The 72,089-nt window shown below is 40.0% G+C and overlaps 2 protein-coding genes across 5 annotated transcripts in view; both read left to right on the top strand.

Annotated features, from left to right (window-relative positions):
- Positions 1 to 24,277, top strand: part of LOC113243633 (zinc finger protein 875-like) — a 29,425-nt gene extending 5,148 nt beyond the window's left edge. Inside the window, 4 exon segments of the mRNA XM_057314713.1 lie at positions 5,617 to 5,743; positions 8,536 to 8,631; positions 19,515 to 20,138; positions 20,141 to 24,277. Coding sequence (XP_057170696.1) covers positions 5,617 to 5,743; positions 8,536 to 8,631; positions 19,515 to 20,138; positions 20,141 to 21,195 — 1,902 coding nt within the window. The 3' untranslated portion in view covers positions 21,196 to 24,277.
- A 17,499-nt stretch (positions 24,278 to 41,776) lies between these two features.
- ZNF527 (zinc finger protein 527) lies at positions 41,777 to 71,884 on the top strand. Of its 4 annotated transcripts, none has more exons than XM_026482419.4 (5): positions 41,777 to 41,973; positions 44,671 to 44,745; positions 49,424 to 49,550; positions 50,094 to 50,189; positions 69,697 to 71,884. In XM_026482419.4, exons 1-5 carry the CDS (start codon positions 41,917 to 41,919, stop codon positions 71,268 to 71,270), a joined length of 1,929 nt encoding a protein of 642 aa, XP_026338204.2. In that variant the 5' UTR covers positions 41,777 to 41,916; the 3' UTR covers positions 71,271 to 71,884. The 4 variants fall into 4 exon arrangements, with proteins under 4 accessions (XP_026338204.2, XP_026338207.2, XP_057170697.1 ...); XM_026482422.4 differs by having other exon boundaries at positions 41,792 to 41,973; positions 50,094 to 50,177; XM_057314714.1 differs by lacking the exon at positions 41,777 to 41,973 and adding an exon at positions 43,616 to 43,717.
- Positions 71,885 to 72,089: the final 205 nt, after the last annotated feature.

Raw genomic sequence — 72,089 nt, 5'->3', positions numbered from 1 at the left:
CAGGGGTGGGATGACCATCCATGCCTGATGGTAACAAGCTAGTTGATTAGCATACTTTGGTTCTTGTTTTTTTTTTCCCCATGTGTCTGTATTTCCCCTAAATTATGCTTACAAACTGTTCAGTTGCTTCTTTAGCTCTTTTTTTTTTTTTTTTGGTTGAGATTTTATTTATTTATTTAAGAGAGAGTGAGTGAGAGAGAGATCACGAGCAGGGGGGAAGGGTAGAGGGAGAAGCAGACTCCCCCCTGAGCAGGGAGCCCAATGGAGGACTTGATCCCAGGACCCTGGGATCATGACCTGAGCCGAAGGCAGATACTCAACCTGCTGCCCTAGCTCTTCTCTTTCTATAAGTTCTCATACGTAGCTAGAGGCATCTAACTGAAGGCTTTAATGGGGTTCCTGGAAATCTCGTTAGCCAGATCTGGAAATCATTAGGTATTTTTTTCTGTTTTCCAAGTTGAGTGCAGGCGACAGTGCTGCGAGCACATAAAAGGCATGGCCTTTCTCAGGCTGCCCTAGTGGTTTCCTTAACCACTTTTCCAGCCCCCACTCACAGTTTGTTTACTACTTTTCCCACTTGTGCTGCTAACCTCTGCTGTTCCTCTTCCCACTGCTAATGCCACATGTTTTCGGTATTTGTGAGGGCACGTCATTTCTATTGACCAGTTCAGCTTAAAACAAAATAACTTATTCATTCACAGTTCTGTGGGTCAGCAGTTAGCACAGTCTGTTGGCACAGCGGACCGGTTCTTCTCTTGGCTTACCTGGGTGTAGTCATGTGGCTGATGTCAGCTGGCTGCTCAGCTGGAGCTGGATGGCCTCATGTGTCTGGTGGTTGACAGGCTGGTCCGCGGAGGTACTCAGTTCTTGGTTCTCTGTGTGGCCTTGTCATCAGGCAAGCTCAATTTACTTACATAGTGGCCTCCAGGTTTACTGCACAGAAAGAAGCAAGGCCAGCCCTAAACCCAAATGCCTTCCAAACCTTTGCTTGCATCATGTTTGCCGATGTCCCATTGGCTAAAGCATGTCCCATGGCCAAGCCTAGCGTTAGTATAGGAGGAAAATGCATAAAGGGTAGAAAAAGAGAGGCATGATTCACGGCGGGGGGGGGGGGGGGCGGTGGTGGCCATTGCTGCAAGATTGGATGTTATACCTTTTGGCTACAAGCAGCAGGAAACCCCACGTGGGTAGTTCTAAACAATAACTGAGCGCACATGAAAGAAAGTCCAGAGCCAGGACACAATTTGGGGTTGGTCCTCTCCCTTCAAGGACTGGGGTTCTTTCATTCCTCCACTCGATGCTGTTCACAGTGTCAGCCTCATCAGGCTAGTTCCCCTCACAGTCTAGGATGTTTATTATTAGCAACTTTAAGTCTCACAACAACCCTAAAACGTAAGTCATATTATAATACCCATTTTTAGAAAATTGAGACACAGAAATGTCAAGTTACTGATGCAAAGTCATGGGAAAAGGAGGGCTGTCGTTTGAACACTGTCTCCAGAATGTACTTTTAGCCCCGTGAGCATTTCTTGACTTTTCTGTGAATCAGAATCACTGAGAAGCCTTGTTAAAACAGATTGCTGGGCCCCACACGCTGATTCAGTGGTTCTAGGATGGGGCCTGAGAATTTGTTCCTCAGAGAACAAATTCCTAAGGGATGCTGGTGCTGTAGGTTCAGGGACCACGCTTAAGGCCAGTGCACTAAACTCTGCTGCCTCTGTTGGGTCATTTGTGCCCACGTTTATGAGCATTAGGAAATGTATTGGCTCCAGATTACTCCATCTTAAAAATGTAGAAGGATCCAGCAGCAGGCTACTCTGTCTTGTTGGTTCCAGTTGGCCACAAATCCACTCTTCAGCTGACAAAGGGGTAGGTGACTTTTACAGCAGTCAGGCCTCGCCTTGAGTTGGCTTTAGTGCCCCCAGCTGCTAGCTCAGTGAGAGAGGTTTGGAATAGGTCATGGAGAGTCATCCACTTAGTGTTTCCATATCCCCTATGTGTGTGGTTCTCAGACAAAGAAACCATGGATTTTTCGAGAGCTGTAGGAATACCAGTTGTGTTAAACATGTTGAAGGAACATAGGTTGGTCTCTAGTGTAACTTCTTTGTCAGAGATTTTCTAGGTATTTGTGAGTGTGTGTGTGTGTGTGTGTGTGTGTTCATTTTATTTTATTTATTTATTTTTTAATTATCTTTCTTTATTTTTTTTATTTTTTATTTTTTTAAAGATTTTATTTATTTATTTGACAGAGACAGAGACAGCCAGCGAGAGAGGGAACACAAGCAGGGGGAGTGGGAGAGGAAGAAGCAGGCTCATAGCAGAGGAGCCTGATGTGGGGCTCGATCCCGGAACGCCGGGATCACGCCCTGAGCCGAAGGCAGACGCTTAACCGCTATGCCACCCAGGCGCCCCTGTGTGTTCATTTTAAGAAGGAGTTGTAAAATCAAATCACCACAGGGACTAGGCAGATAATCTGAATGAATGAATAGTCTTTTCTCTTCAGTATTTAATTATGAGAAGTTTCAAACCTACAGAAAAAAGTATAAAGACTTTAACATTGACTCACATACCCACCGTCTGGATTCAACAATGAATATTTTGCTACACGTGCGTTATCACCTATCTAGCCACATATACTCTCATCTACTCATCATGTACACTCGTGTACTCATCAAGGGTGTTACCCAAATATCACCTTCAATGCACAGAAGATAGGATTTTACATTCCTTTGGCCTTTCATACGCTCTGCAGTCTGCTACGACCTGCCTGCTCTCTTTTTCAGCTAGCCACTTTTCAGTCCTTATTTCCTCCCATCCCAGACATCTTGTCTGGAGTGCCCACCCCTGTTCTTTCTCCTTGATCCTTCAAAATCCTGCCTGCCCTTTACGACCAAGATCATACCTTCTTCTCACAAAACCTGCTGTGATCTCTCTATCCTAAAGTGACCTTTCCCTTTTGAGATTCCTCTAACCTAGTGATTTTAAACCATGCCTGTACTTAGGAGCCTTTAAAAGTATAAAAGCCCTATCCCCAGAGAGTCTGATTTTATCCATTTGTGGAAAGACCCAGGAGTCCATAATTTAAAACACCACAGTTAATTTTAAAGTACAGCTAGAGATGAGGGGTGAAACCATAGCTCTCAGTCATCCTGGCTATGCTTTATTAATAATTAATTACTGTGGTGGAGGGCTGGCCTCTGGGATTGCTATTACTATAGGCAGGGGGCAAGTTGGGGTCCTGTTTTAAGGCCATTCCACAGCCAGTGCAGAACAGTTGTGCTGGTAGGGTACAGGAAATTTAGGAGAGGGTCCCCTGAGAGGAGAGGGCACAGCATGGAATTAGTTTGGGAGACACAGTGTCATCCCTCAAGGAGGAATGGTGTTCTGAGAAGGGATGCACAATCAAATCACCAAAGGGACCAGGCAGGGAGCTAAATGAAATGGGTAAGGTAGGAGTTGCAGCCATCTGCCAATAGCATACATGGGCTAATGGACCCCTAGTGTGAGTCACCTTCAGCCAACTGTGGCCCCTGCAGCAATGCGAAGCCCAGAGTGGTCAGATTTATGGATTTTTTTCAATAGGACTGACAAGTTGATATTTTTATCTGAGATCATCCAACATATAAGTGATATAAAGGAAATGTTTTGTATGGCTCAAACTAACCCTATCTGTGGACTGTGGATTGTGTCCTCTTTTAAAATCTTTTTTTAAAAAAGATTTATTTATTTATTTTAGAGAAAGAGAGAGAGAGTGCATAAACAGGGGGAGGGGCAGAGGGAGAGAATCCCAAGCAGACTCCCACCGAGCACAGAGCCTGATGTGGGGCTTGATCTCACAACCCCGAGATCATGACCTGAGCCAAAACCAAGAGTTGGACACTCAACTGATTGAGCCAAGGAGGTGCTGTGCTCTCTTTTAAAAGACAGAAAAACTGAGGGGCTAGGAAGAATCCCAGAACTGGATCCCTAGGCTCCCTGGGGCTTGGTTTCTGCACACCTCCATGCCAAGATACCTCACCAAAACCTTCATGCCAAGGACCATTACATATTCCCACCCTCCAAAGTACAGCTTTCTAGGTAGCAGAAGGCATTTGAAACTGTGTTAGGGGAATAATAACAATAAATGCACATTCAGTTATCTAAAATATTTGACTGCTTAGTGGGTTTGCAGGCTCTGCTTTGGGCACCAGGATAATAACAGTGAACAATGCATATGGAACTTAGAGTCTAGCAGGAAGTCAGAAAATAAAAATGAGTAATGCATTATCTAGAGTTAAGGGGGTACATTAAAGCATAAGAACCTGAGTGAAAAGAAGGGATTTTCATAGAATGGCTAGGGAAGTCCTCCCTGAGCACGCACTGTGTGCAACAGTCCTTTGTCTTGAGTCCTTACATTTACCGACTTCTCTGATCCTCAGCACAGTCCTGTGAGATAAGCACTGTTCTGTCTTGTTTCACAGAAGAAACGGAAGTGCTGAGAGGTTAACTAATTTGCTGAAGGGTACTCTAGTGGGGGACAGTGTGATTTGAGTCCATAGTCTTCCCAACCATGCGCTTGCACCCTTCAGAAGGGATCAGGGCAGTGGGAGTGTGAACAAGGGGGAGGAATGCATCCTGCTACAAAGTATACATATTGGTGGGTACTCACCCCCTGGAGACTCAGCTGCTTCAAGTAGGTAGAGCATAATGCTTAGACCAAATAGGTCTCCGATATTCTTCAAGCTCAGTAAGATGATTATTTTTTACTGTTTAACTTTGTGTGTGTGATGTCTTCCTGTTCTCCCTGCCTAGATTTAAAGCTCCCAATGTGAAAGGACTTGTGTTTTGCTTTCATCCCCGGTAGCAGCTAGTCTAGAATGTTGACAGTAATAGGTGCGTAAATGATGCTGGCTGTATAGACAAAGGAGAATAATGGTGTTTGAACCCTTGGCACTAAGGTCACATAGGGGAAGAAAAAAAACCTCATTTTCTTCTACCTATTTTGGGTTCATTGGCTGGGGCCCTATAAATTAGACCAACAAAAGACAGATCAACAAGAGAAAAACAAACAGAAGTTTATTGACACATGCATCATAGATACACATGGGAGCACTCAGTGATGAGTAACTCAAAGGGGTGGTTAGAACTTGGGCTCATATAGCTTCTTAACAAAAGAACAATAACTTTTTAGAGAAACAACAAGACAAAGGAAAAGGATTTTGAGTTTCGAGGACGGCAAATTGTGGTGGAAGATAGTAGTTAGTAAGGTTTGTTGTGTGGTTCCTTTGATGCCATCTCCTGGCTCATAAGGGTCTAGAGTTGTTTCCAGAGATTAACTTATGTTCTTCCCAGTAGAGCGGGGAGGGGAGATACGTTCACAAATTTATGTTCTGCTTTTAGGCAGATAGAGGGAGGGCAGAGAGCTCTTCTTGTTTCTACTTCTCAATGCCTTTGGCCCAAAATAATCCTTATGCCAAAATGGCATAATTTGGAGTGGCATATTCTGCTACCCTTTATTCACAATCCCAAGTAGGGTTTAGAAATCTCTACCTCCCACAGGGAAGCCTCGTGATGGCTCATCCTGAGTTGTGAACAAGACTAACTCCTGGATGAACAGTGGTGTGTTTTGTGTTAAAGGCATTCGTGGCATTCAGGGATGTGGCTGTGGACTTCACCCAGGAAGAGTGGAGGTTGCTGAGCCCAGCTCAGAGAACCCTGCACTGGGAAGTGATGCTGGAGACCTACAACCACCTGGTCTCACTAGGTAAGGATGACTTCCCTTAGCACTTAAAACCTGCCCCACAGAGTCTTTTCTGCACATCACGAGGAAAGGCTACCCATGAAGCAGCTTCGTCCTAGGGTTGGGCTTAGAAACAATAATCCCCCTCCCTCAGGGGAAATCTGGATTTAGTGGAATTGAAAACAGGTAGATTTCCTCACGTTGCCTCTAACACTACATTTCCACGCCTCTTTCCCAAGGCTGGGGCTCTCTTTTTGCTTTATCTTGTTTGAAACCTAGGTGATTTTCCAAGCATTTGACAAAATACAGCATCCTTTCCTGATTAAAACCCTTCAGAGTGTAGGAATAGAAGGTACATTTCTCAATCTCATAAAAGCCATCTATGAAAAGCCTACTGCAAATATTATTCTCAGTGGGGAAAAGCTGGAAGCCTTTCCCTTAAGATCAGGAACACGACAAGGATGCCCACTCTCGCCACTATTATTCAACATAGTACTAGAAGTCCTTGCAACAGCAATCAGACAACAAAAAGGGATCAAAGGTATTCAAATCGGCAAAGAAGAAGTCAAAATGTCTCTCTTCGCAGACGACATGATACTCTATATGGAAAACCCAAAAGAAGCCACTCCCAAACTATTAGAAGTTATAGAGCAATTCAGTAACGTGGCGGGATACAAAATCAATGCTCCGAAATCAGTTGCATTTCTGTACACGAATAACGAGAACGAAGAAAGAGAAATCAGGGAATCCATCCCATTTACAATAGCACCAAAAACCATACGTTACCTTGGAATTAACTTAACCAGAGACGTAAAGGACCTTTATTCTAGAAACTATAAATCACTCTTAAAAGACATTGAGGAAGACATAAAAAGATGGAAAGATATTCCATGCTCATGGATCAGAAGAATTAACATAGTTAAAATGTCCATGCTACCCAGAGCAATCTACACTTTCAATGCTATCCCGATCAAAATACCGAGAACGTTTTTCAAAGAACTGGAACAAATAGTCCTTAAATTTGTATGGAACCAGAAAAGACCCCGAATCTCCAAGGAACTGTTGAAAAGGAAAAACAAAGCTGGGGGTATCACAATGCCGGATTTCGAGCTGTACTACAAAGCTGTGATCACAAAGACAGCATGGTACTGGCACAAAAACAGACACATAGACCAATGGAACAGAATAGAGAGCCCAGAAATGGACCCTCAGCTCTTTGGGCAACTAATATTTGATAAAGCAGGAAAAAACATCCGGTGGGAAAAAGACAGTCTCTTCAATAAATGGTGCTGGGAAAATTGGACAGCTACATGCAAAAGAATGAAACTTGACCACTATCTCACACCATACACAAAAATAAACTCCAAATAGATGAAAGACCTCGATGTGAGACAGGAATCCATCAAAATTCTAGAGGAGAACATAGGCAGCAACCTCTTTGACATCGGCCAAAGCAACCTTTTTCATGATACATCCCCAAAGGCAAGAGAAACAAAAGACAAAATGAATTTATGGGACTTCATCAAGATTAAAAGTTTCTGCACAGCCAAGGAAACAGTCAGAAAACCTAAGAGGCAGCCCACGGAATGGGAGAATATATTTGCAAATGACACTACAGATAAAGGACTGGTATCCAAGATCTACAAAGAACTTCTCAAACTCAATACATGAGAAACAAATAAACAAATCAAAAAATGGGCAGAAGATATGAACAGACACTTTTCCAATGAAGATATACAAATGGCTAACAGACACATGAAAAAATGTTCAAAATCATTAGCCATCAGGGAAATTCAAATCAAAACCACACTGAGATACCACCTTACGCCAGTTAGAATGGCAAAAATAGACAAGGCAAGAGACAACAATTGTTGGAGAGGATGTGGAGAAAGGGGATCCCTCCTACATTGTTGGTGGGAATGCAAGTTGGTACAGCCACTCTGGAAAACCGTGTGGAGGTCCCTTAAAAAGTTAAAAATTGAGCTACCCTATGATCCAGCCATTGCACTACTGGGTGTTTACCCCAAAGATACAGACGTAGTGAAGAGAAGGGCCATATGCACCCCAATGTTCATAGCAGCAATGTCCACAATAGCTAAATCGTGGAAGGAGCCGAGATGCCCTGCAACAGATGACTGGATTAAGAAGTTGTGGTCCATATATACAATGGAATATTACTCAGCAATCAGAAAGAATGAGTTCTCAACATTTGCTACAACATGGACGGCACTGGAGGAGATAATGCTTAGTGAAATAAGTCAAGCAGAGAAAGACAACTATCATATGATTTCTCTCATCTATGGAACATAAGAACTAGAATGAGCAGTAGGGGAAGAAAGGGATAAAGAAAGGGGGGGTAATCAGAAGGGGGAATGAAACATGAGAGACTATGGACTATGAGAAACAAACTGAGGGCTACAGAGGGGAGGGGGGTGGGGGAATGGGATAGACCGGTGATGGGTAGTAAGGAGGGCACATATTGCATGGTGCACTGGGTGTTATACACAACTAATGAATCATCGAGCCTTACATCGAAAACCGGGGATGTACTGTATGGTGACTAACATAATATAATAAAAAATCATTATAAAAAAAAATGAAACCTAGGTGATTTTCCTTCACCAACTGTTAATGTGCTGTTTTCCTGACTGGAGTCACCTTTACTTACTCAGCTCTTCTGAGGAGAGTTCACAATTATAGGTCCTTTGTACCACCCTTTGGGTTTCCCTACGCATTTTGGCTCTGAGTTATGAAATGGCCCCTTGAGCCCATAACCAAGAATCTCCTTGTTGTTGTTTTTTTTCCCCCATGAGCAGAAATTCCATTTTGCAAACCAAAACTCATTTCTCAGCTGGAGCAAGGGGAAGAGCCTTGGATAGAGGAGAGACAACATCCACTGGGCCTCTGTCCAGGTGAGTGTGACGCAGGGTAGATGGGACCGTCTGCAGCTTGGAAGATAGGGAAGGAGGAGGCATCTCTCAGGTACAGGGAAGAAGCTCTTCTCAGGCCTCCTAGGTCATTGGTAAGTCTGCCTGGCATGACCTCCCTTCCAGAATATCATTTTCAATTGAGGGAGGGGCTTTCTTGATTTCCTTGTCTCTTTCCTCCACCAGGAAACCTCCCTTCCTTTTACTTGGCTTGTCTTCTTCATCATGTTCAGTCTTTCCTCATTCATGGGCTTCTTTCTCCTCTCCTGATCTTAAAAAATACACGTATGTTGTGGACATTAAGTCTGCCACCCTTTGGATACTTTGTAGTTTCCCATAGGTGAAACGTAATTGATTATTTCTACCTTTCCAATTCCCATAATTTAAAAAATGTGTTACTCAGTAATTAAGATTACAGCAGGCTATGAATAATTTAAAAAATATGTACTCATGAGCCAGTATCCCAGCTTAAGAAATAAGGCATTACCTAAACAATTGAAGTTCCGATTTCCCCTACCTCTGCACACCCCTGCCCAAAGAGAACTGTTTTTTTTTAAAGTTAGGGATTTATAAATCTTATGCATAGCCTTTTGCTTTATTGCCTATATATGAATCTCTCAACCATCTATAGTGTTGTTTGACATATTTTTAAACTTTTCTTTAATGTCATCATATTATGTATATCCTCCTGTAGTTTGCTCTCTCCACTGACACCGAGTTTGTAAGATTAACCCATGTTGATACATGTTGTTCTTGTTCATTAATTTTCACTACTATATAGTATTTATTGTATTATATGCATAATTATAATACAATTCATTTATCCATTCTATTTTATTGGACATCTATTTTTTTTTTTAAAGATTTTATTTATTTATTGGACAGAGAAAGACACAGCGAGAGAGGGAACACAAGAAAAGAGAGTGTGAGGGAGAAGCAGGCTTCCCGCCGAGGAGAGAGCCTGATACGGGGCTGGATCCCAGGACCCTGGGATCATGACCTGAGCCGAAGGCAGACGCTTCATGGCTGCGCCACCCAGGTGCCACTGGACATTTATGTTTTTACCAATTTTGGCTATTAAAGAATGCGACTATTGGGGCTCCTGGAGGGCTCAGTGGGTTAAGCGTCTGCCTTCAGCTCAGGTCATGATCCCAGCGTTCTGGGATCGAGCCCTACATCAGACTCCCTGCTCTTTGGGGAGCCTGCTTCTCCCTCTCCCTCTGCCCCTTCCCCTGCTCATGCACACACACACTCTCTCTCTGAAATAAATAAAATCTTTAAAAAATTGCAACTATACACATTCTAATACATGTGTCCTTGGGCATAGAAGCACTTGTTTCTCTAAGATAGATGCCTAGGAGTAGAGTAGCTGAGTCAAAGAGTGTGTACTTGTTCGTCCTGCCTAGGTAATGCCAAATTGCTGTCGACAGTTGTTTCGGTAGTTTGCAAGGCTGCCCTAACAAAGACTTATGTTTCTGACCATCCTTTGGGTATGAAATGGCCTCTCACACTAGTTTTAATTTGATTAGCATTGGGTTTGAGCATCTTTTCATATGTTCCTAGGTTGATTAGCATTGATATTTCCTCTTCTGCGAATTCCCTGTTCAAATCTTTTGCCTGCTTTTCTTTTTCTTGTTCATTTGCTGAAGTATTTAAATAAATGCTGGAGATGGTTCCTTTGTCCGCTAAATGTATTATGTCCCTCTTCTTCCAGCCTGTGGGCTACCTACTTGCTTTTTAAAAAGTTGTTTAGGGGCGCCTAGGCGGCTCAGTTGGTTAAGTGTCTGCCTTAGGCTCAGGTCATGATTCCACGGTCCTGGGTCCCTGAGCAGGGAGCCTGCTTCTGTTGCTATCTCTCAAATAAATAAATAAAATCATCAAAAAAATAAATAAAAAGTTGTTTAATTTTGAAATAATTTAAGTCTCAGGTGTAAAAATAATCCAGCAAGTTCCCATCTATTCTTTACCCAGTTTTCTGCAATTTCAAAACCAGGAAGTTGACATCAATACAATACTATTCAATCAGCTACAGACCTTAATCAGATTCAGATTTCATCAGTTTTTACAGGTACTCTGTTGTTGTTGTTGTTGTCGTATAGTACTGTGAAATTTGTCACTTACGTGTGATTCATGTAAGTGCTACCACAGTAAGGATACATACAGAAAGAATGTTCCACCACTACAAAGAAACTCCTTCATGCTACCCTCCCTCCACCCTTAACCTCTGGCAACCACTGATCTCTTTCCCATTACTTTCAAGAATGTTATGAAATTTATCCAGTGTTTTTAATGGCCTTTCATAATAATTTCATACATTTTAATGTGTTTGGATTTGTCAAACTTTTTTGGTGTTGTCTGTGTGTGTGTCTGTCTGATTTAAGAAGTCCTTCTCTCTGTCAAGATCATAAAGATATTATTTAGATTTTGTCCTTTAAATTAAAAAATATTTTTGCTTTTTACAACTTAGGTCTTTAATCTGTCTGGAATTGATTTTGAGCGTGTTGAGAGATACAAATCTATTTTTATAGATTTCTAAGGGTGTTAAGGAGGGCATGTATTGCATGGAGCACTGGGTGTTACACGCAAACAATGAATCATGGAACACCACATCAAAAGCGAATGATGTACTGTATGGTGACGAAGATATCATAATAAAAATAAATAAATGAATGCATCACCATCAGACTTGGCACCATTCATTGAATAATTCGTCATTTTCCCCAATTTACAATGCCATCTCTCATAATTTGAATTTCAGTATATGCCTGGATCAATGTCTGAACTCTCTGTTTTGTTCCTTGGCTTATGCCTACACCAATATCACGCTGTTTTAATTTCCTATAGCTTTATAGTAAGTCTTAGTGTCTGGGAGGGTAAGTCCTCCCATCTTATTCTTGTCTTTGTGACTTTAGCCCAGTGGGCTTTTACAGTCAGCTTGTCAGTTTCATACGGTATCCTGTCAGGAGTTTGTTGTAGTTGCATTGCCTTCATATATTCAATAATATACATGTATTAATATATTCATTAATTTGGAGAGAATTGACATCTTTTACAATATTAAGTCTTTCTCTTAGTGTTGTGTCTACTTTCACTTATTTATTGAACATCCTTATTACCACCTCTTGCAAGGTTTTATGATGTAAATGTACATCTTTCTTTCTTCTATTTTTTTTAATGTTTTTTTATTATGTTAGTCAACATACAGTACATCCCTGGTTTCTTTCTTTTTTTTTTTTTCTAATGAAAGAAACAAGTGTCTTTATTTGCAGACAACCTGGTTGTCTATTTAGAAACACCCTGGTATCTGCAAGAAAGCTGTTTGCACTAATAAGTGTTTGGCAAGATGGCAAGATACAAGGTTAATAAACACAATGAATTGTCTTACTGCATGCTAACAATGAACAACTCTATACAAGTAGCTTAATAAATAGTGTCATTTTTAATAGGGTGAAAAGAGTAAAACACTTTGCTGTAACTCTAACAAAATATATGCAAGTTATACTGAAAACTAAATATTGATGAGAGAATTAAAGATGATTTACATTCATGTAGACATATACCATGTGAGTGGATTCCATGGCCCAGTATTGTTTTGATATCAGTTCTCCCAGATATATATACAGATTAAGTTGCGGTCCTTTTCAAAATTACAGCAGTATTTTGTAGATATTAGCAAACTGATTTTAAAATTTATATGAAAGGCAAAGCAATTAGGGTGTCAAAACAGTTTTGAAAGAAATACAAAAAGTTAGCCGATTGACACTAAATGATTTTTTTTCCTATAAAGCTACAGTGTTTCAATGCTGTGAGGTTTTGGTGAAAAAAAGGGACATATAGATAAGACCAAATAGAGAATTCAGAAATTGACCCACACATATACCATGCAAAAAATAATTTTATGGAGAAAGAGTAGTCATTTCAATAAATGGTTTGGAGGAATTGGACAGCTGCATGCAGAAAAAGAACTTTGAGCTACATAACCTCATATCTTTTACAAAAACTGACTCAAAATTACTCAGACTAAAACCCGAAAGTATAAAACTTTTTGAATAAAATATAAAAATCTTTGTGACCCTGGATATGCTAGAGTTTTTTTTTTTAATGTTTTTTTATTACATTATGTTAGTCACCATACAGTACATCCCTGGTTTCTGATGTAAAGTTCGATGATTCATTAGTTAGTTCGATGATTCATTAGTTCATCTTTCTTTAAATTTATACATAGGCTTATTTTGTTGCTTTGAGAGTTATGTTTTTAAAAACTAGATTTTTCTAATTTTTTGTTAAAATGTAGAACTAAAATTCATTTCATCATAGTGATCATATACCCAGCAGCCTTGCTGAGTGGTTTAATTAATTCCATAATTTGTCCTGTGTATCTTCTTTGGAGTTTCATATATAGACAACTGTTTCATCTGTTTGTTTTGCCTTTTTTTTTTACTTTGTTGATCATGTCTATTGCATGTATTATGTCTGAACTTCTACTTAATATTTCCTTACTATTCTTACTTTGGGCTTATTTCACTATTCTTTTTCCAAGTTTTGAGATGGATGCTTAACATTATTACTTTTCAGCCTTCCTGCTTTCCTAGTATAAGGTTTGAGATTATACATTTCCTTCTATTCTTCTTCTCCTTCTTCTTCTTCTTCCTCCCCTTCTTCTTCTTCTTCTTCTTCTTCTTCTTCTTCTTCTTCTTCTTCTTCTCCTTCTCCTTCTTCTTCTTCTTCTTTCTTCTTTCTTCTTCTAAGATTTTATTTTTAAGTAAATCCACACCCAGCGTGGGGCTTGAATTTACAACCCCAAGACCAGGAGTCATGGGCTTCACCAACTGAGCCAGCCAGGAGCCCCATTTCTTTCTATTCTTAACTCATATTTACAGCTTCTGTTCCATCTCTGAATCCTGACCTGTGGCACCTTGAGCCCATGCGGTTGTGGTATTTCACCACTATTTCTCCACTGCTGTAGTTGTGTGTATTGGGAGTGCTTTGTAGCTAGAAAATTCTAGCCCCTCCCTTTTTATTGCAGCTTTTTTAGTGTGAACTTTTTAGTCCAACCAGCTTCTGTTCACTTCGGGGTGTTTTCTAATGACTTGAAGTCATTATTTGTTGTATTTTATCCAGTTTTGTCATTGTTTTCTGCAGGGGATTTTTGTGACCAATTCAGTCTGCTGCCATTTTCAGAAGTAGGCTTCATCCTGTATTTTTTTTTTAAGGTGTTATTTATTTATTTGACACAGAGACAGCCAGCGAGAGAGGGAACACAGGCAAGGGGAGTGGGAGAGGAAGAAGCAGGCTCCCAGCAGAGGAGCCTGATGTGGGGCTCAATCCCAGGACCCCAGGATCATGCCCTGAGCTGAAGGCAGACGCCCAACGACTAAGCCACCCAGGCGCCCTGTATCCTGTATGTTTTTGACTTGACATTTGGAAATTACTTCAAAATTACAGAAAATTTGCAAAAATAAAAATAGTACAAAGAACCCCTTTATATGCTCTATGTACACACATATGTGTAAATATATATGGCATATATGTTGTTATAAAATGGCATCAGGGGCACATGGTTGGCTCAGTCAGTAAAGCATGCAACTCTTGATCTTGGGGTTGTGAGTTTGATACCTAGGTTGGATGTAGTGATTATGTAAAAATAAAATCTTTTAAAAAATAAATAAAATGGCATCATGAAATCACCTGTTAGTATTTTATATTTGCTTGTGTGCTGTCTTATATGCATGCTCTCCCTTCTCCTTCCCCCTCAGTATGTGTGTGTGTGTTTATGTGTGTGTGTGTGCGCGTGTGTATAGGTTCATATGTGCATGTTTGTTAAAAGGTTTTCTAAGAAGGGCAGTGTTCTCATATAACCAGAGTAGTTACCAACCTCAGTAAATTTAACTTTGATACAGTAATTTTATCTAATATCTACTTCTCATATTGTAATTTTGTCAGTAGAAACAGTAATATCTTTTTTTACTCTCCAGAAAATGATCCCTTCCAGGTTTCAGTAGTGCATTTACATGTCATGTCTATTTAATCTCCCTTAATATAGATCATTTCAGTAACCTTTGTTTGCCTTTTATGACACTGACATTTTAGAAATATACAGTCTTACAGTTTTTTAACAACTTCATTGAGATATGATTTATATACCATAAAACCTAGTTATTTTAAGTGTGCAGTTGCATTATTTTTGGTAAATGTTTATTGTTGTATGATCATTATATTTAACTTTAGAATATTCTGTCATTCCACAAAGCTCCCTTGTGCCCATTTGCATCTATCCCTCCTCCCATCTGAGCTCTGGGGAACTGCTGATATGCTGTCTCTATGGATTTGATGTTTCTGGACATATTCTACAAATGGTATCATAAAATATATGGTCTTTTGTATCTGGCACAATATTTTTGAGGTTCATCCAGGTTGTGGCATGTATCAGTAATCCATTCAGTAATCGATTCCTTTTCTTTTCTTTTCTTTTTTTTTTTTTTTGAGAGAGAAAGAGAGCACGTAAGTGTGTAGGGAGGTGGGGGTGGGGAGGAGGGGAGAGGGGGAGCAAGAGAGAGAATCCCAAGCAGGCTCCATGCTCAGCACAGAGCCGGAGGTGGGGCTGATCCCATGACCCTGAGATCATGACCTGAGCTGAAATCAAGAGTGGGAAGCTTAACCCACTGAGCCACCCAGGTGGCCTAGTTCCTTTTTATTGCCATATAATATTCCAGTGTATGGACATAGCACATTTTGTTTACCTATTCACAGGTTGACAGACATATGGGTTGTGTCCACTTTTTGGCTATTGTGAATAACGCTGCTAAGAACAATCATGTACAGGTCTCAATGTGGGCATATGTTTTCATTTTTGGGTAGATATGTAGGTGTAAAATTTCTGGATTGTATGATATGTTTATATTTAACTTTTTAAGAAACTGCAAAATTATTTTCCAAAGTGGCTGTACGTCTCTATTAGTATTTCTATTTTACATTTCTGTTTTCTATTTTTACATATTCTATTAGCAGTGTTTTTCTACATCCTTGTCAGCATTTGAAATTGTCTCTAATTTGGATTACAGACATTCTAGTGGGTGTATAGCGGTATTTCACTGTGGTTTTAATTTGCATTTCCCTAGTGACTGATGGTGTTGATTGTTTTTTTAAAGATTTTATTTATTTATTAGAGAGAGAGAGTGCGTGTGTGCAGTGCATGAGTGGGGGGAAGGGCAGAGGGAGAGGGAGAAGCAGACTACCTGCTGAGCAGGGAGCCTGCCGCAGGGCTCAATCCCAGGATGCCGATATCATTACCTGAGCTGAAGGCAGACACTTAACTGACTGAGCCACCCAGGTGGCCTATGTTGATCTTTTTATGTTCTTAGTAACCCTTTGCATTTCTTTGGTGAAATAGCTATTCAGTTCTTTTGCCCATTTTTAAATTGGATTGTTTTGTCTTCTTTTTGAGTTTAAGAGTTTCACATATTCTAGATACAGTCCTATATCAGATATATGGTTTGCATATCCTTTCAACCCTATAAAACAAGTTTCAGAAAGAGGACAAGTCTGCAGCTTGTCTTTTCATTCTCTTCATGCTGTCTCTTCAAGCATAACAGTTTTAAACTTTAATGATATCCAATTTAACAAAATTTTAAGTGGATTGTGCTTTTGGTGGTGTAACTAAGAACTTTTTGTCTTTTGTTTGGAATGTTTGGTGTATTCATATTTAATGTAATTATTGATATCATTTAAGTCTGCCATTTTGCTACTTGTTTTTGATATGCTTCATGTTTTTGAATTCCCCTACTTTTTGGCATATGTATATATAATATATATATAATTTTTGTAGTTATTTTCTTAATTCAGCTCTAGGAATTAAAAATGCATCTAATTAATTTAACATAATCTAATTAATACTAACTTCATTCCATTAACTATATATATATATATATATTATAAAGCCCATAATATGGTGTTAGTTATTGTCTTTTATAATAATCTTATGCATTTCATAGAAATTAAGAGAAGAAGAGAAAAATATACATAAGTAGTCTTTTATATTTACCTGCATACTTACCAGTTTTGGTGGTCCGCAGTTGTTCCTGTGGATTTGAGTTAGTGTCTGGTGTCATTTCTTTTCAGCCTGACAGACTTAGTTAGCATTTCTCGTAAGGCATGTTTGCTAGCAACAGATACTCTCTGAGTATTTGTTAATCTGCGAATATCTGTATCAGTTTCATTTTTGAAGGATAGTTTCATGAGAATAGAATTCTTCCTTAGTAGCTTTTTCAGCTTTATTTCAGCACCTTAAATAAGTCATTCCACACTCTGTTGTCTCTGGTGAGAAGTTAGCACTAATCATATTGTTTCCTCCTGTGCATGTTGAATCATTTTGCTTTTGCTGCTTTCAAGATTTTCTCTTTTGTCTTTTTTTCTGATAGCAATTTGGCTATGATGTGACTCTCTGGGGCTCTCTTTATGTTTTTCTTTCTTTTTTTTAAAAGATTTTATTTATTTGAGAGAGAGAGAGGGAACAAGCATGATGGGGGTGGGGAGGGCAGAGGGAGAGGGAGAAGCAGACTCCCTGCTGAGCAGGGAGCCCAATGCGGAACTCAGTCCCAGGCCCCGGGGATCATGACCTGAGCTGGAGGCAGAAGCTTAACCGACTGAGCCATCCAGGTGCCCTCTATGTTTTTCTTGCAGTTTGTTGAGCTTCTTGGATTTATAGACTAATGTTTTTCAACAAATTTCAGACTTTTTAGTTGTTATTTCTTCAGACATTTTTTTCTGCTCTTTTCTCTGTCTTCTCCTGTGCATTTCCATTACGCATTGATTGATTTATCTGATGGCGTCCCACAGGTTTCTGGAGCTCTTTGCTTTTCTTCATCTTTCTTTCACCTGCTTTTTCAGTTTAGGTAATTTCTATTGATTTATCTTCAACTCCATTGGTTCTGTTGCAAACCCAAATATGCTGTTGTATCTTCCTAGCAATTATGTAATTTCAGTTATTTTACTTTCTAATTCCAGAGTTTCCTTTTCATTTCTTTTTAATGGTTTTTATTCTTTATTGAGATTTTTGTATTTCTTAAGTTACCATACTTTCCTTTAAGTTTTTACACGTTGTTTCCTTTAGTTCTTTAAATATATTCATAATATCAGCTTTGAACTCTTTCTTTCCCTGTAAATCAACATCTGGGCCACCCAGCAACAGTTTCTATTGTCTGCATTTTTTTCCTCAGTATGGGTCACTCTTTCCTGTTTCTTTGGAAACTGGATGTTTTAGATACTATGTTTTAGCCCCACTGGTAGCTGATGACGTTTCCTGCCTAGATATTGTTGTTGCCACTTTTAGTAACTTTTCTAGACTAAATATGTGGAATATGTTTTCTCTGTGAAGTTGACGTTTCCACTTGATTTGTTATTGTGTTCTTGTGTTTATTTTTAATCCTGGCTGCCTGATTTCAACCTTGTGTCTGCAGAGCTTAGTGATCTGCAACAATTAGCAATAGGTTATGTTCAAAGACTTGGAGCCAGTAAGGCTCCCTGCCTCTGCCAATGGATACATGGGTGGGTTGGGGAGCTCATTCAAAGTTCGGATGGATTCCGAGTCTTGTCTGGCTTTTCACTTACCACTGATCCCTCTAGTTTTTCCTCTGTAGCTGGTGATAGCCTCTGTGTCAGGCAGGGTTATGTGCAGAGCTTGGGCACCCATCCATCTCCCTTGCTTTTGCAAACAGCCTTCCAGTCAGCCAGGGTTGTGTGGTGAGTTTATCAAGCCCCTCCCTGTCTCTCTCGCTTTCAGGTTTTCCCCTGCTACATTTCTGGATGGTCTACCAGTCATCTTCTTTCTTTCTCCTTTCTCCCTTCTCCCTTCTCCCTTCTCCCTTCTCCCTCCTCCCTCCTCCCTCCTCCTCCTCCTCCTCCTCCTCCTTCCTTCCTTCCTTCCTTCCTTCCTTCCTTCCTTCCTTCCTTCTTCCTTCTTTTCTTCTTCTTTCTTCTTCTTCCTTCTTTCTCTTTTCTTTTCTTTTCTTTTTTCTTTTCTTCCCTTTCCCTTTCCCTTTCCCTTTCCCTTTCCCTTTCCCTTCTCCCAACCAAGACTGCAGCCTCAGATAGCAGTCACTGGTGGCTTCCCTGTTCACTTACCACCTAGATCACATTTATTGACAGTTCCACCCAGCATTGGTTTCTCACCTTCCACTCAAATCAGGTGACTGCCCCTGTTGCAGGAACAGAACTGATGGTTTTATGACCCGTCCTAGTATAACTACCATACCAACCAAGCTGGGGGATCAGAAGGATGAGATCAGCTTTAGGCAATAATGCTCCAGATTCCCACTTTTCTTATCCGGAGTTCATGGTTTTCATGAATAAATACTTCTCAAAGTATTGTATGTGTTTGATTGCTTTCTGGAAGTAAACTTTTTACTCTGTCAGGCATTGTGAAAATAAGGTTTTGGTATGAGTTTTCTACATTGCAATAGGACAAGGGGCCAAAATATCTTTCTGTAAGGGGCTGCCCAGTAAATCTTTTAAAGGTTTCCAGGTCACATGCAGTCTATTACCCCATTGGTTGGTTGGTTTGTTTGCTTATTTATTTATTTCTCTTTCTTTCTTTGACTCCTTAGAAAGGTAAATCCATTTTTAACTGGTGGGCCATACAAAAACAGGTTGCAGGCTGAATTTGGCCTACCCGACAAGTTTGCTAACTCCAGTAATTAAAAACGTACTGTATAAAGTAAAATGAAAAATAGCTCTTGTTATAGATGTGAGGATGTCTGAGTGGGAGACAGGTTGTGATATAAACATATTACAAACGACCAATGGGCAAAGCAAAATGGCCCTGGCAACCCTACTCGTGGCTACTCTGACTAAAAATATTCTTTCTTCAGCAGGATCAAAGCTAAACATTCAACCTTGTCCCCACTGCCTGCTGGCATTCACTAGTCAGCAAGGCCTCAGCCAACATGTGTGGTTCAGTCACCTTCCTCAGCTCTTCTCAAGTTTATGTGCAGGAAATCATGTCCACCCAGGGAAACACTATCCAGAAGATCAAAAAGAGCAGCAGAAGCAACTCCTTGGTCAAACCTGCTGGAGTGACAAAGCAGAAATTCAAGAGACAGAAGAAGACTCCAAGCCCTTGTCGGGGAGAGTAAGCAGAAGAGGCACTTCAGAGGTGTTGTCCCGCCCACTGCAAGAACAGCCAGTAAGGTCCAAGCAAGACAACACAGTGATGGACAGAGGGCCCAGCCGAGAGCAGAGGACAGACCTTGAGGAAACAGACAAAGTGTTGCATGGTGTAGAAGTCTCCGGATTTGGAGCAATCAAATACGGGGAGTTTGGGCTTGGCTTTATGAAGGAGTCACACCTGCTCAGCCTCCAGAAGATGCACACAGGGGAGACACCTTACATGTACACCGAGTGGGGACAGAGCTTTAGCAATATGTCAGTCCTCATCAAAAACCAGAGGTCACCCTCTGGGGAAAAGCCTTATGTGTGCAAGGAATGTGGACGAGGCTTTACTGGAAGTCAAATCTCATCACCCACCAGAGGACACACTCAGGGGAAAAACCTTTTGTGTGCAAGGAGTGTGGACGAGGCTTTACTTGGAAGTCAAACCTCTTCACACACCAGAGGACACATTCAGGGGTCAAGCCGTATGTGTGCAAGGAGTGCGGGCAGAGCTTTAGCCTGAAGTCAAACCTTATCACACACCAGAGGGCACACTCTGGGGAGAAGCCTTATATTTGCAGGGAGTGTGGGCATGGCTTTCGCCAGCATTCACATCTCATCAGACATAAGAGGACACATTCGGGAGAGAAGCCTTATGTGTGCAGGGAGTGTGAGCAAAGCTTTAGCCAGAAATCACACCTCATCAGACACTTAAGGACACACACAGGAGAGAAGCCTTACGTATGCACAGAATGTGGGCGCCATTTTAGCTGGAAATCAAATCTCAAGACACACCAGAGGACACACTCAGGGGTTAAACCTTATGTATGCCTGGAGTGTGGGCAGTGCTTTAGCCTGAAGTCAAACCTTAACAAACATCAGAGATCACACACAGGGGAGAAGCCATTTGTGTGCAGGGAATGTGGGCGAGGCTTTACCCGGAAATCAACCCTTATCACACACCAGAGGACACACTCAGGGGAAAAGCCATTTGTATGCAGGGAGTGTGGGCGAGGCTTTAATGATAAGTCAACCCTCATCTCACACCAGAGAACACATTCAGGGGAAAAGCCTTTCATATGCAGGGAGTGTGGTAAAAGGTTTAGCCAGAAGCCAAACCTATTCAGGCATAGGAGGGCACACTCAGGAAGCATACCCTTTGTGTGCAGGGAGTGTGGCCAAGGCTTTTGTGATAAGTTAACTCTCATAACACACAAGAAGGCACACTCAGGGGGGAAGCCTCATGTGTGCAGGGAGTGTGGGCAAGGCTTTAGCCGGCAGTCACACCTTATTAGACATCAGAGGATACATTCAGGAGAGAAACCTTATATTTGTAGGAAGTGTGGGCGAGGCTTTAGTCCGAAATCAAACCTTATCAGACATCAGAGGACACACTCAGGATAGAAACCTTGTAGAGTGTGGTGAAATCTTTAGCCAAGACTCATACTTCATGAGATGCCAGAAGTCACACCTAGGGCTGTGGCTTTAGTAGTAAGTCAGCCATTGCCAGACACCAAAGTGGAGACATCTTATGTGTGACAGGAGTGTTCACGAGCCTAATGGTAAGAGTCAACATCTCCAGTCCACATGAAGGAGAACTGCTGGCTCATTTTCAGAGCCCTGGCATTCCCTAGTGGGGATGGTGGGTTGTGGAAGATCTGTCAGATACTTGATGGAGGGGGTACTTCTAAGTAGGTTGAAATTAGGGAATGGAGGCTATTCTAATGTCATTTCCCGAGAATACTTGAGCACTCCTTACACAGTAGCCTGGATGTTAGAGAAACAGCAACAGTAGAGCTCATCTCTTGTCTGTCTTACCTTCTGAAAACAAGAGACTTGACAGAAACCATGGCCGACTTAATCTTGGTTTCCCAGAGCATGACCCAGCAGAGTCAGCTTCAGGGAGAGTTTGGGAAATGGTGAATTCATGGGAACAGAGATGGTACATGGGTAGAAGTCTTTATTATGCAATGAGCTGACTGGTGAGAAGGATTGTGACTCTCCTAGCTCTAGGTTTTGGGAAGAAGTATCCATTTTTGCTTGTTTCCTGGGGCCCTCTCTGGTTTCTAGGTTGAATCCATACTGAAGATATTTTTATTTATTGATATATTTAGACTAGAAATGTATTATATGCTTTCATGAAGAAAACACACTCACATATACAGAAATAGAAAATGAAATTACTTTCTATTTGAATTACCATACTACATCCCACAGGTAATTTTTTGGTTTAAATTAACCATTGTAAAATATATGATTTTTCTGGTTGGGAATACTCTCTTTTTGAGAATGGCAGTGTCCCACAGATTCCCTTATAATTCTGAGCCATGACCCGATATTTTTTCACAGAACTTGACTAAATGATTCTGAGTTTTATTTGGCAAGTAGAATTTTGAGGAATGGCAGGATAATATAAGAACTGTATAATAGCATGTCTTTTTAAACATCCGTGGACAGATATCTAGAATAGAACTATATAAAAAAAATAAAAAAAAACAAACTCACTTGTATATGAATATTTAGAAAGTGAGGAAGCAGGATTTCAAGCTATTATGAAAATGGCAAGTTCAAGATTCGGTGTTTGGGTCATTGGCTCTCAACTGAGGGAAAAAATAAACATAGGTCCCAAAGTCTCAATAGAGTTAGAGTTATAAAATCACTAGCTCAGATAATACAAGGTGCAGGGGTCTTTTTAATTTAATTTAATGTTTTATTTTAAGTACACTCCATGCCCAACATGGGGCTTGAACTCACGACCCTGAGGTTGAGTCACACACTCTACAGACTGAGCCAACCGGACAGACAGACTCAACCCTAAGGTGTAGGAGTCTTATTAATTTTATTCAAAATCTAAGTTTCAGTGGAGTGAAAAGGAACCTGGTGGAGAATTATGAAATATTATCCTAGATGGAGCTGCTGGCATGCCTTGCCCTTCTCAGTCCTTCCTATGGTAAATCCTGGCCTGCTGCTATTTCTCCTTCTCAATAGAAAAATACTTTTAGAGTTTTAATCTCTTTGCATCTTGAATTGAATTATTCTTTTCCATAAAATGATGTCACGAAAATAAGGATTCCAAAAGTAAAAATGTGTATTTTACTGGTTTTTTTTTTAAGAAGAGATATTTCAGTTTTCAATGTAATCGGTCCATAAATCCAAAAGATTTTGCCTTAAATCATTTAAAATTCTCAACAACAAAAAATAGAACACTGCCGGTATCTGAAGATTCAAACAGATTCAAAGAGACTCAAACCTGGGGAGACATTTATATAGAACAGCAACCAAACAGAGACTGGAAATGGTAGAAAGATGACCCATACTTTGGCCCTACCCAGTCCCCATCTATACTGATTCTTTCTTTTTTTTAAAGATTTTATTTATTTATTTGACAGAGAAAGACAGCCAGCTAGAGAAGGAACACAAGCAGGGGGAGTGGGAGAGGAAGAAGCAGGCTCCTAGCGGAGGAGCCTGATGTGGGGCTCGATCCCAGAACGCTGGGATCACGCCCTGAGCCGAAGGCAGACGCTTAACGACTGCGCCACCCAGGTGCCCCCCATCTATACTGATTCTTAAACCTGCATTAGATCCTCTGCTTAAAACTTCTCAGAAGAGACAGAATTGGTACAGGTTACCTGACTTCTCCACTTGGGCCTAACATTAAAACCTGTGTGCACGTCTGGAAGCTGATGAGGCAAGCACCAGATAGTGTTCATATATGTGAATCTTCAAAATCTTGTGTTTTTTTTTTTCTTTTTCCAATATGTATGGACTAGCTATCTACCAATGCCCCATATTTTACATCCTGAGATAACAACTCTAGATGTTTAAAACAAACAGAAAAAGTGCCCAAGCCCATCCACTCCTATGGTTAAGTAATAGACTATACTGCATGAAGAAAATTTTGAAGAAAAGATGATGAACAGTATGAAACAATATCACTTCAAATCCATAAGCCTGTTATGGTCACCATTGAAATTGTTTCAAAAGGGGGTAGCAGGGGCACCTGGCTGGCTCAGTCAGGTAGAGCATGGGACTCGTGATCTTGGGATCATGAGTTTGAGCCCCATGTTGGATGTAGAGATGACTTAAGGAAAAGAAGAAAAAGAAAAGGGGTGGCAGTAAGTTTTAATATAACTATTCTATTTTAACTTACTATGGATCAGTGGTTCTCTAAGTGTGGTCAGAGGATGTTTGGGGGCCCTTTCAGGTGATCTACTTGGTCAAACAAATTTCATTATAACACTAAGACCTGATTTGCTTTTTTCCATTGTGCTGAAATTTGCATGGATTGTGCGAAAGTAATGGTGGGTTAAACTGCTGGGCTTGAATCAGGACAGTGTTGCCAAACTGTATACTAGTTCTTGTGTTCTTTACCATCACGCACTTGTGGTAAAAACATGTCAGTTCCACTTAAGAATGTTCATCGTAAGACAGTTAAAATTAGTTTTGTTAAACTTGACCCTGAGTACAAAATTTTTACTTTTTTTTTTGTGAGTACAAAATTTTTAAATTATGCTTTTGATTTTGAGATAATTTTGGATTCACGTGCATTTGTAAGAAATTATGTAGAGAGATCCCATGAACTCTTTGCCCAGTTTACCCTGATGGTAATGTTTTGCAAAACGATAATGTTACAACCAGATTATTAAAATTTATATATACATATATATACATCTTAAAATATATATTATTATAAATACATAAAAAATAATGTATATATAATATTATATATATGTTAATATACACACACACATCTTCTAAATATTTTATGTAATGAAGAGAGAAAGGCTTATAGAGTTTTTCTTCATGCTGAAGTATCAAGTTGTTTCCAGGAAATGCACTTTTATGATTGTTTGTGTTGTGCATTGAACTAGCCACCTTTTTATGGACACCAATTTTATTTGCAAGAATAACTGACAAATTTTGAATAAGTGGATGAAGACCTGTATATCTGGTAAACATTTTGTCAAAAATGAAGTGATTTATAAAACCTGACAGTAAAGAAAACGGATAGTAATTTTTGTTACTTTGACTTTCAAACAAAAAATAAGCATATTGAAAAACAAGTATCTGTCACCCTGAACTTGACAGCTTTCGAATACTTAGTCTTTTGTGATGAGATGCTTTTGATATTAATGAATGTGATTTTGTAATACCATATACTGAAATAGGTCAATGTTTGGAAGGTCTGCCTAACTCATTGAATCAGTATTTTCTAAATGATTACTGTGTGATGCTATAAAATCATCTGTGGTGATATTAAAGTATAAGATAGACAAATGGATTTTAATTTAAGAGATAGAGGCTAGGGGTGCCTTGCTCGCTGAGTTGGTGGAGCATGCACTTCCTGATCTCGGGAGTTGTACGTTTTGAGCCCCACCTTGGGGATAGAGTTTACTTAAAACAACAACAACAACAACAACTGCAAGAAAACATTAAAATTAAAATTAATACCGATCTTAGATAGATAAAGGTCGGATTCCACATTATAGTAACATTTAAGAAATTACCACTTGTTGATTTTGGGTGTAGTGTCAATAAGATTGACAAATATCTGAAAAGGCCATTAAAATACTTGTTCATTTTTACATCCTGGATGTGCGAGGCCAGATTTTCTTTATTTATCTCAGCAGATTAAATGTAAGAGCACATTGGGACGCCTGGGTGGCTCAGTAGGTTGAGCATTCAACTCTTGATTTTGGCTCAGGTCATGATCTCAGAGTTGTGAGATTAAGCCCCATGTCAGGCTCCGTGCTGGGTGGGGATCCTGCTTGTGAATCTCTCTCTCCCTCTGCCCCTCTCCACCCACCCTTAAATACATTAAATAAATAAATAAATGCAAGAGCACATATAAAATACCAGCTGTATTCTGTTACACTAGGATTAGAGAGATTTTTAAAAATATAAAATAATGCCACTCTTCTTATTTATTTGGTTACTTTTTGGTGGAAATATTCAAACTCAAGTGGAAGTGAAAGTTTACTTTTCATTTTAAGTGCATTGTTTCTAGATGTTTATGGTCTTGGGGCGCCTGGCTGGCTTAGTCAGTAGAGCCTGCAACTCTTGGGTTGTGAGTTTGAGCCCCATCTTGGGCATAGAGATTATTAAATTAAAATCTTTAGGGGCGCCTGGGTGGCTTAGTCAGTTAAGCGTCTGACTCTTGGTTTTGGCTCAGGTCATGATCTCAGGGTCATAGGACTGAGCCCCACGTTGGGCCCTACATCGAGTTCTGTGCCCTCAGCACAGAGTCTACTTGGGATTCTTGCTCCCTTTCCCTCAGCCCCTCCCTGTGCTATAAACAAACAAACAAACAAATAAATAAATAAAACCTTTTTTTTTTAATGATTTTTTATTATATTATGTTAGTCACCATAAAGTACATCCCCGGGTTCTGATGTAAGGCTTGATGATTCATTAGTTGTGTATAACACCCAGTGCACCATGCAATATGTGCCCTCCTTACTAACCATCACCGGTCTAGCCCATTCCCCCACCCCCCTCCCCTCTGAGGCCCTCAGTTTGTTTCTCATAGTCCATAGTCTCTCATGTTTCATTCCCCCTTCTGATTACCCCCCCTTTCTTTATCCCTTTCTTCCCCTACCGATCATCCTAGTTCTTATGTTCCATAGATGAGAGAAATCATATGATGGTTGTCTTTCTCTGACTTATTTCACTTAGCATTATCTCCTCCAGTGCCGTCCATGTTGTAGCAAATGTTCAGAACTCGTTCTTTCTGATAGCTGAGTAATATTCCATTGTATATATGGACCACAACTTCTTAATCCACTCATCTGTTGAAGGGCATCTCGGCTCCTTCCACGATTTAGCTATTGTGGACATTGCTGCTATGAACATTGGGGTGCATATGGCCCTTCTCTTTACTACGTCTGTGTCTTTGGGGTAAACACCCAGTAGTGCAATGGCTGGATCATAGGGTAGCTCAATTTTTAACTTGTTAAGGGACCTCCACACTGTTTTCCAGAGTGGCTGTACCAACTTGCATTCCCACCAACAATGTAGGAGGGATCCCCTTTCTCCACATCCTCTCCAACAATTGTTGTTTCTTGCCTTGTCTATTTTTGCCATTCTAACTGGTGTAAGGTGGTATCTCAGTGTGGTTTTGATTTGAATTTCCCTGATGGCTAATGATTTTGAACATTTGTTCATGTGTCTCTTAGCCATTTGTATGTCTTCATTGGAAAAGTGTCTGTTCATATCTCCTGCCCATTTTTTGATTTGTTTATTTGTTTCTCGTGTATTGAGTTTGAGAAGTTCTTTGTAGATCTTGGATACCAGTCCTTTATCTGTAGTGTCATTTGCAAATATATTCTCCCATTCCGTGGGCTGCCTCTTAGGTTTTCTGACTGTTTCCTTGGCTGTGCAGAAAATTTTAATCTTTATGAAGTCCCATAAATTCATTTTATCTTTTGTTTCTCTTGCCTTTGGGGATGTATCATGAAAAAGGTTGCTTTGGCCGATGTCATAGAGGTTGCTGCCTATGTTCTCCTCTAGAATTTTGATGGATTCCTGTCTCACATCGAGGTCTTTCATCCATTTGGAGTTTATTTTTGTGTATGGTGTGAGAGAGTGGTCAAGTTTCATTCTTTTGCATGTAGCTGTCCAATTCTCCCAGCACCATTTATTGAAGACTGTCTTTTTCCCACCGGATGTTTTTTCCTGCTTTATCAAATATTAGTTGCCCAAAGAGCCGAGGGTCCATTTCTGGGCTCTCTATTCTGTTCCATTGGTCTACGTGTCTGTTTTTGTGCCAGTACCATGCTGTCTTTGTGATTACAGCTTTGTAGTACAGCTCGAAATCCAGCATTGTGATGCCCCCAGCTTTGTTTTTCCTTTTCAACAGTTCCTTGGAGATTCGGGGCCTTTTCTGTTTTCATACAAATTTAAGGACTATTTGTTCCAGTTCTTTGAAAAACGTTCTCGGTATTTTGATCGGGATAGCATTGAAAGTGTAGATTGCTCTGGGTAGCATGGACATTTTAACTATGTTAATTCTTCTGATCCATGAGCATGGAATATCTTTCCATCTTTTTATGTCTTCCTCAATGTCTTTCAAGAGTGATTTATAGTTTCTAGAATATAGGTCCTTTACGTCTCTGGTTAAGTTAATTCCAAGGTAACGTATGTTTTTTGGTGCTATTGTAAATGGGATGGATTCCCTAATTTCTCTTTCTTCGGTCTCGTTATTCGTGTATAGAAATGCAACTGATTTCTGAGCATTGATTTTGTATCCCGCCACGTTACTGAATTGCTCTATAACTTCTAATAGTTTGGGAGTGGATTATTTTGGGTTTTCCATATAGAGTATCATGTCATCTGCGAAGAGAGACATTTTGAGTTCCTCTTTGCCAATTTGGATACCTTTGATCCCTTTTTGTCGTCTGATTGCTGTTGCAAGGACTTCTAGTACTATGTTGAATAATAGTGGCGAGAGTGGGCATCCTTGTCGTGTTCCTGATCTTAAGGGAAAGGCTTCCAGCTTTTCCCCATTGAGAATAATATTTGCAGTAGGCTTTTCATAGACGGCTTTTATGAGATTGAGAAATGTACCCTCTATTCCTACACTCTGAAGGGTTTTAATCAGGAAAGGATGCTGTATTTTGTCAAATGCTTTTTCGGAATCAATTGAGAGGATCATATGGTTCCTGAGTCTTTTCTTGTTGATATGATATATCACGCTGATTGATTTGCGAATATTGAACCATGCTTGCATCCCAGGTATGAATCCCACATGATCATGAATGATAATCCTTTTAATGTACTGTTGGATTCTATTAGCCAGGATCTTGTTGAGGATTTTGGCGTCCATATTTATTAGGAAAATCGGTCTGTAATTCTCCTTTTTGAGGGGGTCTTTGCCTGGTTTGGGGATCAAGGTAATATTGGCCTCATAGAATGAGTTTGGTAGCTTCCCTCTGTTTCTATTTTTTGAAATAGCTTTAGGAGAATAGGTATTATTCCTTCTTTGAATGTTTGGTAGAATTCCCCAGGAAAACTGTCCGGGCCTGGAGTTTTGTTATTTGGAAGGTTGTTTATCACTGACTCAATTTCTTCATAATTAATTGGCCTGTTTAAGAAATCAATTTCTTCCTGTTTCAATCTTGGTAGTTTATAGGTTTCCAGGAAGGATTCCATCTCTTCCAGATTGCTTAGTTTATTGGCATATAGCTGTTGATAAAAATTTCTAATAGTCCTTCCAATTTCAATGGTGTTCGTCGTGACCTCTCCTTTTTCATTCATAATTTTAATAATCTGGGTCCTTTCTCTTTTCTTTTGGATAAGTGTTGCCAGTGGTCTGTCAATTTTATTGATTCTCTCAAAGAACCAGCTTCTAGTCCTGTTGATCTGCTCTACTGTACTTCTGGTTTCTGATTGATTGATTTCTGCTCTAATTTTGGTCAACTGCTTCCTCGTGCGTGGATTAGGCCTGTCCCTCTGTTGCTGTTCCAGCTTCTTGAGGTGAGAATATAAAAACTGCATTTTAGGTTTTTCTATTCTTTTGAGTGAGGCTTGGATGGCTATATATTTCCCCCTTAGGACTGCCTTTGCAGTATCCCATAGGTTTTGGACTGTTGTATTTTCATTCTCGTTGGTCTCCATAAATTGTTTAAGTTGATTTTTGATTTCCTGGTTTATCGAGTCATTCCTGAGGAGGATGGTTCTTAGTCTCCAAGTGTTTGAGTTTCTTCCAAATTTTTCCTTGTGGTTGAGTTCCAATTTCAGAGCGTTGTGGTCTGAGAATATGCAGGGAATAATTTCAATCTTTTGATATCGGTTGAGACCTGTTTTGTGTCCCAGAACATGGTCTATTCTTGAGAATGTTCCATGGGCATTAGAATAGAACGAGTATTCTTTGGTTCTGGGGTGTAGTGTTCTATATATATCTATGAGGACCAACTTGTCGAGTATGGCATTCAAAGCCTTTGATTCTTTGCTTTGTTTTTGCCGGGTGTTCTGTCTATTTCTGATAGTGGAGTATTGAGGTCCCCTACTATTGATGTATTTTTATCTATATGTCTCTTTATTCTGGTTAAGAGTTGGCTTGTGTATCTTGCTGCTCCCCTGTTGGGGGCATATATATTTATAATTGTCATATCCACTTGTTGAATACTTCCTTTAAGAATAATATAGTGCCCTTCTGTGTCTCTAACTATAGTCTCTAGTTTAAAATCCAAACTATCTGATATGAGAATTGCTACCCCAGCTTTCTTTTGAGGTCCATTTGCGTGAAAGATGGTACTCCATCCCCTTACTCTCAGTCTGAATGCATCTTTGGGTTCAAAATGAGTCTCTTGTAGACAGCAAATGGATGGGTCATTTCTTTTTATCCAATCTGCAACCCTGTGGCGTATTATGGGAGCATTGAAACCATTCACATTGAGACTGAACACTGAGAGATATGATTTTAATGATGCCATGTTGCCAGTAAAGTCTTTGTATTGGTTGTGACTTTCTGTTCTGTATCACTCTTGGGGCCTTTTTACCTTTATAGAACCCCCCTTAATATCTCCTGTAGGGCTGGTTTCGTGGTTATGAAATTGGTTAATGACTGGTGATTCTGAAATGTCTTTATTTCTCCATCAATTCTGAATGACAGCCTTGCTGGATAAAGGATCCTTGGCTGCATGTTTTTCTCTGAAAGAGCTTTAAAAATGCTCCCCCAACCCTTTCTCTCATTCCAGGTCTGTGTAGACAGGTCTGACGTAATTCTGATGCCTTTGCCTTGGTACGCGAGAAATTTCTTTGCCCTGGCCGTTGTCAATACTGTATCCTTGGATCTAATATTTGCGAATTGCACTATGACGTGACGTGGCGTAGGTTTGTCGTGGTTGAGCTTGGGAGGGGTCCTCTCTACCTCTTGGACACGAATGTTTGTTTCCCTTGCTAGATTAGGGAAGTTTTCAGCTACAATTTGTTCAAATATCTCTTCTAGACCTCTGTTTTTCTCCACCCCCTCGGGGATGCCGATGATTCTAACATTGGATCGTTTCATTGAGTCAGTAATCTCCCGTAACCTACATTCGTGGGCTTGGATTTTTTTAAGACCAGCTTCTATTTTCGTTTTTCCTCTATTAACCCATCTTCCAATTCACTAACCCGTTCCTCTGCTTCTGTGACCCTGGCCGTCAGAGCCTCTAGTTTTGCCTGTATTTGGCTCATAGAATTTTTAATTTCTGTCAGATTCGCTCTCATTTCTGTCCTTAGGGATTCTATATTCTCAGTAACCTTTTCGTTAATACTTTTTTCAGTTCTACTCATCAGTTTGACCATCGTTACTCTGAATTCCATTTCTGATAAAATGGTTACATCCATATCCATTATTTCTGTGGCAGAGGCCACAGACTCACTGTCTTTTCTTTGCTGGGGCAGGGGGGCTTCTCCTTCTTGTCATTCTGATGAGGAGAGGTTGCGGGGTTGTCCAGAGCCCAAATTATTGACTGGGTCCCAGGCTGTGCCCCTTGTTTTATAGGGATCTTAGGGATGTGGGCTTTTTCTTTAAAGATTTTATTTATTTATTTATCTGAGAGAGAGAGAGATAGACAGTCAGCAAGAACGGGAACAGAAGCAGGGGAGTGGGAGAGGCAGAAGCAGGCTCCCAGCGGAGGAGCCCGATGAGGGACTCCTTTCCAGAACGCCGGGATCACGCCCTAAGCTGAAGACAGGCGCTCAATGACTGCGCCACCCAGGCGCCCCGGGTTGTGGGCTTCTTGATTTTTCAGCCTGCCTTCTGTGTTCTGGGGGAGGGGCCTGCCGCGCCGATACTCAGGCAACCCTGTTTGAGTAGAGTCTCCGTGTCCCCTGCGAGGGGGGATGGGGATGGGCACACTGTGAGCCGGTACTTCCAGGCTTTTGTTCTCTGGCGGCTTTCCCTGGCAGTCTGCTATGCCTCTTCTGAGAGTCAGAGCAGCAGAGGCCGAATTGTCACAGAACAGAGGGATTGCAGCCCGTTTTCCACTGATGTTCTGGCTACTTTAACTCCGTTACTGTTGGTGTTGCTCAACCCTGCAGCGTCCCGGGATGTGCGCCCCACACCCAGCATCCCTGCCCTCACTTCCAGGGCCAGCACGTCTGTCCTTTGGGTTTCTAACTCCGCCAGCCGCCCCCGCATGCTCCCGGATCTCTGGGTCTCAGTCTATGCCCGGTGAGCCCACCGGGATTCCGGAGTTCCGTGAGAAGCCTGGTGGTGCGCGCACCCGGTTCAGGGTCTCAGTCCGCTCTCTCGCGGGTGCAGGTCCGCGAGTCCGCCCGCTCCCCTGTGCAGGTGGCTGCCGCTTCCCGGCGCCCGAACGTGGCGGCTCCCTCCCCCTTCCGTTTATCTTCCGATATCTGTGCGCGGTTTCACGGCTCCCCGCTTCGTACCTCAATACTCAGCGCTGGAGATGTTCATTTGTAGAGATCCAGATGTATCTTCCTGCATCTCAGGCTGATTCCGTGGATGTTCAGGATGGTCTGGTACCTATCCAGCTTGACTCAGGGGACCGGCTGAAAAAGAGGTCCCCTGCTCCTCCGCCATCTTAACTCTCTCCCCATAAAATCTTTTTTAAAAATAAAAATCTTTAAAAAAGAAAAGTTTAGGGGCACCTGGCTGGCTCAGTCTGTAGAGCATGCGACTCTTGATCTCAGGCTCATGTTTTTAAGCCCTATGTTGGATATGAAGCCTATTTACAAAAAATAAATAAAAAATGTTTAGATGTTTATGGTCTATGTCTCACAGCAAACAATACTTCACATACTCTTAAATACCAGGAAAGAAAAGTTACACGTTATAATACCTAACATACTATTAACATCTATGCCTTATATAATTTAAACTAGGCATGGGGCACCTGGCTGGTTTAGTCAGTGGAGCATGTGACTCTTGATCTCAGGGTTGTGAGTTCGGTCCCCATGTTGGGTGTAGAGATTACGGGAAAAACAATAAATGAACTTAAAAAAAAATTTTAAACTAGGCATAGAAGCAAATTACCAGGAAGTTAAGATGGCGGAGGAGTAGGGGATCCCTTTTTCAGCCAGTCCCCTGAGTCGAGCTGGATAGGTACCAGACCAGCCTGAAAATCTATGGAATCAGCGTGAGACGCAGAAAGATACATCTGGATCTCTACAAATGAACACCTCCAGCGCTGCGTATTGAGGTACGAAGTGGGGAGCCGTGAAACCACGCACGGTTTATAGGAAGATAAACGGAAGGGGGAGGGAGCTGCCACGTTTGAGTGCCGGGAAGAGGTAGCCACCTGCATGGGGGAGCGGGCAGACTCGCAGACCGGCACCCGTGAGAGAGCAGACTGACACTGTGAGCCAAGGGAAAGCACGCCACCAGACTGAGGGCCGGAGCTCCGGAACGCACGGGGGCGGCTGGCGGCTGGTGGTATTAGAAACACAAAGGACAGAGACACACCGGCCCTGGATGTGAGGGCTGGGACGCCGGGTGTGGGGCGCACATCCCGGGGCGCTGCAGGGTTGAGCAGCACCAACAGAAACAGAGTTAAAGTGGCCAGAACATCAGTGGAGAACGGTCTGCGATCCCTCTGTTCTGAGACAGAGGCTGAGAAGTGGCAACTGCTGCTCTGACTCTCAGAAGAGGCAAAGCAAACCGCCAGGGAAAGCCGCCAGGGAACAAAAGCCTGGAAATACCGGCTCACAGGGTGCCCATCCCTATCCCCTCTCGCAGGGGACACGGAGACTCTACCCAAACAGGGTTGCCTGAGTATTGGCGTGGCAGGCTCCTCCCCCAGAAGGCAGGCCAAAAAATCAAGAAGCCCACATCCCTAAGATCCCTATAAAACAAGGGCGCATGGCCTGGGTCACGGTCAATAATTTGGGCTCTGGACAACCCCGCAACCTCTCTTCATCAGAATGACCAGAGGAGAAGTCCCCCCCAGCAAAGAAAAGACAATGATTCTGTGGCCTCTGCCACAGAACTAATGGATATGGATGTAACCAAATTATCAGAAATGGAATTCAGAGTAACAATGGTCAAGATGATGTGTAGACTTGAAAAAAGTATTAACAAAAATGTTAATGAGAATATAGAATCTCTAAGGGTGGAAATGAGAGCGAATCTGGCAGAAATTAAAAATTCTATGAGCCAAATGCAGTCAAAACTAGATGCTCTGATGGCCAGGGTCACTGAGGCAGAAGAACGTATCAGCAAATTGGAGGATGGGTTAGTAGAAGAAAAAGCTAAAATAGAATCTGGACTCAAAAAAATCCATGCACAGGAATGTAAGTTACGGGAGATTACTGACTCAATGAAACGTTCCAATGTCAGAATCATCGGCATCCCTGAGGGGGTGGAGAAAAACAGAGGTCTAGAAGAGATATTTGGACAAATCATAGCTGAAAACTTCCCTAATCTAGCAAGGGAAACAAACATTTGTGTCCAAGAGGCAGAGAGGACCCCTCCCAAGCTCAGCCAGGACAAACCTACGCCACGTCATGTCATAATGCATTTTGCAAATATTAGATCCAAGTATACAGTATTGAAAGTGGCCAGGGCAAAGAAATTTCTCACGTACCAAGGCACAGGTATCAGAATTACGTCAGACCTGTCAACACAGACCTGGAGAGAGTGGGTTGGGGGGACATTTTTTTTTAATGATTTTACTTATTTATTTGATAGACAGCCAGCCAGCGAGAGAGGGAACACAAGCAGGGGGAGTGGGAGAAGAAGAAGCAGGCTCACAGTGGAGGTGCCTGATGTGCGGCTCGATCCCAGAACGCTGGGATCATGCCCTGAGCTGAAGGCAGACAGTTAAGGACTGCGCCACCCAGGCACCCTTGGGGGGGGGGGGCATTTTTAAAGCTCTTTCAGAGAAAAACATGCAGCCAAGGATCCTTTATCCAGCAAGGCTGTCATTCAGAATTGATGGAGAAATAAAGACCTTCCAGAATCGCCAGTCATTGACCAATTTTGTAACCACAAAACCAGCCCTACAGGAGATATTAAGGGGGTTCTATAAAGGTAAAAAGGCCCCAAGAGTGATACAGAACAGAAAGTCATAATCTATAGAAACAAAGACTTTACAGGCAACATCGCATCATTAAAATCATATCTCTCAATAATTGGTCTCAATGTAAATAGCCTAAATGTTCCCATAAAGCCCCACAGGGTTACAGATTGGATAAAAAGACATGACCCATCCATTTGCTGTCTACAAGAGACTCATTTTGAACCTAAAGATACATTCAGACTGAAAGTAAAGGGATGGAATACCATTTTTCACTCCAATGGACCTCAAAAGAAAGCTGGGGTAGCAATTCTCATCAGGCAGATTGGATTTTAACCTAAAGACTATAGTTAGAGACACAGAAGGGCACTATATTATTCTTAAAGGATGTATCCAATAAGTGGATATGACAATTATAAATATCTATGCACCCAACAGGGGAGCAGCAAGATACACAAACCAACTCTTAACCACAATAAAGAGACATATAGATAAAAGTACACTAATAGTAGGAGACCTCAACACTCCACTATCAGCAATAGACAGATCGCCTAAGCAAGAAATCAGCAAAGAAACAAGAGCTTTGAATGCCATACCAGACGAGTTGGACCTCATAGATATATATATATAGAACACTACACCCCAGAACCAAAGAATACCCATTCTATTCTAATGCCCATAGAACATTGTCAAGAATAGACCATGTTCTGGGTCACAAAACAGGTCTCAACCAATACCAAAAGACTGAAATTATTCCCTGCATATTCTCAGACCACAATGCTTTCCAATTGGAACTCAATCACAAGGAAAAATTTGGAAGAAACTCAAACACTTGGAGAGTAAGAACCATCCTGCTCAAGAATGATTTGATAAACCAGGAAATCAAAAATCAATTTAAACAATTTATGGAGACCAATGAGAATGAAAACAAAACGGTCCAAAACCTATGGGATACTGCAATGACAGTCCTAAGGGGAAAATACATAGCAATCCAAGCCTCACTCAAAAGAATAGAAAAATCTAAAATGCAGTTTTTATATTCTCACCTCAAGAGGCTGGAACAGCAACAGAGGAACAGGCCCAATCCACGCATGAGAAAACAGTTGATCAAGATTGGAGCAGAGATCAATGAATTAGAAACCAGGAGCACAGTAGAGCAGATCAACAGAATTAGAGGCTGGTTCTTTGAAAGAATAAATAAAATAGACAAACCACCGGCAAGACTTATCCAAAGGAATAGAGAAAGGACCCAAATTAATAAAATTATGAATGAAAAGGGAGAGGTCACAACCAACACCAATGAAAGTGGAAGGATTATTAGAAACTTTTATCAACAGCTTTATGCCAATAAATTAAGCAATTTGGTAGAGATGGAGGACTTCCTGGACCTATAAACTACCAAGACTGAAACAGGAAGAAATTGATTTTTTAAACAGACCGCTTAATTATGAAGAGATTGAAACAGTGATTAAAAACCTTCCAAAAAACAAAATGCCAGGACCGGACCGTTTTCCCGGGGAATTCTACCAAACATTCAAAGAAGAAATAATACCTATCCTCCTAACGCTATTTCAAAAAATAGAAACAGAAGGAAAGCTACCAAACTCATTCTATGAGGCCAATATTACCTTGATCCCCAAACCAGGCAAAGACCCCATCCAAAAGGAGAATTAAAGACCATTTCCCTAATTAATATGGACGCCAAAATTCTCAACAAGATCCTGGCTAATAGAATCCAACAGTACATTAAAAGGATTATCCATCATGACCAAGTGGGTTTCATCCCTGTGATGCAAGGGTGGTTCAACATTCGCAAATCTATCAGTGTCATAGACTTTATCAGCAAGAAAAAAGCAAAAAATCATATGATCCTCTAAACTGCTGCAGAAAAGCATTTGACAAAATACAGCATCCTTTCCTGATTAAAACCCTTCAGAGTGTAGGGATAGAGGGTACATTCCTCAATCTCATAAAAGCCATCTATGAAAAGCCTACAGCAAATATCATTCTCAATGGGGAAAAGCTGGAAGCCTTTCCCTTAAGATCAGGAACACGACAAGGATGCCCACTCTCGCCATTATTATTCAACATAGTACTAGAAGTCCTTGCAACAGCAATAAGACAAAGGGATAAAAGGTATCCAAATCAGCAAAGAAGAAGTCAAACTGTCTCTCTTCGCAGATGACATGATACTCTATATGGAAAACCCAAAGAATCCACTCCGAAACTACTAGAAGTTATAGAGCAATTCAGTAATGTGGCGGGATACACAATCAGTGCTCAGAAATCAGTTGTATTTCTATACATGAACAATGAGACTGAAGAAAGAGAAATTAGCGTGTCCATCCCCTTTACAATAGCACCAAAAATCATACGTTACCTTGGAATTAACTTAACCGGAGATGTAAAGGACCTATATTCTAGAAACTACAAATCACTCTTGAAAGACATTGAAGAAGACACAAAAAGATGGAAAGATATTCCATGTTCATGGATCGGAAGAATTAACATAGTTAAAACGTACATGCTACCCAGAGCAATCTACACTTTCAATGCTATCCCGATCAAAATACCGAGGACATTCTTCAAAGAACAGGAACAAACAGCCCTTAAATTTGTGTGGAACCCGAAAAGGCCCCGAATCGCCAAGGAATTTTTGAAAAGGAAAAACAAAGCTGGGGGCACCACAATGCCGGATTTCAAGTGTACTACAAAGCTGTGATCACAAAGACAGCATGGTACTGGCAGAAAAACAGACACAGAGACCAATGGAACAGAATAGAGAACCCAGAAATGGACCCTCGGCTCTTTGGGCAACTAATCATTGATAACGCAGGAAAAAACATCCAGTGGAAAAAAGACAGTCTCTTCAATAAATGGTGCTGGGAAAATTGGTCAGCTACATGCAAAAGAATCAAACTTGACCACTCTCTCACACCATACACAAAGATAAACTCCCAATGGATGAAAGACCTCGATGTGAGACAGGAATCCATCAAAATCCTAGAGGAGAGTATAGGCAGCATCCTCTAAGACATTGGCCACAGCAACCTTTTTCATGACACATCTCCAAAGGCAAAAAAAACACAAAAGATAAAATGAACTTATAGGACTTTATCAAAATAAGAAGCTTCTGCACAGCCAAGGAAACAGTCCAAAAAACTAAGAGGCAGCCCACGGAATGGGAGAATATATTTGCAAATGATACTACAGATAAAAGACTGGCATCCAAGATCTACAAAGAACTTCTCAAACTCAATACACGAGAAACAAATAAACAAATCATAAAATGGGCAGAAGATATGAACAGACACTTTTCCAGTGAAGACATACAAATGGCTAACAGACACATGAACAAATGTTCAAAATCATTAGCCATCAGGGAAATTCAAATCAAAACCACACTGAGATACCACCTTATGCCAGTTAGAATGGCAAAAATTGACAAGGCAAGAAACAACAAGTGTTGGAGAGGATGTGGAGAAAGTGGATCCTTCCTGCATTGTTGGTGGGAATGCAAGTTGGTACGGCCACTCTGGAGAATAGTGTGGAGGTTCCTTAAAAAGTTAAAAATTGAGCTACCCTATGACCCAGCCATTGCACTACTGGGTATTTACCCCAAAGATACCGACATAGTGAAGAGAGGGGCCATATGGAGCCCAATGTTCATAGCAGCATTGTCCACAATAGCTAAATCGTGGAATGAGCCGAGATGCCCTTCAACAGATGACTGGATTAAGAAGATGTGTTCCGTATATACAATGGAATATTACTCAGCTTTCAAAAAGAACAATTTCTCAACATTTGCTGCAACATGGACGGCACTGGAGGAGATAATGCTAAGTGAAATAAGTCAAGCAGTGAAAGACAATTATTATATGGTTTCTCTCATCTATGGAACATAAGAACTAGGAAGATCGGTAGAGGAACAAAGGGATAGAGAAAGTGGGGGTAATCAGAAGGGGGAATGAAGCATGAGAGACTGTGGACTCTGAGAAACAAACTGAGGGCTTCAGGGGGGGTGGGGGAATGGGATAGGCTGGTGATGGGTAGTAAGGTGGGCACGTATTGCATGGTGCACTGGGTGTTATATGCAACTAATGAATCATCGAACTTTACATCAAAAAAAATATAAAATTAAAAAAAAGTTTCTGAGAAGAAGAAACTTGGAAAATTATATGAATTAATTTATTTTCCAGGAAATTTAACAAAGATCATATACTAATCATTTCCGTCATCGTTTCAGCTTCAAACATGCCTTCCTCTATTCTGTGACTTTGGAGCTAGAACTCTGACAAAGACAGTTCCCAGCCTCCCTTGCTACTGTTATAGTTTGCCGATGGAGGCATTAAAGGGAGATTGGAAGGCAGAAAGGGAGAAGGAACTCACTTCCTATTTTCTGGTTCATTCAGTATCTCCAGCAACAGAAGAGGGCTAGAGCTTGCCTGCAAATTCTTTTTGCTTTCCCAGCACCACACTACTAAACCCCGTTAACAGCTAGGCTGAGACTTCTTCCTCTTCAGAGCTCTTAGGTTCTGGTAAATCAATCCCTTCCCCTTTCTTCCCCAAGCTTTATGGCATTAGCTGTTTCTTGAGGTTTTTGCTCTTTTAGTCATTCATCGTTGTATAATCGACTTCCTGTAATTAAATATTGTTTGAAATTGCCAGTGTAGTGCTCCTTTTTTTTTTAAGGTTTTATTTATTTATTATTTATTTGACACACAGAGCGAGACAGCCAGCGGGAGAGGGAACATAAGCAGGGGGAGTGGGAGAGGAAGAAGCAGGCTCCCAGCAGAGCAGGGGGCCCGATGCGGGGCTTGATCCCAGGACCCTGGGATCATGACCTAGGCTGAAGGCAGACGCTTAATGACTGAGCCACCCAAGCGCCCCTAGTTCTGCTTTTTTGACTAGATCTTGATGGACATAGTCCTACCACAATTTGTTTTAGCGGTGCAACCACTAACTTGAGTACTACTGTTCTACTGGAGATGACTAGACTCAAACCAGTGTTGGACTTGCTGGTATGAGGTAAGAAAATAAAGGACAAAAAGTCTTCCTGTGATCAATTACCGACACTGAAGAGATAGTCATACACATTCAAAGTTTCTCTGAAGGTACACTGTGCCAGTCAAGAAGGGAGTGTCTTATATTTCTAGCACTTTAGTATGAAATGTCCAAGGTGATCTCTAGTGCTTGCTTCAGCAGCACATATACAAGACGATTTCCAACCTGCACTGATAATCAAACCCAGGGAAGAACTGTTTGATGTACTGGTCAGGTAGCAAACCACAATTTTCATCCAAAGAACACTTACCTAGTACATTTCCCCATTAAATCGATCCAACTATTAAATATTTGTAGGGTCTTAAAAAAAAAAGTGCTTGCCTTATTCTGAAAGCAACAGTGCCCAATTTCACAGAATAAACAGCAAATCACTTCAGCCCTGTTAGCCAGAATCCTTTTGTCCAAGACTCTCTGGCTTTAGCTATTAGAGGGGTGTGTGTCTGTGTGTCTGTGTGTGTGTGTGTGTGTGTGTGTGCGCGCGCGCGTATGTGTAGATTGAGGGATTAGTTGGTTCTCATTTCAAGAACTTCCCCCTCGTTTCCACACACCCCTACTTACCAATATCTTGATTTCAGTACACCTTCTAGATCTTCCAGGGTCTGGGGATGGGGATGAATGCTGCTTTGCTCAGAATTTTAACTGTCAAATACTTTCTCCTTGATCGAATTTTAGTCAGGCTCCTCCGGACCCTCTTCTCAACCACTAGGCTTCAACCTTTGGGTTTCACTGATTGTCTTTGCATTACCCAGTTTTAGCAAGAATTCTGTCAACTCAGTTTAGCCAGAGCCCTTGATATCTGACTACTCTTAATATCTAATTAAATTCCTGATCCATCCAGGTGATATCTGATCACCCTGGACTGCCCTCAGCAAGAATTCAGTCTGGCAAGAATTTCCTTCTACCCTTGATGTCTCGTCTTAATTTTCCAACCACAGACTGCCCCCACCCCCAGCAACTTGCTCTTTCCATATTTTAAACCCGACTTGTTCTTGCTGTATTTGGAACTGAGCCCAGTTCTATGCTGATGTTTCTTCTCCCCCATTGCTATTTTTTTTTCCTGAATAAAATCTTTTTTAAAACCTCTTTACCATTCAGACATGGCTTTTTTTTTTTTTTTTAACATTACGCAGGGGCTCACATTCTTGTCCTCCAGACTGTGGAAGGTTTTCTTGAAGCTGGGCCCTAAGTGAAGTTGTAAAGTGAAAAGGTGTTAGCACCAAGAGAACCCCCAGAGCCCCGGCTATCACATTATAAAGGGCCCTGGTGCAAATGAGCGTCTTCCTAACGACATCTAATTACCCCCACACTAGGTCCAAGTAGAGAAAGGATATAAAAATGAAGGTAACAGTGACCCGGCCCATGGCCGGGGGTGAGGGATGGCATAGGGGTGGGAGAACAGTTAGATCTGGAGACAGTCACACACAAAGGCAGGCACACAAAGTAACCTCTCCCATCGGCTCCACACTAAAGGCAAGCCCAGAAACAAAAAAGCCCCACCTCGTGTCACAGGTAAACTCTTTCGATCTCTGGGGTAAGAACACAAAGAAATGGTCGCCCAAAGTCAGCCACAGTCCCTCTCACAATTCCACAAACACTCACATTCTCGGCGTCACACAACGACCCACAATCACGGGACGTGATTTTAAATACAGAAGCTCACTGCACCGACAGAAAGCTTTGCCCCGGGGTGCTCAGGCACAAAACCGTGCAACGACGGTCACATACAGATCGCCACACCTCAGCATTCAGTAACAGTCACGGACGCGCGGAGCTTCACGGTTTCCTCACAAACAGGTGCCCACGGTCACTTGAGTGCCCGAGAACGACTAGAGAGGGAGGAACACAACTCTCCCCTCAGACACCCTCCGCCGCGGCCGCGTGCGCAGGCGCGGAGTAGAGGTGGGCCTTAGGGCCCTCTGGGAAATGTAGTTCAGCAAAGAAGGCCCCGGCGCAAAGCGTTCTGGGACTCGTGGTTCGCAGGGTCGTAAGGAAAAGCGGAGCGGCGTCCAGTCCAGCTGGATGTTTCCCCAGCCGAGCTCGGGGTCCCGCGAGCTTCAGTCCCTGCTCAGCTTCACCCCGCGGGGGATTCTGGGAGGGGATGTCGCGAGTCTCGAGTCGCTGGGCGGGTTTCCAGAACCCGCGGCGCCGCGGGGAGGTGAGTTGGGCCTGGCTGCGCGCGGGAGCCGGGGGTCAGGGCCGGGCTTGGGGTGGACCGGCAGGGACAGGGATGGGACCAGGGTGGGTGCCTCTGGGGTTACGTATAACTATGTGAGAGGCCGCCGTGTGACAGAATGTGATCTTGTCTGTCACCGCGTGTGTGCTTATGTGCAACTCTGTGTCTCACGTACAAAAAACTGTGTGTGTCTGTTTTCTGCAGGTATAACTGGGTTACTGTATATGGGTTTGTGAGAGATGCGGGTGTGACATTGTGTGTGTCGCAGTGTGAATGTGTGTGATTATGTTTGACCACTTGTCTCTGTGGATATAACAGTGTTTGTGACAGCAGGTGTGATTGTGTACCTGTGTCCATCTTCTCTATGCAGGTATGAATTTGTATGAGTAATGATGACAGGATGTGTGATCTTATGTAGTATGTCACTGTGTGTGCGATTGCGTGGACTGTCTCTCTGAGTAATTGTGTGTCATCTATCTTTGTGTAAATGCCACTGCATAGGTGTTTGACATTACAGGTGAGCTTTTGTGACCACGGATAGTGTATGTGTGTGACTGGATGAGAATTTGTATGAGTATGTGAGATGGAAAGCTTGATTGTGTGGGACCCAGTGTGTGATTGTGGGCACAGAAAGATTAAAATTACTTGCCCAGGTTCAGACAGTTAGCGACAGAACGGGTCTTGAACCTAGGCATTTTGGCTCCAGAGTCCTTGCTTTTAGTCACCAAACTCTCTTGATCTTTCCCATGTTGTGAGAGTGAAAAATGGGGACCCAGGGTTCTAAGGGTTTTGGAGAGGATTGTCCCTGATCTTGGACTAGGAACCTCTAGGATATGGGATCCTCTTCCTTCATTCCCCTTGTGAGTCACAGGACCCGGTCTAAAGACATTGTAGTGAGATCATCCTCAAATTGACTGCCTCTGGGGGAGGAAAGCGCAGTCTGAAAACCCACTCTTTCTCTCCTTAGGCTATGGAGTTTGAGATTTTAGCTTTATCTTTGTCAAAACTCTTCCATGTGTGGTGCTCAGATAGGCTGATCCATGGCTCTTTTTCTTATGTACCAAGTGAGCTAAATTTTGGTTCTGACTTTCCCAGTTAATAAAGAAAAATGTTCTCATTTCCTTTACAAATGTGTATGTAAAATGTAGGCAGGAACAAGGGCAGCACTTCTCTATGCCAGGAATTGGCTCATGCAGTCTTGACAGTGAGGAAAGAAATGTTCTGAGAGCTGGAGTAACTTGCCCAAGGTCATGTAGCTAATGAGTGAAGGAGTGGAGGGTCAGCATGTGCCCGGGGAGTTCTATAAAACCAAAGCCTTTAAAATCAGCTTCTTTCAGAGACTGATGTTCATCTCAAAAATATTGCCCAAGTGATACCCAGCTATTTGCAAACAGAAATTTAAAAGACATTTCTTTTATGCAGATGGTATGTAGGGCTCCCAGATGCAGAGAATACTTCATCGATTCTCCTCTGAGGTTGCAAAGGCTTTTATGGACAATTTGAAGCTGCATTGCACTAACAAAATAAATTTCTTAGACCCTGAGTTGGCTAGTGCACACTAGCCCAGAATTAGGGGTCGTGTATCCTAAATTCTAGGTCAAACACAACTATGCTCATTTTCAGAATGAAGAAACGTTGGCTCTGAGGGGACTGTGCAATTTGTTATTGGTTTGTATTAAAAATGAGCAATGCCTGCCTCAAGCTGTATTCCCGTGAAGTAATAAAGGTAATATCTGCCAGCTCTGAAGGTGCTTCTCTAGTAAATAGATAGCGTTGATTCCCCAGGTTATGTTAACTATTTCATTCAGACATTGTAGGCTCTTGAAAGAGGACCAGTTTTTGAGTCTCACTGCAGTTTTACTCTTATGACTGAGTTAGTTATTTAAGCTTTTTGAACCTCAATTTTACTTGTTGGTAAGATGGGGATAATAATACTTATCTTTGAAGTTTTGTGAAGATTAAGTAAGATAATGACATATACAACATGTATATGTTAGTATTACAGGAGGCACAACAAGATTTATTTATTCATTTGGCAAATATTTTTTGAGCACCCGCAAAGGCTCCTGCATTATTCTAACACCAGAGATACACCAGTGAACCAAACGAATCCTAGTTCTGTTAGATCCTATGCTATTGTTTGGGGAAACAACAATAAAGAGAAGAAAACATGTCAAGTGGTGTCAAATGCTAAGAAGAAAAATAAATCAGGATAAGGGAAAAGAGAAGGGAGGTTCTCTTTAGATATCTCTATCTAAATGTGACAACTGAGCACAAGCAGGAATGAAGAGAGGGAGTGAGCCATGTCCAGGAAGAAGGAAAAGCAAAGGCAACAGCCTTGAAGAAGCAGTATGCACAGTGTTTGATTAGCTGTGAGAAAACCCGTGTGCCTGGAGTGGAATGAGCCAAGGGGAATGAAGGTAGGAAATGAAGTCTAAGGGACAGCCAGGGGCCATTTAGATTTTGTTGAGTTTAGGCTACCTGTTCTTAATATCAGTCAGGACTTCAGTGGTTGAATTCAGTTCTGGCCTTTTTCTCAGATCTTGAAAGGGGGTAGGGCTGGCCCATGTCAGGAGGCTGTGGAGACCTTAAAGGGACAAGAGTTGTATCTTTGTGAATCTTAGATCAGCAACGTAGGGCTGGTCTGCCATTTTTTTCCCCTTTAATTCTCCCTCTAAGGATACTGTTCTCCAAAAGAGAAGATTGAAGAAGGAAAGAAGAATGGCTGTTGGACTTTGTAAAGCCATGTCCCAGGTAAGTTGATGTTTTCACTTTGTTTCCAGAAATTCCACCTCATTTTTTGGGACTTTGGGACCTCAGAGAGTCAGAAATAGCCCAATGAGCACTCTCACCACTTCTCTCTCTTAACTACTTCAAATGATCTCTCTACAAATCATTTACAATCTTTTTTTCTCAGTGCTGTGCTCAAATATGTGATGGAAAAGAACTATCCTCTTTAGACGGATCATGACTTGTGCTGGCGATCAGTGCAAGTGAAATAAAGGACAGAGGTGTGATTATTGAGTGCCCTATTAAATAGGGAGATCCAGGATGGCCTCTCTGAGGAAGCAACATTTAAGCAAAGAAGAGCCTCAGTGAAAGTGGGAAGGAGGTTTGTGAAGATCTGGAGAAGAGCTTTAAAAGGAAAAGGAAGGGGCACCTGAGTGGTGCAGTCGGTTAAGCCCCGGGTTGGGCTCCCTGCTCAGTGGGGGACCTGCTTCTTCCTCTCCTTTTGCCTTTCTCCCTGCTTGTGCTCGCTCTGTCAAATAAATAAATAAATAAATAAATAAATAAATAAATTCTTAAAAAAAAAAAAGGAGAAGGAATAACAAATATGAAGTTACTGTGGTGGGAACATGTCTGATGTATTCTAGGAATATCATTGAGCCAGTATCCTCAGAGGGAAATGAACGCTATGAAATCAGAGGAGGAGCTGGGGAACAAGTTATGTGGGTCCTTGACACTCATGACCAGAACTTTGAGTTTTGTTCTCAGGGTGAAAGAGAGTCACTGGAATGCTTGTGATTTAATTTGATTTCTATTTTAAAAGGAAAATAGAAGGGAAGTAAGGGTGAAGCAGGGAGATCAGTCAGGAGACTACTACAGTAATCCAGGTGGAAGGTGATAGCTGCCTGAGCTGTGGTGGTGGCATTGGAGCTGGGGGGATTTGGGATATATGTTGGAGATAGAAAATATGGGATTTGGCCAGGGACTGGTTGTGGAGTGTGAGAGAACGAAAGTCAAAGATACCTACAAAGATTTTGACCTGGGCAACTGTACAAATGACCTTACCATTTACTGAGATGGAAAGACAGGGCAGGATGATGAGATGGGAACAAGAATTGAGTTCTTGATCTATTAAGCTTGAGAGACCTGTTGGATATCCAAGTGAAATATTGATCATATACCTGGAGTCAGGATTGGAGGTGTGAATTTGAGAATCATTAGTGTATTTAAAGCTATAGGACAGGATAGGGATTATCTTGAGGATAGGATTGTGAGTGTAGATAGGAAAGATGCCCAAGGACTGAATTTTGAGTATTCGTATCTGGAGGCTAACAAGAAGAGGAGGAACCAGCAAAAGAGACTGAGAAGGACTGATGTAGAAGGAAAACCAGAAGAGTATGGGTCCTGGAAGTCAGGAGTACAGAGTGTTTCATAGAGGGTATGATCAACTGAATTAAATTCTTCGGAGAGAGAGTAAGATGAAGACTGCGAACTGACCATTGGATTTGGTAACATGGAAGCTACAGATATTCTTGACAAAAGCTACTTGATAGAGTGGTTGGGATGAAAGCATTGCAGTGGGGTCACAGGGGAATAGTGGACCCGAAGGGTGAGAATATAGAGACTAGGCCTGTGCTGTCCAATAATGTACCCAGTAGCCACCTAAGACTCTCTGAATTAAGATGTGCTGTAACTATAAAATATATACCAGATTTTGAAGATTCAGTACAAAAAAGAATGTAAAGTGTCTCAATAATTTTTATATTGAGTACATGTTGAAATAACATTTTAGATATAATGGGTTAAATATATTATTACATTTGCTTCTCTTTTTTTTTTCTTTCAGATTTTATTTATTTATTTAGAGGGAGAGAGAGAGAGAGAGCAAGAGCACAAGAGCAGGGAGAGGGAGAAGCAGAGCAGGGAGCCTGACTTGGGGCTCCATCCCAGGACACTGAGATCATGACCTGAGCCGAAGGCAGACACAACCGACTGAGCCACCCAGGCCGCCCCAAATTTACTTATTTTTACTTACTTTTTTTTCCTCTTTGCAATATAACCTAGTGATTAAGCATGACATTTGGGCTTAAACATCTCTAAAATGGGTTTCATACTTTTTTTCTTACTTTTTTACTTTTTTTTTTTTTTTAACAAATTTTACAATGAGATTAAGATAATATCTGTAAAATGCTCATTAGGGTGTCTGGCATGTAGTCATTGGTCAAAAAATATAGCAACTCTTATTTTGTTTTCATCATTAAATCTATTTACTTTTTTAATGTAGCTACTGAAAAATTTTAATATGTGGCTTACATTGTATTTCTATCGGACATTGCTGATTTAAACAACTCTTTGGAAGAATTTTGTTTTTGAGGAGAAATGGGACAATAACTACAGTGAGATTATGGAAGGGAATTTATCTATTTATAAGATGAAAGATATTGCATCAGTTTGTATACTGATAGGAGTAATCTAGGAAAGTGAGAAAATACTGATCTCCCCGATAATTACAAGGGAGAGAGGTAACAATGTCTTTGTGTGGACAAGTGGAGGGAATGGTCATAGATAGGAGCCTGGAGTTTTATGCATAGTAACAGAGGGAAGACAGAATATATGAGTATAGATACAGTTCAGCAAGGATCTGTGGTGACAAGAAGATGAGGAAGTTCAAAGTGAGAACAGGGAAGGGATTGGTGGTATTTTGAGAGAGAATCTATGAAATGGTCATGGGAGAACAGGAAAGTGAATTTATTAGGGCAGTGTAGTGGTGCTGGGTTCTGGCAAGAAACTCCAGAGGGGACTTTTTACAAGTTATGAAAGGATAGTGCTATACCTTGGGACTCATAACAGCAAAACTTAGGCCTGAACCCAGACAGAGAGAGAGATCTGAGTGGGAAAGTCCTCTGACAGGCATTGTGACCTATGATGAAAGGACAGAGACCACACAGGGTGGTGCTGCACGGAGGGTGCCAGGGGCTTCATTTGCCTCCCTCCCATCTCTTGCATGTGGCTGAAACCAACTGAAAATGGGGTCAGGCAAGGGAGTCTATTAATGCAGTTAATACAGGTCACCCTCCCAGGACACAGAGAAGTGTAGAGGGGCACACGGAAGTTATAGAACAGTATGTGGCTGTGTGAGGTTTTTTCTCTAGCCGCATTCATCTGTATTTCTGCTATGTAGAATAACCATATTTGTCCTTTTTTTTTTTTTTTTTTGCGATTTGATGAACAGCAGTATACTTTTAATTTGAAAGCACGAGCAGAAGAGATTACTTTCTAGGTAAATATAAAATAGAAAATCTAGCTCAAAAAGTAGAAAACTAAATAGACCAATGCTCAAAAAAGAGTTAACATAGCAGACCTGAAGACATTGTGTTTAGAAGTAGTCACTTGCAGGTTGGCTTGTGGCAGTATCTGAGCTCTTGGCACTAGAGCCCTTCTCTGCACTGATAGATGTTTCATGATTTTTAATAAAAAATGAGACCATACTCTGCAAAATGGAACTCTGCCATTTTAAGCATTGAGTACTCTTCCTTCCCATGGATCTATTAGAGGAAATTTTACCATTTATTCACTAAGTGGCAAATATTTACTGTTACAGTGTGACAGGTTTTATACAGACACCAGATAATTCATGAACTTGTAAAGCAGATATCCTTCCCTTCAAACAGCTTATGGTTCAGTGGTATAGGCTAAACTGTTTGTTTGTTTATTTATTTAATTATTTTAAAAGATTTTATGTATTTATTTGACAGAGAGAGAGCAAGAGGGAGAGAGCACACAAGCAGGGGGAGTGGCAGGCAGAGGGAGAGGGGGAAGCAGGCTCCCCACCGAGCAGGGAGCCCATTGCGGGGCTCAATCCCAGGATCCTGGGATCATGACCTGGGCCGAAGGCAGATGCTTAACCAGACTGAGCCACCCAGGCACTCCTTTATTTTACTTTTAAAAAGATTTTATTTTATTTGTTTTAGAGAGAGAGAGAGCATGAGCAGGGAGAGGGAGAAGGAAAGGGAGAGTAGCAGACTCCCCACTGAGCGTGGAGCCCTACACGGGGCTTGATCCCATGACCTGAGCCAAAATCAAGAGTCGGATGCTCAACGCATTGAGCCACCCAGGTGCCCCTAAACTTATTTTTTGATCTTAAAGTTTTTTTCCAGGTTTTTCATATAACCTTCTAATGAAAATTTTACCTAAATCACTTCACATATACTTTATTATTTCTTCAGGACACAGTTTTTCAAGTTTCTCCTTATATATAAAGTCTAGGTTTCAGATCATACCCTTTTGTTAAAGCCCAATTCAAGGCCTTCCCTCACTATTCTGACACTTCTGATATCTCAGTTTGGGGAGTATAAAGGAATCCCTAAAATATTTTCTTGATACATAGTATATGTAATATAAAATAGACTTGCACATGTTATAAACTTATGTTTCATATCATAAGCTGGGTTTTTTCCTGTGTATATGTCTTTTTCTTATTCACAAAGATGTGAAATTTTCAAGGAGTGAATCTGTTTCTAATATTTCTCTTTCTCTCAAAATATTTGGCAAACATGGGCATGTACTTGCTCCTCGATAATTATTTTCCTCAGGCCACACAGAGCTTTGAACTCTGGCAGAATTTCATCTTTTCTGCTAGGACCATATGGGAGCACTTGGCAAACAAGACTTTTTTTTTTTTTTTTTTTTTTTTTTTTAATTTCAGGGTCTGGTGACCTTCAGAGATGTGGCTCTAGATTTTTCCCAAGAGGAATGGGAATGGCTGGACCCGTCTCAGAAGGATTTATACAGAGATGTCATGTTGGAGAACTACAGGAACTTGGTATGGCTTGGTAAGGATGTCTAGGTCATCTTAAGTGCTTAGCTGATTTTCTACTTCCTATTCCCAGGAAATAATTTGAAGTAGTTTCAAAGAGTTACAAATGAGTAGTTCCCATTGCTGTAGAATGAGGTCGGAGTTTGTTAAATTGCAAATTATGGGGTCCCACTCTAGACCTACAGAATCAGAAACTCTGGGAATAGGCCCAGGAGTCTGGGTTTTAATGAGCCCTCCAAATGATTCTGATGCCCATTAAGGTTTGAGAACGACTGTGGTTTCTGATTCAGTAGGTCTGGGTTGGGGCCCAAGAATTTGCATTTCTAGTAAGTTCCTAGGCAGTGGTGCTCCTGCTCTAGCACTTTGAGAATCACTGCTATGGAAGAAGCTTCATCTTCATCCTTCATACAAACATCATTCCATTCTCCGGCCCTTCCTCTGATTTCTTTTCTTGCCTGATGAATAAGAGATTGAGATTGAGTCCTAGAAAGGCTATAGCAAGTTGATTGTCTCCCTGTTTGTCTCTTTCTTGCTCTCATTTTTCTTCTCCTGTAAACAGGACTCTCCATTTCTAAGCCCAACATGATCTCCTTATTGGAGCAAGGGAAGGAACCTTGGATGGTGGAAAAAGAGATGTCAGATGGTCAGTATGCTGGTGAGTGACAGGGAACTGGGCAAGGAGGGCTGTTGTAGGGTGGCAGGCCAACAGGTCATGAGAAGGCTGCCCTAAACTTGAGGAGGATGCCCTGGGCTTGGCGGGGGTGGGTTTCTCCCTATTTCTATCAAATTACACACTTGTGATTCTTTTGCACATAACCCGAATCTCAGTCCTTCCCAACTCTTCTTACCCTTTTAGGGTCAGAAATGTATGCATTTCTAGATTACATTTTAGAGTTTTTATCAAAGTTATTATCAAAGTTATGCATGCACATTGTTTAAAGAGTCAAGTAGTTTTACAAGGCTTATTCCCTTAAAAAGGCAGTCTCTTGTCCTCCTCCTCAATTTCCCTCTCCTTTGAGGGGTTGACTTTCTTTGCTTTTGCAGCTTTTTTTGATGTTTCCTTTATTTCTTTAACAAATATGTGTATGTTGCTATTTCTTAATTGTTTTTCCAGGTTTAGTCCTCATCCAGTATCTTTTAAGAAAATAAGAATTTAGTACTTAACCTGAATCAAATGTGTGTGTGCGCAGGTGCACACGTGTACCTGCACACACACACACACACACACACACACACACACACACTTCCTGTCTGCCCATCTCACTGGTATCATAATTTTGATTGAATCACTGTTCAGTGTTTACAGTATTATGGCTGTTAAGTGCTATATACACATGCTGTGTATATACCAAGATTACTTTTTCTATATGACTTTTTATTTTTCCTGGAGTTAATAATTTGGGGGGTGGTGGTGTTTGTTTTTTCCCTTAGTTTTCTATATACATATTCCTAACTCAATTCCCAACTCCCCATCTATTGTCTAAATCTCTTAACACTCAGACACATTAAGGTAATCTGTTGATTTTTTTTTTTTAAAGATTTTATTTATTTATTCGACAGAGGTAGAGACAGCCAGCGAGAGAGGGAACACAAGCAGGGGGAGTGGGAGAGGAAGAAGCAGGCTCATAGCGGAGGAGCCTGATGTGGGGCTCGATCCCAGAACGCCGGGATCACGCCCTGAGCCTAAGGCAGACGCTTAACCGCTGTGCCACCCAGGCGCCCCTAATCTGTTGATTTTATTGTCTTAGAGAAATCTCTCCCAGTGTCTTCAGATAATGCTTGACTCTGGAAAAATGGTTCATTACATCTGCTTGCACCCAGTTTGGATTTATCGGATGTTTTGTCATGATTAGATTGAAGTAATGCATTTTTGGAAAGAGTGCCACAGAAATAATGTTATGTTCTCTCAGTGCAACATACCAAAGAATTCATAATATTGATATGGCTTATTACGGATGACAACTTTGATCACTTGTAAAGGTGGTGTCTGCCTGGTTTCTCCATTGTAAAGTTACTGTTTTTCTATTTGTAATTGATAAATATCTTGGGAGAGATACTTTGAGACTATTCAGTTTCTTCTGAAACTTTTTCCTATTGATTTTAGCATCCATTGGCCCATTGGGTCTTGTCTGCAACAGTTGTTGATGTGGTTTTGGCCTAATGTTGATTTTTCCATTTCCCTCTTGTCTTCATGTATATTAGTTAGGATTGTCCTATAGAGAAGAGCTCTTCCTTATCTACTATTTATTTATATATTCAATTACTTCTCTATAAATCATGGATTTTAATTTTTCCTGGGTGAGGTAAATCCAATGAATCATTTTTTGGTCAAATTCTTCTGGCTTTGACCATCAGGATCTCCTTCCAGTTGGTTTCTTTGACCTTTTAACATGCCCCCATCCATTTTTGAGCACTTCCTTCCTCCCTGGTTCCAGGTATTCCAGGTTCATCTTGTTTTCCTTGCCCTAGCCTTGAATCAACTGTTCCTCCTAGGAGCTATGGTTCCTTTTATTGGGAAATGACGTTTGGAAACCAAGGTCTGGGTGCTATGTGTGCTCATTGCTACCAGGATGTCGTTGTTCCTAGGCCCTCACAGCAGATGGAGCTGGAAACTATATGTATGTATAGCAATACATACAGGTATACTCACATTTCTATATTTATTTCTGCCTCTGTCTTTTTATATATTATCAGTTTATTTTAATATCTTTTTTTTTTTTTAAAGATTTTATTTATTTGACAGAGATAGAGACAGCCAGCGAGAGAGGGAACACAAGCAGGGGGAGTGGGAGAGGAAGAAGCAGGCTCATAGCAGAGGAGCCTGACGTGGGGCTCAATCCCACAACGCCGGGATCACGCCCTGAGCCAAAGGCAGACGCTTAACCGCTGTGCCACCCAGGCGCCCCAGTTTATTTTAATATCTTGATTCTAGTCCTACTCAACAGGATTTATTTTAGCCTTTCTCCTTTACTTATCTGTAATTTCTTTTTCCGACAGTGAGAAACAATGTATTTACTTATGTGCTCCGTTTTAGTATACCCATTAAGTAGTTTCAGAATTTCCAAACTATTCCTCTGTGAGAAACATATTTACTAACTAGATTACATTATTTGTATATGGTTCTTTTTGTCTTTAGTCTTGCAGTATTCAGTCAAAATATTATTTTCCAAAGTTACCTACGTTAGCTCTTTTAGGTTCATTTGTTACTACTTGTGTTCTATTTTGGGTTCCTACCACATCTTGGTTGGTTTTATTTATTTATTTATTTTTTGTATCTGAAACATTACTATGCTTTTAAGAATCAAAGCTATAGAAAAATATATCCCGAGAAATGTGTTAGTTTCTCCTCATCCCCACCATCCTATTTATGTTCCCTAATTTCTTCCTACCCCTTTCTTACCCACTTCTTATAGAATACCAATCTCTTTATTTTCAGGTTTGTCCTTTTTATGTTTCTTTTGTACAAATGAGCTGACATATACACAGTTTCTTTTATCTCCTTGTATGCTACATAAAGAGTAGCGTACCATAGATACTCTTTGCATTTTGCTTTTTTACACTTAGCTGTAAATACACTCCATACTAGTCATGGGGATCTATCTCATTTTTTTAAAGAGCTGCAAATTACTCCATTATCTGGATGTTATGGTAATTTATTCAACCACTCTTTGACATGTGGACTTTTAGGATGTTTGCACTATTTTACAATTAGGACCAGTGCTTCAGTAAATAACCTTGTGTGTATGTTTTTTCATATTGTCGAGGGTGTATTTTTAGGATAGATTCTTGGATGTAGGATTGCTGAGTAAGTACATATGTAGTTTTGTTAGCAATTGCCAATTTCCTTCCAGAAAGGTTGTAGCAGACTGCTTTCTATATTAGGTTTTTATTGCTACTGTAACAAATTACCACAGATTTACTGGCTGAAAACAACATGAGTTTATCATCTTATAGCCCTAGAGGTCAACAGTTGGAAAGTGGGTCTTATAGGACTAAAATCAAGATGTCAGCAGCCTGCCTTATTTGTGAATGCCCTAGGGGAGCATCTGTTTCTTGCCTTTTTCTGCTTTTTTAAAGCTCTTTCTTCGTCCTTTTATTTTCAATTTTTAAAACTCACTTTCTTTTAAGTATAGAATTGAGTTTTGCTCTGTGAACCAATCTGAATATCATTTTTCAAGTTAATAGGTGAAAGTCCAAATACATTTTTGATACGTTTGGGCTTAATTCTGTATATTGTTTTATATGACATTTTCTGATTTTTACAGTTTTTAAAAAAGACTTTCACTTACCTATTTACCTAGCCTTTTATTTTGGTCATTTAATACTATAGTTTTGTAATAACTAGGAACATTTTTCTTTTGTTCTAGTGCTCTGTTTCTGTAGACAATATTTATTCCTTCTATTACTTGATTAGTTGGCTTTAAAAACTAGCCTTTGATTTTTTACTTATTACAGATGAGTCAGTAAGTAGGCTTGTTTCACCTCCCACCTTCTCTTCCCAAATTTTGTTAGTTGTATGCTTTTTATGTTGTCAAGGCATATTATATTTACGTGCTCTACTGTCACATTTATCCCAGCCTTTCATTTCATCTTCATTCTATAGTCAAATATATTTAGGGTTTTCCAAAATTTCCTTTTGCTGAAATTTCTCTAGATATATCTTAGTTGGCTGATGTTTGTCCTCTAGCAGTTTCCTCACAAAGAGTTCACACAAATAATGTCCCCCCAAGTCTACCTCGTTCATAATTGGCCGTTCTTTCCTTAAGTTTATTGTAGTATAGTATTAATGTTGAAATGTTGAATAGTGTTATGAAGAAGTGTGATGCCAACTTGATATTTTCCGTTATGTATAATTAGCTTTACATTTTGTTCTGGTCTCCTAGTAGGTTCTTTAATTTTAAAGTTATTTTGTTAGAGTACGTCTCAGTCTTGACCATTTTAGATCACTCTTTCCTGGCATATGTGTTCTCTTTCAGGATGGAGAATCAAGTTTTTATTTCAAGAAATACTTTTGTTCTTTCTGTTGACAAAGTTAAGAATATAGGAAAGTAAAGGGAATGATACAACAAATGCCTACCACCCAGAATTGATCATTGTTAATATTTTGACGTTTTCATTTTTTTGATGAAAGAGATAAACTATCTTAAGCACAAATTCTCTATTTCTCATTCTCAGTTCACTTTCCCCCTATCTGCCTCTTGCTCTGAGAAGCAACAACAGTCATCAGTCATAAATTCATCATATGTCCCTCCAGCTCATTTTTTAAACATCTTTTGTAAACATTTATGCATCTGTTTAAAAAAGTGTTTTTATTTTTTCAGAGGTAGTATTCTTTACATTCTGTTCTGCAACTTGCTTGTATTACTCAACATTTTTCTGAGATTTGTCCTTGGTAAATCTGTTATGTAATATAGTTCCATTTTTTTAAACTGCTGTATAGTGTTTCATGTTTCGAATTTGCCACATTTTATTTAACTCTTCCCCTACTACTGATGGCCATTTAGATTGTTTCTGTTCTTTGCTGTCTCCTATAGTAGCAGGGTATGTTTCCATGTACATGCGTATAGGAGTTCGTCAAGGATTTGTACGTAGTAATAAAATTGCTGGAGCTTAGGAGTACACACCTTATTTTACTAGATACTCAAACCGTTCTTGAAAGTGGTAGAGTCAGTTTATACCTCTACTAACAATGTCTGAGATTTTCTGTTTCCTTATTCTCTTGATCGTCTCCAACTTAAGTTTGTGATATTGCCCTTGATAATTTTTTGCCGGTATGATGGAAGAGAAATGCTCTTGAAATTGTTTTAGTTTGCCTAGTAAGACTGAGCATTTTTCCAGAAATGAATGAACCATTCAGTTTTTCTCTTGCGTGAATTACCTGCTCACATATTTTTTAACCCGTGCTTTGAGGTAAGGTTATTTGTCTTTTTCTTATCGACTTGTAGAACTTCTTTATATACTAAGCATTAACCATTTTTCTATAATGTGTGTTTTTGTTATCTTTTCCCAGACTGTCCCTTGCCTTTTACCTTTGTAGTGCCTTCTCTTACCCAGAAGTTTTTACTAGTAGTGTCAAATTCACCCATCTTTTCCATTACAGTTTTTCTTTATTGTAGTCTTGTTTACTAAATCTTCCCCTAATGGAGGCCATAAAGATAATCTCCTGTATTATTTTTTAATAGTTTTAAGGTTCTGTTTTTCAGTCTTCTCCTATAATCCATCTGTACTTTAATTTTAAAATATGATGTATTAGGCATTTTTTTTCCACATGGAGATTTCCCAGTACTGTATGTTAATCCATTTCTTCTCTATTGATTGTAATGCCACCTCTGTAACATGCCAAGTCCTATGTGTGCAAGAATCTTGTTTCTGTCCTCTGTTTTTTTGTTCCACTGATCTATTTACTTATTCCTAAGCCAATGCTGTGTTGTTTTCCTTACTATATATCTTTATTTCCTTTTAGATATTTGGTTATTGTTGGTATGTAGAAAAAATATTTGCATATATTTATCATCTATCTAGTCATCTTATTGTACTCTCTTATTCTAGTAGGTTTTCAACAATTCTCTAATTACTTTAACAAAGCCTCAGTGAATAAAATCAATAAAAATTGTTCCTTGTACACATCACAGTCCAGTGTGAGGTTATCTGGGGCTTCTGTTGCATGCTGCCATTCAGATATGCAGCCATATTTCATCCGTTGGCTGCATCATCTCTTAGGACTCACCATTGCCTTCAAGTCCTATGCTGAGTCCTCTGAAGCCAGCCAGTGAAAAAGAGAGGGAAGACGTAGAGACAGACAAACATTAAACACACACACACACACACACACACACACACACAAAGATAAAATGGATGGGGATCTCTAAGGACATTTTTAATGGACTAGTCTAGAAGTAGCATTTTTTTTAAATGATTTTTTACTATATTATGTTAGTCACCATACAGTACATCCCGGTTTCCGATGTAAAGTTCGGTGATTCATTAGTTGCGTATAACACCCACTGCACCATGCAATACGTGCCCTCCTTACTACCCATCACCAGTCTATCCCATTCCCCCACCCCCCTCCCCTCTGAGGCCCTCAGTTTGTTTCTCATAGTCCATAGTCTCTCATGTTTCATTCCCCCTTCTGATTACCCCCCTTCTTTATCCCTTTCTTCCCCTACCGATCATCCTAGTTCTTATGTTCCATAGATGAGAGAAATCATATGATAGTTGTCTTTTCTGCTTGACTTATTTCACTTACCATTATCTCCTCCAGTGCCGTCCATTTTGCAGCAGATGTTGAGAATTCATTCTTTCTGATAGCTGAGTAATATTCCATTGTATATATGGACCACAACTTCTTAATCCAGTCATCTGTTGAAGGGCATCTCGGCTCCTTCCACGATTTAGCTATTGTGGACATTGCTGCTATGAACATTGGGGTGCATATGGCCCTTCTCTTCACTACGTCTGTATCTTTGGGGTAAACACCCAGTAGTGCAATGGCTGGATCATAGGGTAGCTCAATTTTTAACTTTTTAAGGGACCTCCACACTGTTTTCCAGAGTGGCTGTACCAACTTGCATTCCCACCAACAATGTAGGAGGGATCCCCTTAGAAGTAGCATTTGTGACACGTTACTTCTGATTGGCCAAAATTCAGTCACTTGGCTTCATGGGAATCTGGGAGATGTAGATTCCTCTGTACCTAGATGGGAAAGGCAAAATATTTGCTAGATGTAGCAAATTTATATTTGCTAAAATATATAAAATTTATATAAAATATAAATGTAAATTAAAAAAATTTAAAAAAATTTATAAAATATAAATATAAAATTTGTATTTTCCGTATTTATATTCCTTCTTACCTTTTCTTGTTTTCAGTTCTACTTTATCAACTACAGTTTCCATATCTATATTGAATGATTGCTATAATTTTTTTTCACTCTGATATCACAGGACATTTTCAGGTGTTTCACACTAAATGTGCCTGTTTTTTTCTATTCCTAGCTCTATGTATTGTACCCATGGATGCATATATTTTAAGCATGAAAGGCTTTTGGATTTTATATATATTCAGCATCTTTTAAGGCAATTATTTTTTCTTCTTTTTACATTTTTTTCCTCACATAAAATTTATAGAAGAAAAATTCTGTAAGAATTTATAGTAAAGATTTCCTATTGCTGAACTATTTTTGTATTTCTGAATTGCATACTTGGTCGTGTGTATTAGTCATTTTATATACTGCTTTATTCAATTTTTAATATTAAAGAATGTTGCCTGTTATCCATGGGGGAGATTGGTCTGTTAGAAGGGCAGTGAAATAGATCACTGGAGCAATAGAGAAAGTACAGAAATACACCAGTGTGTATATGAGAACTTAGTATTTGATAACAAGGTGGCTTTTTAAATCAGTGGTATGAAGAGATTTTCTTAAGAGTTAAGGATACTATTTGTATAATACTGGATTTTGGAAAGTCTTTCTTAAAATGACATCAAGGCCAGACTCTATAATGGAAAAAATCCGAGATTTGACTTCATAATATGTTTTCAAAAATTTTGTCGAAAGCACTGTAAATGAAGATGACATGTGACAATAAAAAGTGATGACTTGAAAAAAAAGTGATGATTTGAGGGGAAGAAAATACTGTAAAGCCTTAATGCTCTAAATTTATAAATGACTTCTATAAGCCACTTAAAATAAAATGGTAGTGCAACTAAAATGTGTTTAAAGGATACACCAGTTAGAATGGCAAAAATTAACAAGGCAGGAAACAACAAATGTTGGCGAGGATTTGGAGAAAGGGAAACCCTCTTACACTGTTGGTGGGAATGCAAGCTGGTACAGCCACTTTGGAAAATAGTATGGAAGTTCCTCAAAAAGTTAAAAATAGAGCTACCCTATGACCCAGCAATTGCAGTACTGGGTATTTACCCCAAAGATACAGATGTAGTGAAAAGAAGGGGCACATGTACTCTGATGTTCATAGCAGCAATGTCCACAATAGCCAAACTGTGGAAGGAGCTGAGGTGCCCTTCAACAGATGAATGGATAAAGAAGATGTGGTTCATATATACAATGGAATATTATTCAGCCATCAGAAGGGGTGAATACCCACCCTTGCATCGACATAGATGGAGGGGATTATGCTAAGTAAAATAAGTCAAGCAGAGAAAGACAATTATCATATGGTTTCACTCATATGTGGAACATAAGCAATAGCACGGCAGACATTAGGGGAAGGAAGAGAAAACTGAAGTGGGGGAAATCAATAGGGGAGACAAACCATGAGAGACTATGGACTCTGGGAAACAATCTGAGGGTTTCATAGGGGAGAGGGTGGAAGGATGGGGTAGCCCGGTGATGGGTATAAAGGAGGGCACGTGCTGTAATGAGCACTGGGTGTTATATGTAAATAATGAATTATTGAACACTACATCAAAAATTAATGATGTACTGTATGGTGACTAACATAACAAAAAAAAAGAAAAGAAAAGAAAAACAAGGGAAAAAATATGTGTAAAGGATATAAATAAAGAATTCACCAAAGAAGAAACCACAAAATACATAGCTGGTACATATACATGTATAAAAATGCTCTATTTTACAATCAGAAAATTGCAAATTATAAAATAACGAGGTACTCTTTAGTTATAAGGGCAAAAATTTTAGAATGATCCTAGTCAGCGTAGATGAGTTTGAAGACAGGTACTTTATGTTCTGGGTAGGAATGCAACTTGATAAAAATTACTTTGGAGGGCAGTTTGACAATGGATATGAATATGTAAATTATATACACTTATAGTTTTATTTAACACTTCTTTTAGAAATGTATCTTACAGAAATACAAAATTATGGGTGCTTGGGTAGCTCCGTTGGTTCAGTGTCCAACTCTTGGTTTTGGCTCAGGTCATGATCTTGGGGTTCTGAGATCGAGCCCTGTGTGGGGCTCCTCGCTCAGCACGGAGTCTGCTTGAGATTCTCTCTCTGCCCCTCCCCTTCTGCCCTCCCCTCTCCCCTGCTCACGTGCTCATATGCATGCTCTTTCTCTCTCAAATAAATAAAATCTTTAAAAAAGAAATATAAAATTATGCAAAAACATACCGTAGAAGCTGCTTATTTGATTTATAAATTGTTACTTTTTTTAAAAGGTGGTTATGAGGGATCATAAAAAATATACACACATGTGAGACTTTCTTTTAAACTTTATAACATATATATGAATATTCATTAATTTTCTGATACAGTACTAAAGCCTTTATTTGAATATGATCTGTTGGAGTTTAGCATTGTCCTTCTTACATAAGCCACACTCATAATGCACTATCTACAGTATCCATTGCTAATCTTTTTAAAGTGAAGCAAAACATTTGCAAACCAATGTGAGTGCAGAATCTTTGTAGAAATTTTATGTTTTTAATAGGCTTTTACGGTTCTCTTCCTAATACAAAAACAGGTTTTTAAGTAACACATTTTCCTATTTTTCTAAAACTTTTAACTTAGTTTTCATTTAAAACAACTTTCTTAGTCTTTCTCAGTCTGACTTATTTCACTTAGCATAATTCACTTTAGGTCCATATGACTTCACTTATATGTGGAATCAAAAAAAAAAAATAAATAAACCAAAACAAATGAGTAAAGAAACACAAAGCAGAATCAGACCTATAGATATGGAGAACAAACTGATGGTTGCCAGAGGGAAGGAAGTGGAGGGCTGGGCAGCATGGGTGAAGGGGAGTGGGAGATACAGGCTTCCAGGTATGGAATGAGTAAGTCATGGGAGTAAAAGGCATAGCATAGGGAATACAGTCAATATTTTAATATTGTATGGTGGCAGATGGTAGTTAAACGTGTGCTGACGTAACATGGTATAGAGTTTGAATTACTATGTTGTACACCTGAAACTAATGTAACATTGTGTGTCAACGATGCTCAAATTTTTTTTCATTTTTTTCTCCAAATTTTTATTTAAATTCCAGTTAATTAACATACAGTATCATATTAGTTTCAGGTATAGAATTTAGTGATTCAACACGTACATACAACACCCAGTGCTCATCACAAGTGCCCTCCTTAATGTCTATCACCTATTCAACCCACCCCCTGTCCACCTCCCCTCCAGTTACCATCACTTTATTCTCTATAGTTAATGGTTTGCCACTCTCTTACCCACCTCCCTCATGTTCATCTGTCTTGTTTCTTAAATTCCACATATGAATGAAAATCATATGGTATTTTTCTTTTTCTGACTTATTTCACTTAGCATAATACACTGTAGCTCCAAATGGCAAGATTTCACTCTTTTTTATGGCTGATATTCCAGTGTGTGTATCCCATATCTTTATCCACTTATCAGTCAATGGACATTTGGGCTGTTCCATAATTTGACTATTGTTGATAATGCTGCTATAAATATCAGGGTGCATGCATTGCTTCAAATCAGTATTTTTGTATCCTTTGGGTAAATACCTGGTAATGCAATTTCTTGATCATAGGGTAGTTCTATTTCTAACTTTTTGAGGACACTCCATAGTGTTTCTCAGAGTGGTTGTACCAGTTTACATTCCCACCAAGAGTATAAGAGGGTTCCCCTTTTTCTGCATCCTTGCCAACACCTGTTGTTTCCAGAATTTTAGCCATTCTGACTGGTGTGAGGTGACATCTCATTGTAATTTTGATTTGTATTTACCTGATGATGAGCGATTTCGAGCATGTTTTCATGTGTCTGTTGGCCATCTGGATGTCTTCTTTGGAAAAATGTCTATCCGTGGTCTTCTGCCCACTTTTTACTTGGATTATTTATTTTTTGGATATTGAGTTTGGTAAGTTCTTCATAGATTTTGGACACTAACCCTTTATTGGGTATGTGGTTTTAAAAATCTCCCATTCCATAGGTGCCTTTTAGTTTTGTTGATTATTTCCTTCGCTGTGCAGAAGCTTTTTATTTTGTTGAGGTCACAATCATTTATTTTCACTTTTGTTTCCCTTGCCTCGGGAGGCATATCTAGAAAAATGTTGCTATGGCCAGTGTCAAAGAGGTTACTGCCTGTGCTCTTCTCTAGGATTTTGATGGTTTCCTGTCTCACATTTAGGTCTTTCATCCATTTTGAATTTATTTTTATGTATGGTGTAAAAAGTGGTCCAGTGTTGCTGTCCAGTGTTCCCAACAGCATTTGTTGAAGAGACTGTCTTTTTAATATTGGGTATTCTTTCCCGCTTTGTGAAGATTAATTGACCATATGGTTGTAGGTTCATTTCTGGGTTTTCTATTCTGTTTTATTGATCTATGTGTCTGTTTTTGTGCCAGTACCATACTGTCTGATCAGTACAGCTTTGTAATGTAACTTGAAGTCTGGAATTGTGATGCCTCCAGCTTTACTTTTCTTTTTCAGGATTGCTGTGGCTATTTGGGATCTTTTGTTGTTCCATACAAATTTTAGGATTGTTTGTTCTACCTCTGTGAAAAATACTGTTGGTGTTTTGATGGGATTGCATTAAATGTGTAGATTGCTTTGGGGAATATAGACATTTTAACAATATTTGTTATTCTTCTAGGACTCCTGTAAAACAAATGTTATTACGTTCAGTGGAATTACTGAGTTCCCTAAGTCTATTCTCATGATCCATAATTATTCCTTCTCTCTTTTGTTCACCTTCATTATTTTCCATTATTCTACCTTCTATATCACTTATTTGTTCCTCTTCTTCTTTCATCCTTGTGGTCATTACATCCAATCTGTTTCAGATCTTAGTAATTTTGTTTTTCATTTCTGACTGATTGTTTTTTAACTCGTTTATCTCTGTGGTAGGGCCTCCCTGAAGTCTTCCATTTTTTTCCTCAAGCCCAGCCAATAGCCCTATGATTGTTGCTTTAAATTCTTCATCAGGCATATTACTTGTATCTGTTTTGATTAGATCTCTGGCAATGACCTTTTCTGGTTCTTTCTTTTGGAATGGATTCCTTTCCTTGGCATTTTAAATCTCGGTCTTCTTCTATATTAGAAAAACTTGTTATGTTTCATGCTCCTGAGAGTAATAGTGTTATAAAGAAGAGGTCATATATTGCCCGGGGCCTGGTGCTTCAGGGAGTGTCTCTTGTGTGTGCTACGTGCACTTTGCTGTTGTGTTTTGGCTGCTCTGTCCTTCAGGCCAGCCATCTGCAGAGGCTCTCTTGCCTGCAGTGGACAGTGTTTGTCCTTGGCTAGAGGTGGCCAGTTTTAACTAGGTGTGCTCTGGTGTGCACCTGAAACTAATGTAACATTGTCAACTCTACTCAGAAGAAAATTTTTTTTTTTATAATGATTTTTTATTATATTATGTTAGTCACCATACAGTACATCCCCGGTTTTCGATGTAAGGCTCGATGATTCATTAGTTGTGTATAACACCCAGTGCACCATGCAATATGTGCCCTCCTTACTACCCATCACCGGCCTATCCCATTCCCCCACCCCCCTCCCCTCTGTAGCCCTCAGTTTGTTTCTCATAGTCCATAGTCTCTCATGTCAGAAGAAAATTTTTTAAATCTCTCTTCAGCACGCATTTTATTAACTAAATATTTAATTAAAGTATATGGTTATAAACACCAACTGAACTAAAGAGGTTGAGAACACAACTGAATTTTGGCAAGTAAGTAACTCAGCTTTTGGGATAGGAGTGCAAAACTCTATTAAGATGCCTAGTTGCCAAAATTATGGTTCATCCATTCTGTGACTAGAGTAGCTTTATTTGTACTGACATGGGAAAATGTCTACAGTACTTTAAGTTTAATTTTTTTTTTTTTAAGATTTTGTTTATTTGAGGGAAGAGAGCGTGAGGGAGAGCACAAGTTGGGGGTATGGGCAGAGGAGGAGGAAGAAGCAGACTCCCTGCTTGAGCAGGGAGCCCAAGGTAGGGCTCAATCCCAGGATCCTGAGATCATGACCCAAACCAAAAGCATATTCTCAACCTTCTGAGCTACCCAGGTGCCCCTAAGGTTTTTTTAAATAATTTTTTTTTATTTGAGTAAGTGCCATCATCCTGAGCACACCTAGTTGAAGAGACTGTCATGGAAAAAAACACATCAAAGGATTTCCATATCAATCTAGATGCAGTTTGATATGGAAAGGTGCAGTTCAGGACCAGCATTAGGGGGGCTCTCTAACATTTTTCCTTTTTTCTTTTTTTAAAGTAATCTCTATACCCAGTGTGGGACTTGAACTCATGACCCTGAGATCAAGAGTCTTATGCTGTACTGACTGAGCCAGCCAGGAATCCCTATCCTTTTTCCTTTGAAATAGAAATACTTATTAGAAAATATTCAAGCTATTAAAAAATGTATAAAGTAGGAAGTATACTCTTCTCTCAAGATATCATCCAAAGACCACTACTGTTCATGGTTGGATCTATATCTTTCCAGAAATTCTCTTGCACAGATACGCATGTGTGTGCACACACACACACAATTTTTATATGCATCTATTTACAATTTGCTTTTTTTAAAAAAATTTAAACTTAAAACATTGTATTGGTTAAGATGTGGAGGAAAAAGGAACCCTAGCGTACTGCCAGTGGTAATATAAACTGATACAGCTACTGTGGAAAACAGTAGAGAGATTCCTTAAAAAATTAAAAATAGAAATACCTTATGATCCGATAATTCCATCAGTGAGTATGAAGAAAACAAAAACACTAATTCAGAAAGATGTATGCACCCATATATTTTTTGCAGCATTATTTATAATAGCCAAGATCTAGAGGCAACCTAAGTATCCATTGATAGACAAATGCATAAGTAAGATGTGTACATATACACAATAGAATATTACGCAGCTATAAAACGATGAGATTTTGCTATTTGTGACATTGTTGGACCTCTAGAGGGTACTATGCTAAGTGAAATAAGACTGAGAAAGACAAATACCATATGACTTTACTCATGTGGAATCTAAATAAACAAAACAAATGAATAAACAAAATGCAGAATCAAACCCGTAAATATGGAGAACAAATTGATGGTTGTGAGAGGAAAGGGGGGTAGGAGATGAACTACAGAGCTCTTTGCCTCTGTTCTCTGCATCCCGTAATTTGTATGCTTCAGGTGTGTTTCTCTTGACATTTCCCTACAATTACAGAGAATTTTACATATCACCCTGGTTGAGTCCTTTCATTGGGATTTTATGAAAGGAAGGTATAAAATGAAATGCTTAAGTCATATTACTGGTCTTAGAAACTTTTTTCTTTAAGTATTTTCTTTTATATTGTTGTTCCTCTTTTGCCATGCATCCTTTAAAATAATTTCATAAGTTCAGAGATAAAATCCCTGTGGAATTCTGATTGAAACTGACCTGTTACAAATTAAGTTGGGGTAAGCAAGCATGTGTATGTATTTTTTTTCTTTTTGTACAGTTATATCTTATATTTTTGTTTACTTAAATCTTCTTTGAAAAAAAAACTCCTTTGAAATAATTTCATACCATTTCATAGGACTTTTTCAGTGTTTCTATACACTATACTGTCTTCTCTCTTGCAATTGCTTATATACCAATTATAATCTCCACTCATTGCCTTTACTTCAAATTCTCTTACATGTCTTACCACTTGCAGTCTGGCTTCTGCTCCCTCTAATTTGGCTAAACCCAGGTACCTTTCTTTATTTTTCTATTCGTCTTCCTTAGCTTACTGAGATGTGTAAGATAGTTCTGACCACTATTCATTTTCTCTGTTCAAAGCTCTATTCTGTTTCTCTCCCCCTTTAACTGACTCATGCCCCTAATTTTCTGTCTTTTCCTCATTCAACCATAAGATCTTTGTTATGTTACTTTGGATCTCTATTTAGTGCCATCTAGTAGAACATTCTGTGATGATGGATATATTCTGTATCTGTGCTTTCCAGTATTGTAGCCACTAGCCACATTTGGCTACTGAGCACTTGGAATATGGCTAGGTATTATTGAGAAACTGAAGTAATTTTTTTTATTTTAATGAATTTAAATTGCCATATGTGGTTAGTGGTTGCCATATTGGACAGCATAGCTCTATATAGTTTTCTAAAGATGGAGATCCAGTCTATAAGTCTGTGTGTCGTTGGTGAGGCTATTCATGGGAACATGAATTTTGGGCTTTGGCAGTAAACTTTCTTCTTCTTAAGATTTCTCCTTAGGTCCTTTTCCCCCAGACTTCCTACTAGAATCTTCTGGGTTTCATGCCAGGACATTATTTACTTCATTAGGAAATCTACCAGTTTTTCTACAGCTCATCAGTTCAGCATGTGGGAGACTCTACAATCTAGTTAGACCTTTTCCTCTTCCAACTTATAATAACTATGCTTACTGCTTTCTGTGCAGTTCTGATCGGATTCCAAAGTTGATCATACTTTGATTTTTAACTTCCATCCATTTATAGATTATAATCAGTTGGAGATTACAAATCTCCAATTGCCTGGATATATTTTAACCCAAAGGGTTTACTTCCCCCATTCTTTGTCTTGCCATCTGACCATCAGTCTATTTCATAATCCCTTTTTGGAAATAAATGTAGTATCTGGGACTACTAATGGTGTAGGTGTAAGAATAACTGAACGAGGGGCACCTGGGTGGCTCAGTCGTTAAGCGTCTGCCTTCGGCTCAGGGCGTGATCCCGGTGTTCTGGGATCGAGCCCCGCATCAGGCTCCTCCGCTGGGAGGCTGCTTCTTCCTCTCCCACTCCCCCTGCTTGTGTTCCCTCTCTCGCTGGCTCTCTCTCCCTCTGTCAAATAAATAAATAAAATCTTAAAAAAAAGAATAACTGAAAGAATACATATTAATTTGTTTCATTTTATGGTGTCACTGAATACGTATAGCGAACCAGACACTCCTAGATATTTTTTGAATGTATTCTTTATTCTTATGCCATACTTGTAAGGTCACCTCATTTTGCCTACTAAGAAACTGAGGCTCAAGACATGGGTTAATCAGTTGGTTAATTAAAGGTGGAATAACTATCTAGATGAAGAAGTAGGATTTAAACTCACCTATGATCCCAAACCCTGTGTTGTTTCTACTGTGACACATGGATGCCCATTTGACTCTCTTCCACTTTGCCTGAATCCATAACTTCCCTTTTCCCCTCAATCACTGATATGGGTGAATTGTCTGTCTTCTGTTTTTTGCTGAATTCCACCATAATACTTAATACCATTGACTTCTAGGTATTTCTGCACTCCAATTATAATGAATATGTTTTCCACATATACAATACTTACTTCCTGCTTTGTACTTTCCCAGGCTATACTCTGTACTATCCCCTGGAGTACCCTACATGGAGTTCCTTCCCCTATAGTATTTATTTGTCTAAGTACAGAGTATCTTTTTTTTTTTTTTTTTTTTTTTTTTTTGTCCAAAGAGTTATAGGAGCTCCAGGCATCTCAGAATACCTGATGTTGGAAAATGTCTGTAGCCTTCTCCCATCAGTCTTCTTTTACTTAGCATTACAGTAGGTATTGTATAAAGTTGCCATTTGCCTGGAGTAGACAAAAGATTTATTCTTGGTAAGAGGAGATGTAGTGGCCCTGGGTGATGAATATAGGAGAGAAGGTTCTAGTAGAGTTGGTAAGGGAACAATGAATTCCTGCCAAAAAAAAAAAAAAAAGAACAACAGTGTAGACCTAACAGAGGCTAAGTGAACAAATCCCTCTCAGGCCTTGGTTGAGATAGAGCCCAAAGTAAGTGAAAATCCATGGCTGTGCGTAGGAGGGATAGGTAGGGATGAGGCTTTTCTTGGGTGGGAAGGTGTATTGGAAAGAAGAAAGATACAGATGCATAATGTGTTCTTTGCTTTTCAACTTGTGCTGACTTGGCCTGGAGGCAGCTTTTCTTTCAACAGATGGGATGTTGTTATGGAAAAGACTATATCTAATTAACTGAAAAATACTAACATGCAGTTCTAAAATAATCTCCATGCATATCAAAACATGCAAATGAGGAGCACCTGGGTGGCTCAGTCAGTTAAGTGTCTGACTCTTGATTTCAGCTTGGGCATGATCTCAGGGTCATGAGATTGAGCCCTGGGTCAGTCTCCGTGCTGGGCATGGAGCCTGTTTGAGATTTTCCCTCTCCCTCTCCCCCTCATCCCACCTCATTCTCTCTCGCTCGCTCTCTCTCTCTAAAAAACAAAACAAAACAAAACAAAACAGAACATGAAAATGACTGTTACTGGAATAATCACTGCATTATGGAAGCGTAATCATAGCCTTGACAATCAAGCTCAGATTCTCCAGGAATCATTCCTTAACTAAATTAGTGAGTTTTGACCTCTGCTTTTCTGACACTCTATATCATATTAACTAGTCCTTCATTATGTGTCATATTGAATTTTTGTATGTACCAGTTTTATCTCTTTAGAGTTTAAAAAAGAGGGAAGGGGGGCACCTGGGTGGCTCGGTCAGTTAAAGCATCTGACTCTTGATCTCATCTCAGATCTTGATCTCAGGGTTGTGAGTTTGAGCCCTGTATTGGGCTCCATGCTGGTTGTGGAGCCTACTCAAAGTTGTGTTTTTTTGTTTTTTTGTTTTTAATTTACAAAAGGAGAGAGAAGGGCACCTGGGTGCCTCAGTCGGTTAAATGTCTGCCTTGACTCAGGCTGGGATCCTGGAGTCCTGGGACTGAGCCCTGCATGGGGCCCCCCCGCTCAGCAGGGAGTCTGCTTCTCCTTCTGCCCCTCACCCTGCTTGTGCTCTCTTTCTCTCTCTCTCAAATAAATAAAATCTTTAAAAAAAAAAAAAAAAGGAGAGAGAGAGAAGAACCCGTGTCTCAGACTTTTTTCCCTCTACTTGATGGTGGGCAAATAGTAGTAGATTCTGTATAGTTGAATATTTTGGCTGATTATTGTGTGTGACATGAAAAGGACTTTCTCATTTTCCTTTTTTTTTTTTTTTAATATTTTTTCAGTGACTCTGCACCCAGTGTGGGGCTCAAACCTACAACCCCAAGATCAAGAGTTGCATGCTCCACCAGCTGAGTCAGCCATGTGCCCCTCATTTTCCTCTTTTTGAGATTTTTTTTTTTAAGATTTATTTATTTGTGAGAGAGAATGTGTGGGGAGGAGCAGAGGGAGAGAGAGAGGGACTAGCAGAATCTGTGCAGAGCCCAATGTAGGGTTTGAGCCCAGGACCCTGAGATCATGGCCTGAGCCGAAATCAAGACCCAGCCGCTTAACTGACTGAGCCACCCAGATGCCCCTTTGAGATCATCTTTTAAAAAATAGTTTTTCCATCTTATCTCAACCAATATCCTCTCCTGAAAGTATCAAGTATCTATTCTCCAGGCAGCATTTTTCTCTCAGTGATGAGCAAAGCTGACCTTAAGATTTCTTCTAGACACTTAAAAAAACAACAAACAAAGAAAAAAACCCCAAAAACACAATACTTTTTTTCTGGTCCCTGAAAAAAATCTTAGAAATTGTTGAGCTTTCTGTCAGCATTCATTCATTTAACAAAATGCTACCATTGTCCTAGGCGCTAAATGCAACAGTAAGAAGAAAAATAAGTAAAACATTAATCCCTGCCTTCGTGGAGCTTTTTTAGTCTTTTTTTTTTTTTTTTTAAGATTTTATTTATTTATTTGACACAGAGAAAGAGAGGGAGGCAGCAAGGACAAGCGGGGGAACAGCAGGCAGGGGAGAAGCAGGCTCCCTGCTGAGCAAGGAGCCCAATGTGGGACTCAATCCCAGGACCCTGGGATCATGACCTGAGCCGAAGGCAGATGCTTAACCGACTGAGCCACCCAGGCATCCCTGGAGCTTTTAGTCTTAAGAATAGGACTGGAAAGTGCAGAATGGACTTGAGACTTTAAAGACTAGAGGCAGGGAAACTGTGATTATGATCTAGTCAGTTGTTCTCAATTCCTAATCTTCTCAGCATTTGCTTTGTCTGCATCTTGATACCCTGCATTTTACCTGTATATAAATGTGCTTGATGCCCTACATTTCCTCTCTCACCTTCTCCCCATTGCCAACACATATATCTTCCTTTATCAGCTCTCTTCATTCTTTGTTCTTTCTTTGTATTTTTTTCATATTTGCTTGGCCGTATTTGAGAGGTGTCAAAACCATGTACTTTCTCCCCTCTTTCCCCCAATTAAATTCTTCAGTTTCTTCTATAACAGTTTTCTCCTTGTAGAGGAAAAAAGGACACATTTGCTTTCTTGATATTTTTCAGACTGGGAGTCTTGGTATGAAATCAAGGAATTATCTCCAAAATGGTACATTGATGAAGAGGAAATATCCCAGGGGATGGTAATGGAAAGACTTACAAGTTATGACCTTGAATATTCCAGTTTCAGAGAAGCCTGGAGATATGAGGGTGAATTTGAGCGGCATCAACGAAATCAGGAGAGGCATATCAGGCAAGTGACATCTCTTAAGGAAATCTCTGCTGTGAAAAGAGACAATAAATATAATAATTCTGAGAGAAGTGTTCTCTTGAAATCAGTACTTTCAACACAAGAGAGAGTTTCCACAGTAGAGCAAGTACATGAATTTGATATTTATGATAAAATGTTTCCCCCAAATTCCATCCTAATTGAACATAAAAGATTACCTGCTGAGAAGGAATCTTTGGCAGATAATGAATGTGAAGAATTCAACCAGAATAGATACCTTAGAAAAGATACAGGAATTCCTCCTGGGGAGAAACCTTATGAAAGTAATGATTTTTCAAATCTCTTAAGTTTCCACTCATTACTCACTCAACATCAAACAACTCATTTTGGAAAATTACCACATGGGTTCAATGAATGTGATGATGCCTTTAGCTGTTACTCATTCTTTACTCAACCTCAGAGAATTCACAGTGGAGAGAAACCATATGTATGCAATGACTGTGGAAAAGCTTTTAGCCATGACTTCTTTCTGAGTGAACATCAAAGAACTCATATTGGAGAGAAACCATATGAATGTAAGGAATGTAACAAAGCCTTCAGACAGAGTGCACACCTTGCGCAACATCAGAGAATCCACACTGGAGAGAAACCCTTTGCGTGCAATGAATGTGGGAAGGCTTTTAGCCGTTATGCCTTCCTTGTTGAACATCAGAGAATTCACACAGGAGAGAAACCATATGAATGTAAGGAATGTAACAAAGCCTTCAGACAGAGTGCACACCTCAATCAGCATCAGAGAATCCACACTGGAGAGAAACCCTATGAATGTAATCAATGTGGAAAAGCCTTTAGCAGACGCATCGCCCTTACTCTGCATCAAAGGATTCATACAGGAGAGAAACCCTTTAAATGTAATGAATGTGGGAAGACTTTTGGCTATCGCTCACACCTTAATCAACATCAGAGAATTCATACAGGTGAAAAGCCTTATGAATGCATCAAATGTGGGAAGTTTTTTAGGACTGACTCACAACTTAATCGACATCATAGAATACATACTGGAGAGAGACCTTTTGAATGCAGTAAATGTGGGAAAGCCTTCAGTGATGCTTTAGTTCTAATTCATCATAAGAGAAGTCATGCAGGAGAGAAACCCTATGAATGTAACAAATGTGGGAAGGCCTTCAGTTGTGGCTCATACCTTAATCAACATCAGAGAATTCACACTGGAGAGAAACCCTATGAATGTAATGAATGTGGGAAGGCTTTCCATCAGATCTTGTCCCTTAGGCTACACCAGAGAATTCATGCTGGAGACAAACCCTATAACTGTAATGAGTGTGGGAATAATTTTAGCTGTGCCTCAGCCCTTAGACGTCATCAGAAAATTCATAATAGAGAAACTCTCTGATTATAACAACTATATGAAAGAAAACATTTAGTCACCACTCAGTCCTTATTAAATAAATATCAGTGAATTCTTTGGTTAATGATTCTGTGACTGTAGTAAATATGGAGAAGCCTTCTATTTATGAGTATTCATTATTTGAAACAGCCTGAATAGTAGACATCTGTTACTTTTGGATCTGTTCTATGCCCCATTTGAAACTTACTTCACCATCAGTGCATATCATTCTGATGAAATTATTGATCAGGGAGAGGAGTGGATTGGTCATAGGCTGGCTACAATCTGGTTAATAAGGGGTTGATTGGCAGATGGCCTGTTTGGACCACTAGAATCCTAGGGGGGTATTGTTATGGATAGTAAGAGAAGATCATTTTTTTCCTGGAATTGCAAGTTTCAAGGATTTGATGGATTTTCAAGGTTAAAAACTTACCAGTAGCTTTTTTGCCACCACATGAGGAAAGCCTTCCCAAGATCAGTCCAACACAGAGGAAAATGGAGATAAAGAGACAGAAATCTGATGACATTGTTTGATCTTCTGAATTCAATCATGCCTGAAGTCTATACCATCTTTTACTTTTTAATTTTTGTGATCCAATAAATTTCCTTTTTTTGCTTAATTTGAATTGGATTTTTGCCTCTTGGAATTACAGTCCTGATTCATACACCCTGTGTTTGCTATACATGTGAGAAAGCCTTATCTTTTATGGCATACTTACCCTGAGCAACCTTTTGCTAAAACAAGTATATGGAAGTTGAATACACAGCCTTCATAAAGCTGAGAGAATTATTATATTTTACTTGATAAAAATTAATTTGGTATTT

Source organism: Ursus arctos, unplaced genomic scaffold, assembly GCF_023065955.2.
Source record: "Ursus arctos isolate Adak ecotype North America unplaced genomic scaffold, UrsArc2.0 scaffold_19, whole genome shotgun sequence".
Lineage (NCBI taxonomy): Eukaryota > Metazoa > Chordata > Mammalia > Carnivora > Ursidae > Ursus > Ursus arctos.
This window is presented reverse-complemented; position numbering and strand designations above follow the sequence as displayed.

What these genes read in the sequence shown, in the direction of transcription:
- ZNF527 (XM_026482419.4), top strand. Translation starts at nt 41,917, where the DNA reads ATGTCGCGAGTCTCGAGTCGCTGGGCGGGTTTCCAGAACCCGCGGCGC. An exon ending in ACCCGCGGCGCCGCGGGGAG is followed by an intron (nt 41,974 to 44,670) that starts GTGAGTTGGGCC and finishes TCTCCCTCTAAG; the next exon opens with GATACTGTTCTCCAAAAGAG. An exon ending in GTCAGATGGTCAGTATGCTG is followed by an intron (nt 50,190 to 69,696) that starts GTGAGTGACAGG and finishes GATATTTTTCAG; the next exon opens with ACTGGGAGTCTTGGTATGAA.